This window comes from Papaver somniferum, chromosome 9 (assembly GCF_003573695.1).
Source record: "Papaver somniferum cultivar HN1 chromosome 9, ASM357369v1, whole genome shotgun sequence".
Classification (NCBI taxonomy): Eukaryota; Viridiplantae; Streptophyta; class Magnoliopsida; order Ranunculales; family Papaveraceae; genus Papaver; species Papaver somniferum.
This window is the reverse complement of record NC_039366.1, coordinates 177,768,249-177,838,319: the sequence shown is the minus strand read 5'-3', so window position 1 is coordinate 177,838,319 and position 70,071 is coordinate 177,768,249. Positions and strand designations below refer to the sequence as shown.

The 70,071-nt window shown below is 37.7% G+C and overlaps 8 protein-coding genes across 10 annotated transcripts; 1 reads left to right on the top strand and 7 right to left on the bottom strand.

Annotated features, from left to right (window-relative positions):
- Positions 1-12,287: 12,287 nt before the first annotated feature.
- On the bottom strand, positions 12,288-15,625 carry LOC113313311 (SNF1-related protein kinase regulatory subunit beta-1-like). The gene is made up of 4 exons (XM_026562067.1): positions 15,377-15,625; positions 13,363-13,541; positions 13,008-13,170; positions 12,288-12,766 (listed from the first exon to the last, which is right to left on the bottom strand). The coding sequence occupies exons 1-4, from the start codon at positions 15,575-15,577 to the stop codon at positions 12,452-12,454; spliced, it is 858 nt and encodes a 285-aa protein (XP_026417852.1). The 5' UTR covers positions 15,578-15,625; the 3' UTR covers positions 12,288-12,451.
- Positions 15,626-31,522: 15,897 nt separating this feature from the next.
- Positions 31,523-40,343, bottom strand: LOC113309255. Of its 3 annotated transcripts, none has more exons than XM_026557673.1 (6): positions 39,764-40,343; positions 35,239-35,928; positions 33,894-34,535; positions 33,050-33,809; positions 32,270-32,950; positions 31,523-32,186 (listed from the first exon to the last, which is right to left on the bottom strand). In XM_026557673.1, exons 4-5 carry the CDS (start codon positions 33,503-33,505, stop codon positions 32,342-32,344), a joined length of 1,065 nt encoding a protein of 354 aa, XP_026413458.1. In that variant the 5' UTR covers positions 33,506-33,809; positions 33,894-34,535; positions 35,239-35,928; positions 39,764-40,343; the 3' UTR covers positions 31,523-32,186; positions 32,270-32,341. The 3 variants fall into 3 exon arrangements, with proteins under 3 accessions (XP_026413458.1, XP_026413457.1, XP_026413456.1); XM_026557672.1 differs by having other exon boundaries at positions 35,734-35,928; XM_026557671.1 differs by lacking the exon at positions 35,239-35,928.
- LOC113312908 lies at positions 33,540-38,403 on the bottom strand. Its single transcript, XM_026561639.1, has 4 exons — positions 37,566-38,403; positions 36,558-37,409; positions 33,894-33,982; positions 33,540-33,809 (listed from the first exon to the last, which is right to left on the bottom strand). The coding sequence occupies exons 1-4, from the start codon at positions 38,401-38,403 to the stop codon at positions 33,540-33,542; spliced, it is 2,049 nt and encodes a 682-aa protein (XP_026417424.1).
- A 127-nt stretch (positions 40,344-40,470) lies between the features above and the next one.
- LOC113309254 lies at positions 40,471-44,326 on the top strand. The gene is made up of 9 exons (XM_026557670.1): positions 40,471-40,729; positions 41,302-41,385; positions 41,494-42,054; positions 42,143-42,261; positions 42,378-42,454; positions 42,833-42,905; positions 43,036-43,126; positions 43,228-43,272; positions 43,620-44,326. Exons 2-9 carry the CDS (start codon positions 41,305-41,307, stop codon positions 44,121-44,123), a joined length of 1,551 nt encoding a protein of 516 aa, XP_026413455.1. The 5' UTR covers positions 40,471-40,729; positions 41,302-41,304; the 3' UTR covers positions 44,124-44,326.
- A 727-nt stretch (positions 44,327-45,053) lies between these two features.
- LOC113313661 (protein ZINC INDUCED FACILITATOR-LIKE 1-like) lies at positions 45,054-48,525 on the bottom strand. Its single transcript, XM_026562455.1, has 17 exons — positions 48,411-48,525; positions 48,261-48,301; positions 48,102-48,162; positions 47,722-47,824; positions 47,481-47,583; positions 47,344-47,397; positions 47,183-47,245; positions 47,040-47,089; positions 46,857-46,932; positions 46,573-46,764; positions 46,398-46,485; positions 46,191-46,276; positions 45,994-46,101; positions 45,853-45,897; positions 45,650-45,738; positions 45,526-45,569; positions 45,054-45,294 (listed from the first exon to the last, which is right to left on the bottom strand). The coding sequence occupies exons 4-17, from the start codon at positions 47,811-47,813 to the stop codon at positions 45,197-45,199; spliced, it is 1,188 nt and encodes a 395-aa protein (XP_026418240.1). The 5' UTR covers positions 47,814-47,824; positions 48,102-48,162; positions 48,261-48,301; positions 48,411-48,525; the 3' UTR covers positions 45,054-45,196.
- Positions 48,526-49,198: 673 nt separating this feature from the next.
- Positions 49,199-54,654, bottom strand: LOC113309931 (protein ZINC INDUCED FACILITATOR-LIKE 1-like). Its single transcript, XM_026558448.1, has 17 exons — positions 54,015-54,654; positions 53,876-53,916; positions 53,371-53,431; positions 53,135-53,237; positions 52,925-53,027; positions 52,600-52,653; positions 52,458-52,520; positions 52,254-52,303; positions 52,084-52,159; positions 51,699-51,881; positions 51,448-51,535; positions 51,220-51,305; positions 51,004-51,111; positions 50,664-50,708; positions 50,478-50,566; positions 50,265-50,308; positions 49,199-49,832 (listed from the first exon to the last, which is right to left on the bottom strand). Exons 1-17 carry the CDS (start codon positions 54,169-54,171, stop codon positions 49,735-49,737), a joined length of 1,449 nt encoding a protein of 482 aa, XP_026414233.1. The 5' UTR covers positions 54,172-54,654; the 3' UTR covers positions 49,199-49,734.
- Positions 54,655-57,206: 2,552 nt separating this feature from the next.
- LOC113312906 (uncharacterized mitochondrial protein AtMg01250-like) lies at positions 57,207-57,641 on the bottom strand. Its single transcript, XM_026561638.1, has one exon. It carries the CDS (start codon positions 57,639-57,641, stop codon positions 57,207-57,209), a length of 435 nt encoding a protein of 144 aa, XP_026417423.1.
- Positions 57,642-57,900: 259 nt separating this feature from the next.
- On the bottom strand, positions 57,901-59,322 carry LOC113312905. Its single transcript, XM_026561637.1, has 2 exons — positions 58,839-59,322; positions 57,901-58,712 (listed from the first exon to the last, which is right to left on the bottom strand). Exons 1-2 carry the CDS (start codon positions 59,320-59,322, stop codon positions 57,901-57,903), a joined length of 1,296 nt encoding a protein of 431 aa, XP_026417422.1.
- Between the last annotated feature and the right edge of the window lie 10,749 nt (positions 59,323-70,071).

Genomic DNA, 70,071 nt, shown 5'->3' with positions numbered 1-70,071 from the left:
TTGATCATTTGGAAATCGCCCAAGCAATGATATTTCATATATATGGAGATTGAGAATGTTTCAAATCATGAAAGAGAGTTTTTCAAAACTACTAAAATATGGACACGGGATAGGTACGTATACCCAGTAAGTGTTCCATAGACATCTGAGTTCTAGAATGTAAGTAGGTATGCATACCTATTACGCGTACCCTTAGGTTTTGAATTCGTATAAAGGGGGAGGTGCGCATACCCACTACGTGTACCCTAAGAACCTGGGTTCATGAATAACTTAGGGTATGAAGACCCAGTTCGCGTACCCTAGCTTCCTGAATTCGCGAACTGGACCATAGGTGTGTGTACCTCTACACATACCTACCCAGTAAAAATTAAGCAGATGCTCATAAAGTTTTTTCAAAAATATGTTTGACATTTCCACAACACTCATGAACACCTCTAAGACATCTTTGATCATCAAAGCACTCTGTGTTTGTGAATCATGATTTAAGTCTTGAGTATTAAATGAACACGATTATGCTTATACGTTCATATGGAATATTTGCCATGAACTATTATTATACGCGGTTCCAATACCCTGGACCATAATATATACTCTTTTGTGTAATTTCAAGACACACTTATGACATACTTATATGAAAGCCTAATAAGAATGCATCCAAACTGAGAAAGTGTTTGCTTGAATCTCAAGTTATCCTAGCTTGAACTCGGATATACCTAGTCTTGAAAGTATATAAATAGAGAGACTCAAACAGCTGGGAAACTAAATCCCTAATACTTTTGTGTCCTAGTTCCTATCTAGAGTCGTCATTTATTAATCTAGGTTCCTATGAGAAACATGATTAAGTTTAGGATTCGTGAAGCTAGGTCTAACTACCTTTACCTTGATATTTTGTGTATCCTGATATTATTCTTATTAATTATTGAAGTTTTAGTCAATCTCCAATCAGGAACGAGATAGCAGATAAAAATCACAAAGTTTTCTTCGTCTCAGACTTCGTGATTCCTTGAGATAGATATCTAAAATATTTTTTTTTGTTGATCGTATTAATTGGACGAAAAATAGTTTTGTCCACGGATGTTCATCTTTGTTTAAAAGTTTTATAAATTGGTCATGTTCTTAAAAGAGATACAAACAGTGCAACTGATATTATGGCGAAATTTATCAGAACTAGGAAGCAGGGATAATCCTCCAGATTTCTTGATTAAAAGTCTGGAGAAATATGACTCTGGTATCCACATTTAGTTATCAATAAATTTTTCTTTTTCTCTTATCTAAAAAATGTTGACACTAAACATACTCAGTTAGCGATAGTGCAGCCGCTGGGAATCACCATTGCTCTAACAGCCGAATCTTGGGCCATACTAATAGCCTCAAAAATATAAAGAGATCGATGTTGGCCGAAAGTACAATTTAAAACAGATTTGGGAAACTTATTGAGATTCCTAACTCAGATGTCTGACCGCCTTAGTAAATTTCCGGAATGATCACATAGACCAAGCTAATCATGAACCAAATGCCTCAATTGCAACCTCCGGTACAACTACAGGGAAGGAAACAGGGGCGGATCCAGCCCATTGCAAGGGTGTGCACTTGCACCCCCTGCCCAGCTGGCTCCAAAGCCCATTTTAGGCCCTATAAGAATATTTTTTTTAGAAACAAGCTTGTTTTTGCATTTTTGCACCCCTTAAAATTTTTGGTTGCACCTATAGCAATTTTTTGCACCCCCTTCCCATGATTCTTGGCTCTTCCCCTGGAAGGAAATGAAACGACGGATGGACTGGAAAATTTCGCTGTGGATAACAGCCAACTAGGGAACCTTTCAACTTTGATTTGGGATAATGCAATCCCATCCTGCATTAATCAAATTGTAATAGATGATTTCTAGGATAAGACATGCTTGTGCAGTAACCACCCAGTATTTCTCATGCTTCAAAAATAAAAACGAAAAAAAATAATAAGTTGGCTCAAACATAGTCATGGGTTTCCCTTCTTTTTTTTTTCAAATTTTTATGTTCTTTTAGAAGAAGCAAGTTGAAAAAACATTAATTCTCATCTTAAGGTCTATTCCTATGGGTATGGCAAAAAAATGTTGTTTGGCATACCATGTGGCATGGCAAACCAATTACGCCACTATCCGAAAACCAATAAGTGGTAGACATTCTAGCGAACGATATTATGAATAACAACTGGCGGTAATGAGATTATCGTTGGCGTTATACATTATGTCGAGCGATATAAATAGTATCGCTGGCGTTATTGATTATATCGACCACTGGATTTTTTGCAAGGGCTATTTCCCCTACTGGTTCCTATATATACGCCCTCGTATTTCTCCAAGGTACTTACACCTACTTCAACTTATATTTCACCAATTTCTCTATCTTTATTCTCATTTTAAATTTCAATGGCGAGATCCAATGAAGAGAGGAACATTATTATGAATCGGTTCAGATTACAACAAGAAATGCATCGAAGGAGGTTGCAAGAACTTGACGATGAGGAAGTTGAAGATAATAAACTCATCGACATTTTGATGCTAGTACATACGGGACAAATACCTAGAGTTCTAGAGCCACAAGAATTATTCTCAAGAAGGTATACGTATCGAGGGAGGGAATTTTACCACCAGAAGCTGATGCACGATTATTTTCTTCCCAATTATGTGTACTCTGGTCGAGATTTACAGGGTCGATTCCGTATGTCTCGGCATCTGGTGATAAAGATTATTGAAGAGCTTTGTCGGGTAGAACCTCAATTTAATTACCAGTTTGATGCACTGAATATTAGAGATCATAGTTCCGAACAAAAAGTTACTTCGACTTTAAGGATTCTAGGTTATGGAAAACCAGCGGATGCGAACGATGAGTATTTTCATATGGGTAAAAAAACTTCATTCACTTACCTTTCATTGTTTTGTGAAGTAATTATTAATCATTTTGGTCCAACATATTTACGAAAACCAACCGAGGAAGATGTTAGACAAATATTGAGGGAGAATAAGGAAAGGGGATTTGTTTGTACCCAACATTACCTTTGGGCACGAAACACGATTGAATTGATGATTTGGTGTGTATTTAGGGTTGGAGACGAATGAAGAACAAATAAAAGAGACACAGGTTTACGTGGTTCGGCATGGTTTGCCTACATCCACGGGTGAATCCCCTTGGGGAGTAGTGTTTTATTGATAATGAAATTACAGTCTTTTTCTCTCCCTTGGCCTCCCCCCTTTCTCTTTGCTAGCTCCCTATTTACACAGTTGAATTCCTAATTTCAATATAAATTTAAATGACATTAACTGCTCATTCATGCCTCCCTCTTTAATTCTGCATGAAACTGCACATTTATGCCTACATGGTGAATTCTGCATGAAACTGCTCATTTATGCCTCCATGGTGAATTCTGCATGAAACTGCCCATTCATGCTTCCATGATAAATTCTACATGCTGGTAGACTGGATTGATGGTTGACAGGCACAATGGCTGGCAGTATGGATGGATGCTGGCTGGCTGGCAGGCTGGATTGGCTGCACGGGTAGAGACTGGCTGGTAGTGCGATATAGTACTTAGCTGGGAATTGGGTGGCAGCACCGCTGTCAATATGAGTGGAAAACGCATGGCAGCACCATTGACAACATGGATGGGAACTGCATGGCAGCACCATCAGCAACACGGCCTTGACATTGACTGATGGTTGATTTTGACCGTTGACCGGTGGTTGACTTTTATCATTGACCTTGACCATTGACCGAGCGTTGACTTTGACCATTGACCGGTCATTGGATTTATGTAATACTGAGCAGGCTGGTGGGCTACTTCAGTTGACTGGTTAGCGTGCTTGGATGAGGGCCAAAGGATGATTCAAGTACCACTTTGGCCCATTATGTGGCATTTTTACTTATGGTACAAACATCGCCCCCTCTTAACTTCCAACTCGTTGGGGGTTAAGAAAATTTCGTTTTCCTTAGTCAATGGCAAAACTCGCCCCCAACTGTAGATTGTTGATGTTGAGGCGATTGGAAAAATTCCCTTGTTGTTTGCGGAAATCAAGACGCCCCCAAGAGTAAATTACTGTTGTTGAAGCGTAAAGAAAACTGCCTTCGTCGATTGAGGAAATCGTAATCAAGTCGCCCCCAAGTGAGGCTATTGTCATTGGAAGATCGGCGGGAAACGGTTGAGTATGAACCATTGTCGTATGCAAAAATAGGACTGAAGCCTGAACTGGACTGCAACGAAAGCGTGATGCTTGACAGGAGTGGTGTTGAAAGTGAGCTGTAACTGTTGATGTAAAAGTGAACTGTGGTAGTTGCGTAGCGAAGTGGTGTGACCTTTTAATAGTTGGGATGATAACAGACTTTGTGTGTTGCCGAACCTCCAATGGTCTTGGCTATGCTACTGGATGTAACATCAATCTTTATATGTCTTCAATTGTTATATGAATCAGGATAGCAGCAGCGATGTCGACTAGATCACAATAGATGTTGCTGCGGAACTGGATTGCAATGATTGCGGTAAACTGGACTGCGACGGCCTCAAAAAACTGTCATGTGCAGTAATGAGCAAAACTGGGTAGTAACTGAGCAAAGCTGGTCTGCAGCAGCTGCGATCAGCTGGACTGCAGAAGCTGCGAACATAGATGGATTGCATCAGCGACGAGCAAGACTGCACTGCAGCAGCTGCATTCAGCTGGACTGCAGGAACTCAGAACATAGCTGGACTGCAGTAGCTTCGAACTGCAGCAGCGACGAGCGAGACTGCACTGCAACAGCTTCGGTCAGCTGGACTGCAGGAACTGCGAACATAGATGGACTGCAGTAGCTTCGATCAGCTGAACTGCAGCAGCGACGATCATGATTGCACTACAGCAGCAGCGGTCAGCTGGACTGCAGGAACTGCGAACATAGTTGGACTGTAGTAGATTCGATCAACTGAACTATAACATCAACGAGCAAAATTACACTGCAGCCGCTGCGATCAGCTGGACTGCAGGAATCACGAACATAGCTGGACTGCAGCAGCTTCGATCAGATGAAATGCAGCAGCAACGAGCAAAATTACACTGCAGCAGCTGCGATTAGCTGGACTGTAGAAATCAAGAACATAGCTGGACTGCAGCAGCTTCGATCAGCTGAAATGCAGCAGTTGCTGAGGAATTGGATCAAAACAGTTCGATAAACTTGAGTGTAACAGTTACAAATGAAACCAGGACTGTATCAGTTGCGTCCAACTGAGTACAAAATTGATAAGCAAAATTGGACTGCATCAGTTGCGTCCAACCGAGTGTAGCAGTTGCTTTTGAACTGGACTACATCAGTTCGATCAACTTACCTGTAGAAGTTATTAATGTTACTGTTTAAAATAATTGCATCAAAATGTTAGGGTGTATGCTCGCCCCCTCTTAATCCTGTAACTCGTTGGAGGATTGAGAAGTTCGGGTTACCCTTTGTTTCGATTTCCAGCAACCGAATTTCGCATCACATTCACGTGCTATATAACTCGCCCCCAAGCGTGTGGAGTGTTACACAGCTTGCCTCAGAAGAGTTAATTTGGACCATGAGGCGTTACATATCTCTCCCCCAAGTGATGGTTAGTCACGTTGAAGTGATATGCAACTCTCCCCCAAAAGATAGTGATTGTCATGCTGCTCAATGCTCGCACAAGGCTGCACTGCCTTGCTGCATTTTGCTCGCGCATGAAATTTTGAAGCTCTTTGTTATCTGGAATTCGCGCGGGGGGCCAATCCCACTATTCCAGATGCGCGCAGAATTGTAATGTGTGCATCTCCTTGTGAGAAAATGCTCGCCACATTATAGGTGTCCCATTGAATAAAATTATGAATGATTATATGTAAAGATGCGAAAATATGTAAATTGCATACGTACCATATTAAAAGTGTTATTGCGACTTTTTTTATGAGGTGATTAGGATGACCACTGACTATGTTGATGTTTTCCAGCGACGATGACTAGTGTTGCTGCCTTAGCGTCTCAGCTTGACTCGGCAACTAGATATGTCTGCTGGACTGGAAAGCACCAGGTTAATCAGAACTGGATTGAAGACAGTTGTCATGGAACTACAGAAGTTTGATCATATTGGACTGAAGCAGTTGTGAGGAAAACTGTACTGAAACAGTCTTGAGGAAAACTGGACTACAACAGTTTGACCAACTGGACTGTAATGATTATACGAAAAAGGACTGCAACAGCTTGTTGTACTGTACCGCTGTATTTGCTGAGGAACTGGACTACAACAGCTCAATCAACTGGACTGTAGCACTTTCGATCATCACCGAACACAAGTTCCTTGAGATTTGAAATATACACAACACATGTTGTGGACTTTAATTGACATAACATCAATTTTTGAGGATTTCGTTATGGATTCATATGGTGATTAAAATACGCCCCTCTTCGATGTCGCCGCTTCAGTCTCAAGAAATAATTTTTCTTTAAATGTTGAAATTTTGCCTTCATGATGTTGGAAATCGACATACGATCTCAACGGGCCGAAAATCACTCAGTTTGGACGCACGAAGAAGTTATCGAAGAAACAAAATTGGTCGGTGAGCGCCTTGCTCCAAACATGTTGATGACGTGATTGTACCAAAAATATTATTCTCCAATTGTAAAAATTTTACCTTCATGATGTTGAATATCGAGATACGCTCGCAACGAACTAAAAATCATCCAATTTGGACGTCATATGAAGTAGATATCAAAGAAATAAGATCGGCCACCAAGCCCAATAATTAGTGTTAAATGTCAAGTCCAAGAAGAAGAATTTTGCTCAAGCCCACAGAGGGTCGTACAAATCCACAAGCCAAACTGACGTGGGCTGAAAAATCCAGGGCTATGGAATTAAGTTGCTCCGCGTAGCGCTGGATCAGACATAAGTTATTAAGTTACTTCGTGCCGCACTGAATCGGGATTACAGAATTAAGTTGCGTCGTGCTGCACCGAATCGAGGCTACATAATTAAGTTGTGTCGTGCTACACTGAATCAGGGCTACAGAATTAAGTTGCGTCGTGCTACACCGAAGAAGTGATGTCTGCCGCCGCCAGGAATAGTCGCCGGTACCGGAACATTAACGTTGACTGAGACGATGACACGACGTCATCGTGACGTCAGCTGCTGACGTATTAGTGATGTCATGGACGGGTAATCTAACGGCGTTACGATGAACGACTAAGATTCGTTCGTTCCTGACGCCGTTACAATACGGTTAACGTCGTTATAATAGTGACGGAATATTCTAGGGATATGTTGACGGCGTCATAACGCTTATGACGTGGTACAATTTGGTTCGACCAACTCGCTGACGTGTCAGGTATTGCTGACATGGCACGCACTGGCCCGTTCAACTTGCTGATGTGGCGCCTCGTGGTTCGTCCTGTTGGCTGACGTGGTGGGTGCTGACGTGGCAGGTACTGACCTGACCAAACTGCTGACGTGGACGTGCTGCCATGTCAACACTTGATGATTTGGCATTGCTTATGTGGCGCCCTGCTGAAGTTTGATGTAGCACGGAGCATCGAAATTTGATGTACCACAAAGCATCGATGGTTGGTATGCGCGGTTCATCGAAGTTTGATGTAACTGGAAGTATCGAAATTTTCCAGAGTGTTGACGGAATTGAAAACGTCCGGCCTTTTTTTCCTTTTTTTCTGTTTTTTTTGTATGAGCACTTTTCGCAACGGTTTTCAAAAACGGTGATCTTTCCTCCGTACATTTGGTGACAGTTTTGCGAAACTGTTGTCGTTTCTTTCAAGCTCTCTTGCAACGGTATTATTTAACTGTTACCATTTTTCACGAACTTTTCTGCAACGGTTTCTTATTTTTAGCAACGCTTCCTGGGACTGTTGCCGTTTCTCATGGACTTTCCACCATCGTTTTGCTACACTTTGTTGGCCTTTTCTGGAACTTTGTGAGATGTTTTTCCGGAGGTCTACTCTAGGGTTTTCAAGCGCCTAAATATGTAGGCAACTTGACAGCCCTGTGATCATGACAGTAGTGATTTTGACATACTACAAACTCGAACATGCGGACACTGCGTTATTTGAGAAGCAATTTTTTCCAATTTTGGACAATATGCCGCGGATCGAACATCCTGACAATAATCTTAGCGATCTTTCCAATGAGTCAGCCTTGGTGGCCTCTGACTATGAAGCTGGACTGCGGCATTTGCGATCAAATGGATTGCAGTAACTGTGATTAATTGGACTGCAGCAGCTGCGATCAGCTGGACTGCAATGATTGAAATCAAAACTGGACCAGCCATGTTGCAGATCGAATATCCAACAACAATTTTGATGATGTTTTTACGCCATATTTTACCGTGGACCGAACGTCCTGAAAATAGTTTTAACAACCCTTGTAGTGGTATAGATTGGGTGTTTTCCAAAGGTAATAGTTTCCGAAAAGATCGAATTGCGAACCTGGACTGCAGCAATTGTGATCAACTGGGATGCAGTAACTGCGATTAACTGGACTGCAGCAGCTGCGGTCAGCTAGACTGCGACTATTACGATCAAACTGGGTTGCAGCAGTTACGATCAACTGGACTGCAGCAGTGATTTTTCACGACGTTCAAACAACCTTTTCACGGACATGATTTTAAAGCATTCTGTTCAACTTTTCTCAATGGGAAAACACGATTCCTTTTCTCGTAGTCCCCTTAGTCGGCGCCAATGTTTGTACCCAAAATTACCTTTGGGCACGAAACACAATTGAATTGATGATTTGGTGTGTATTTAGGGTTGGAGACGAATTGAAGAACAAATAAAAGAGACACAGGTTCGGCATGGTTTGCCTACATCCACGGGTGAATCCCTTTGGGGAGTTGTGTTTTAGTGATAATGAAATTACAGTCTTTTTCTCTCCCTTGGCCTCCCCCCTTTCTCTTTGCTAGCTCCCTATTTATACAGTTGAATTCATAATTTCAATAAAAATTTAAATGGCATTAACTGCTCATTCATGCCTCCCTCTTTAATTCTGCATGAAACTGCACATTCATGTCTCCATGATGAATTCTGCATGAAATTGCTCATTCATGTCTCCATGATGAATTCTGCATGAAACTGCTCATTCATGCCTCCATGATGAATTCTGCATGAAACTGCTCATTCATGCTTCCATGATAAATTCTACATGCTGGCAGACTGGATTGATGGTTGACAGGCACAATGGCTGGAAATATGGATGGATGTTGGCTGGCAGGCTGGATTGGCTGCACGGGTAAAGACTGGCTGGTAGTGCGATAGAGTACTTAGCTGGGAATTGGTTGGCAGCACCGCTGGTAACATGAGTGGAAAACGCATGGCAGCACCATTGACAACATGGATGGGAACTGCATGGCAGTACCATCAGCAACACGGCCTTGACATTGACTGATGGTTGATTTTGACTGTTGACCGGTTGTTGACTTTTATCATTGACCTTGACCATTGACCGAGCATTGACTTTGACCATTGACCGGTCATTGGATTTATGTAATACTGGGCAAGCTGGTGGGCTACTTCATTTGACTGGTTAGCGTGCTTAGATGAGGGCCAAAGGATGATTCAAGTACCACTTTGGCCCATTATGTGGCATTTTTACTTAAGGTACAAACAGGATTCCCAGGAATGCTAGGTAGTCTCGATTGTATGCATTGGGTATGGCAAGGATGCCCTGTTTATTGGGCCGGTAAATATAAAGGTCATTATCCAAAACCAACAGTTATCCTTGAAGTTGCTGCTTCTTACGATTGTTGGATATGGCACGCTTTTTTTTGTCTTCCGGGTTCACAAAATGATATCAATGTTTTGCATAAGTCGCCTCTGTTTGAAGATTTGAAGCATGGAATTTGTCCCCAAGTCCGTTTCATAGTTAAGGACCACCAGTACACTCATGGATATTATCTTGCGGATGGTATCTACCCAAAATGGTCCACCTTGGTTCAACGCTACTGTCAGCCTCCTGTCGGTGCATTAAGCCGTTCATACCGGCATTTTAACGATGCCCAAATGGGAACGAGGAAGGATGTGGAACTCGCTTTTGGAATTTTGAAGAGGAAGTTCGCTATCATTTGTGGCCCATATCGTGGGTTGAGTCCTCGTGAAATGCACAAGACTATGCTCACTTGCATAATTCTTCATAACATGATAATTCAGGAAACCCGTCGTAATCCGGAATGGACTAACTATGAAGATGAAGATTTGAGGCCGGAGATTCAACCACAAAGAGGCGTCCCTGCAAGGAATTATGCTCAAATGACTAATTACATTCAGAACCGAAATTTATATGACAGTTTAAGAGAATATCTAAGATTAATTTTAATCTAAGTTATGTATTTTTATTTAAAGTTAATGAGCAACAACATTTCAAATTAATCAACTTTTCATTTCAAACTAATATTAAGTAGAATGCAACAACAACATATCAAATTAAAATGCAATACTTTAAATTAAAACTTAATTTAATACATCAATCATTTAGAGGAACTACTACATCAAACTCATCATCAGTTCCATCATCATCATCATCATCATCATCATCACCATTGTTTTGGGTAAAACAGCTTGTTGTTCAATCTGTGCTGGAATTCTGTCAAATTCAATTTGCCACACATGTTTTTACTGGCGTTCATAATTGAAGTGTTAGCTTGAAGGATGTTATGCTTATCATAGTCAAACCCAATTTTTTCTTGAGAAAGACGACTTTTTTTACTCTCCCGGTTTTGAAATTTCCTATCAACTGCTATTTGCTTCTCGACGGTCTTTTGATGTTCCATAAACTCCGTCATGTTAAATCCACCAGAACTCCCTCCTTGAGATAATTTTCCAGCTAGTCTTGCATTGTTCATCCCTGACAATTTTCTCTTACCATCATCATAATTATTAAAAACTAAGTTACCTATTGGGTTTCTTGCAGTATCTGGTGAAGAATTTGAATTTGGTGTTGAGGGAGAAGAATTATATGGTGACCTTTCTGGAAATTGTTGATTAGTTATTAAGAAATATGGATTATATTTGTTCAACACCTTCAAAATATGATAACAACTTTCGAAAGCGAACCGTTTACCATGTTTTCGCTGCCAATCTAAACGAACCTGTCTTTCAAAATCAATATCGTTCTGACCACTCTCCCTGCCTGCTCTCCTGGCTTGTATTATCAATGCAACATAAGCGGCTACTTTCCTGTTGATTACAATGAAATGTTCTGCTAATCCTTTCGCATCACGAGAATTGATGTTCATGGTTTGTTCTTCATATTTCAAAAATATATTATCCCACATGGTGTTACCATGTTGATGTGCACCATCGATATAATCTTACATAATTACGACAAATGCATTCATCCTCTATCAGGGTGTATTTTGCACCACGAACTTTGTTTTTTCTAGCTTTGCCTTTGTCTTGACTTTGAGATTGTGAATCCATATTACAAGAAATGAAAAGAGTTGTAGAGAAGGTGTGATTGTTTAGATTTGAAGAAGAAGATTGAGAAATTCTAGAGAGATTTAGAAATTCCGGTGTGAGTTGAAATGAGATTGAAATTACGGAAAATGGGTCATTTGTCCAAATATTTTTAAATCACGGTTCAAATGGACGAGTAAAAAATAGTTTGGGTGAAATGGCCAAAAAAATAGCAAGGATGAAACTGGATTCATCCTAGCTTAAATTTAAAAAATAGCAAGGATGAAACTGGATACATCCCGTGTAAATTAAAAATAAGAAAAAATATTTGAAAATGGCCACGATGAAACTGGTTACATCCTACCTATTTTTACATTTTTGTCCATTTAAACAGTATCAAAATCTAACTGTCCATTTCACCCAGGATTTGTTGATTTTAGTCTTTTTAACCAATTTTGTGTTGAAATTAGGTATTTATAGGGAGGGGGAATACTAGCCGTTGGATGAAGATCTGGTAAGCAATGATCTGAGAGACGAGCGATGAAAACTCTGTCGTGTATGCCTATATATTATTCCTGACATATAGACATGAGTTTGGCAGTTTGACATAACCATAATGGATGTATATATGACAAAACATGATATTTGCCATATGCATAGGAATAGGCCTAAAAGGAAGTAGCTGTGTGTATGCAACATCAAACTAATACCGAATCCCATATTGCGAATCTTAAGCTGAACAAACACGTGTGCACCAAACCAAGGAAGAAAGAGAAAGGTTAAGGATAGAGAAAAAGTTTTGAGTAGATTTTATATGAAGCACCAGGAAATGCCTTCCTAGAGATGCTTAAAGAACAGTTGACATGACCTACTACAGTATTACTGACAGGGATACGAAAGAGAAAATTAAGATGAAACAAGTTGATCTATTAACAGAATGCCTTGAAGTAGTAATTATGGTACTCCCCTTTACAGATAGATCGAATAAGGGAGAGCAAGGGAGCGAATGAAAGAACAACCGTGTTAGAGACAGTGAGAGCATCCATTTTTTAGTTAACCTACCTCCTGAGAGGCTTATAGAGGACTACAGTTACATACTTCGCCTGAAACCTGTGTGTTAGTCCAAGAGCAACCAAAGACTGAGATGCCCATCCTTTCTCTATGAAAAGGTGGTTGAGAACAACATGTTGAGGCCTCGTTGATGCTTCAGCAGAGTTCTGCATACCAAGCACTGTGAGATGCAACTGAGAAGGGACAGCCACGGGCTCTTTCGCAAAGTCTTCATCAACTGGAAATGTCTGACCGTAACTGTTGTCTGGTGATGGTGGTGCCTCGAATTCCACAACGCTTTCTAGGTTTTCAGGCACATAATCCTAAAGAAACAAAACAACCAAATATGAGATGATAGGATACAATTAAACTGGGCTACCATTTTTATTTCAACTATTAAGTTATTCATCATAAAGATATTCGTCCAAATAAGTGAAAAGAAAACACTCTGTACATCATGCTGATCATCAGATGATGGTTACTCCATTATAAATTCTCAGAAACATACAAACTTCCTGTATTCTATGCAAAATTATGGACGAAAAAATCGCGGTAATGGCTTACATCCACATCAAGAAGATTATGAATTCGGCCCATCTCATCAGCTACGCAAGGAAGATCAGGGATATACCTCCACTCACCATCCACTATGAACTTGTACTGGTATATACCTGATGGAAGGACCAATAGAATCGAATGATCCTTGCCTGACCTCTGAAGCTTCTTCCTGCAGAATTTATAAACAAGAAATGTCGCACAGATTTTAAATTCACTTGCTTTTAAGGAGGTACCTGGGCACCGAAGTTATGCCCAAAACTTGCTGAGAATTACTTCTGTAATAATATAAAAGAGAAACTATCAAAACATTACAATTCGATTATATATAGGAGATGGAACAAAACTTGAAGTCATACAATACCTTGATGTCCAGTTGTCCCAAGATCCTTCCACTGCAACATCTTGACCACCATAGCTCCAAGTAATCAATGTGGGAATTCCTTGCTCTGGAGGTAGGTCTAGAGCACCATGAGATTCATTCATCCACATCTGGTTTAAGGCTGAAGGTGCATCACCCCTCTGTAAAGGAGCTACAGGAACCTGATGCACAAACAACAACCTGGTATCAGTTTGGCGAAATTTCAACTAAAACGACGCCTATATGTATATCAGCTTCATAACATACAAGGGTCAAGTTTCATTAGTCTCATCTATACAGTACACAAAAGAAAACTCATTTATCCTTGCAGCTGAATGTGTATAACTCAACTTTGTGTACAACCAAACTTTTTCTCGGTACTGTTACTGAGATAAATAAAAAGCACCACGTTGTCAGAAAACCAAGAAGCACCAATTTCACCATCCAGAAGGAGAAATTAAGGTTCATAATTATCATATTAAGTGTTACAAACCCATCAGTTAGTAGGACACACGGCACTAATGCAGTTCAAAAATGGTTTTCTAAATAGTGGGAACTGTTGTTGGAATCCAGGCACTGTCATCCCCCATTAACCTTTGACTACTTAACAAATAAATTAGGAAAAGATGTTGCTATTCGTCTCAAGAAACATCATCGCCAAATAAAGATGTTGAGAGTTTGTGGTCACAAAGCTGGCTGGAGTTGTACGCAGCTGAAAACCCAACTACGAGACTAGTGAAAGCCTGAAGCTCAACATTTGCCAAATGTAAGGACCCCATAGGTTCACAAATTGACAACACAATCACATACTAAAAGATCTTGAAATAGAAGAGCAAGTGATGGCACGATAGAGCCGCAATTCTGTGAAACAGGTGTTGATATCTCTTATGCCAACATGGATAATTCAGAATGGACAATATGGTGTATTGGGAGCTTATGTGCACAGACAGTGTTACAAGGTCAACATTTTATCTCATAAACAATACAAAATTCACAAAATCAAATAGAAAACATGTTCGGCGGAGCTTAATTAGAATTTGAAATAACTTTGATCAGTAACTTTATATATTGAGAGGATGCGTGCTATATATTTCTAAAAGATTCCAACACAGAGATGATTGAACCCTGAAGTGAATGCCTTGCTGGCACTTGTCTACATGTCAATCTGCATCAAAAAGCATACAACCTTCGCAAACATATTTTGGAAAGGTAAAAATCTGGTCATAAAAGAGTAATTGCAAATTTACATCACATATATCAGCCAAAAGAAGAAACAAAGAGAAGTACTGACATAGAAGTGGAAATCCAACAGGTGTTCAAAAGAATACTATAATGAGCAACCAGAAAGGCAGAAACAACCACGCATCACTCTCAGTAACATACATACCTCGCCATTTTCTTAAAGTATTTTCTACACGTTGTATACACAAACTGAATGGGGCATTACTTATCAGCTTTGCTTATAGTTACTCTGGAAGTTTGTTCTACTGGTACAAATCATGACAAGTTCCAGTATTTAACAGATAATAGTTCATTAATAACGAAATCATCAGCCTTTTCAGTTGTCTTCATTTGTCGAACCAATAGCTGATTTTGAGGGGGTAAAACAGAATCCATCCAAAGCATTAAACCTAGAACTTTTAGATACTATGATATGTGAAGATTTTTAAGTTAGTTTATCAGTGAAATTACCTATTGTTAATCCATTAACGCAATCATCTGTTATTACAGAGCTCTAGTCTCCACTACTAAACACAGCTAATACATAAAACATGACCTCTAGAACGAAGCAATGAAGAACAGATAGATTTCAATAATCAATAAATTTAATCAGAAACAAACAATTTGACGGTAAAAATTATCGCTAGGTACCTACTTATAGCAATTAGGGCTTTCAATATGATTAACGCATCAGCAATTCGACATGGGATCAAGATAACTAAAAAAATAATACTCAAGAAAGTCGAAATTTCTACAGTATATATATAATATAAATCAATAGAGATATGATAGTAACCTGAGGAGCAAACATGAGAGGAGATCTAGAGCGTCCAGGACTTTCAGGAGGAGAATTTCCCATTGAATCATAAGAGGTTACACGAACTGGACGATCAAGATTTGGTGGAAAACCAGCCTCAATACCACCAACGCCATCAGATATTGCAGATGGATCATCGCCTCCATTTTCTCCTTCTTCTCTTCCATTAGCATTACCCATATTCTTCTTCTTCTATTATTTCATAAAACTTAGATCTGCAAATTTAGAGAGAGAAACAAAAAATAGGAAGAAGTAACATATGTTTTACTTAATTGACATTGATCATAATTTAAATTACAGGATTTGCCACTTGATCTGATCCTGTTATCCGTTATTTTATGGAGAAAAGAAAGTTATGTTGAAAGGACAGACGGGTTGGTGGTTATGTCAGTGAGGAAAAAAAAAACTAGGAAAGAATTGAAATCAAATTATTAAAGCGAGCGAAAATGATAGTCTGATTGCAACAATTATCGCAAGTTGCATTCACGTTTCTTTGGGAGCACCGGTAGCTCTATTCACGGCGGTTGAATATTAACCGCAATAGGAAGTGACAACTTATTGTTGCTAATTATGCACTAACATGCAGATTTTCAAATTCTTTTTTTTAAAGCATTCATATTATTAAAAGGAATTAGATTATAATTTATCGTGGGTACACCCACGGAGTTTTGAAATAAATTGTGACTAATAAAAGATGGGATTGCCTGGTCCCATATTTTGGTTGAATAATTTCATGATTGGCCTCCGTCGGCAGCATGATTGGCCATTCCGTCGGCAGCTTGATTTCCTTTCCTGTAGTTGTGTTGAATAGCAGCTTGTGGGATCTGTTGGAGTCTACTTTTTATTTCTTCAATCATTTCTGTTATGTGCCAAGGTGGAGGGGTAGAGGAAGTTATGAAACGCATAAGGTTTTCTGAGTCTGTTTCAAAAAGAACTCTTGTCCATTGCCTTTCTGTTGCTGTTCTTGTTGCTAATAGCAGAGCCCAAGTTTCCGCAGTTAATGCAGTCGTGATTCCCAGTGGCTGAGCTAGAGCTATTAAAGTTCTTGCGTGACCTCTGGCTGCTCCGTCTGTGTTAATCTTGATCCAGTTGATGTTTGGAATGGACCATCCCACCGATATTGTTGATATCCTTTTATCTCTAATTGGGTGGTTAAATATCGGTGTATCTCCTGGAATGATTGGTGGAGAAGAGTGTATAGCCCCGTAGTATTCTTGTTGCAGTTTTTGTGCCCAATCTAGGATTTCTTATGAAGTTGTTTGCTTTTGTTGGTATATTAGATCATTTCTAGCCAGCCATAATGTCCAAAATAAAAAAGCAAAACAAGGAGATTGCAGTTGTTGATGCTGGTTGTTGAAGGATTTGAGATATGGTTGTTTGAGGTGTTAAGGTGAAAGTTGGGGTGGGGTTGGAGGATGATGAACGTGTCATACGATTGAATAAGATGTTCCATAAATTGGTTGTTGTTGGACAATGAATTAGAAGGTGATTTGCTGATTCTGGATCCGTGTTACATCTCGGGCAAATGTCTGAGTTGGTTAAATGGATGTGATGTAGAAGAGCGAAGGTTGGTAGTCCTTCATTGATGGCTTTCCACAAGAAAAGCCGAATTTTTGGTGGACATGGTAATGTCCATAGAAATTTGGTGGGTGGTAAAGTGATTTGAGTTGGTTGACCTTGGGTTAGACATTTGTATGCTGAAGAGGTAGTGTAGTTTCCAGATTTTGAGTGTGGCCAGATAATTTTATCTTGGGGGCTGTTTTGGGGAAGGTGGATGTTTATGATCTTTTGGATTATAGGATTGGGTAGGGTGCTCAGTTTTTCATGATTCCAGGAGTGGGATATTGGATCATTGATATATGCTACCATTCGTATTGGGTAGCATTGTGTAGGATCTAGATTTGTTGAGTGTGGAATCCAATTGGCTTCTATTGGGGTTGATAATCCATTTCCAATATGATGAAATATTGGATGTTGCATGGTAGGGACAATTGAAGCTAGTTGTCTCCATTGAGGACTGGCGGAAGAGGGTATAGATTGAATGCCTTGTATAATTGGTTGTTGATCAAGATATTTTGCACTGAAGAGACTTCCGCAGATAGAGTTAGGGTGATCATGTATATTCCAGATTCTCTTCATGAGAAGTGCCTCGTTATGATCACCGCTCTTTCTTATTCCTAATCCTCCTTCAAATATAGGTTTACCTTGTCCTATCCTATAGGGTGGAGTTTTCTAGTTGTTGAGTCGTGTCCCCAGAAAAAATCTCTGGTTATACGATCTATTTGTTTGTGGATATTTCTGGGTAGGTTTTGTGTTTGCATGATGTGATTTGATGTGGGAATTAGGGAGGTTTTGATTAGAGTGAGTCTTCCGGCCGGGGTTAGGCATTTTGTTATCCATCCTTTAGCTTTTCTGGCTAACCTCTGTAAGAGTGGAGCGAAAGTTTGGTTGGATGTCATTCCGTGTATGAATAGTACTCCAAGATAGGTCGGAGGTTTTGGTGTAGCCGACATATTGAAGAATTGTTGGAGTTCATTTATCTTTATTGGGTCTAGGTTTGGGTGATGGATGATTACTGTTTTGGTGGTATTGATTACTTGTCCTGCAGAAGTGCTATAGGAGTGGATGAGGGTTTTTAGGTGTTGATTACTCTGATCCGAAGATTTGTATGTGATCAGTAGATCATCCGCATACATTAAATGAATAATTGGTGGTTCTTTTTTTGATATGTTAATTCCTTGAACTAATTTTTGGTTCTGAAGGTTTCCTAGATTTGTAGATAGAATTTCAGCACATATGATGAAAATATAGGAAGATAGTGGGTCCCCTTGTCTAATACCTCTACTTGGGTTAATGTATCCATGGGGCGTACCGTTTACGTTGATCGAGTATGTAACTGAAGTGATTCATAGCATAATGTATTCTACAAAGGTTGGCGGAAATCCAAGTTTTGTAAAAGAAGTTCTGATGAATCCCCAATCTAGGCTTTCATAGGTGTTCTGGATGTCTAATTTGAGAGATATTTTTGGATCTTTGGAACGATTTGAGGTTCTAATATGATGGAAGAGTTCTCCAACAATTGCTATATTGTCATGTATTGATCTTTGTGGAACAAAAACACTTTGGTAAGGGCTTATTAAAAAGGTTAGAAGGGGTCTAATTCGGTTGAATAAAATTTTTGAAATGATTGACGTTATGTAGTCCTATGGGTCTGAATCGTGAAGGCTTTGACGGATGGTCGACTTTAGGTATAAGTGTTATGTTTGTGTGATTCATGTGAGGATGCATATTTAAGTTATTAAAAAATCTCTGAACCATTGCTATCAATTGGGTATGAGTTGTTTCCCAGAAAACTTTAAAAAACTTACTTGTATAGCCATCTGGACCTGGAGCACTTTCAGAGTTTATGGAGAAGAGGGCATGTTTGATTTCCGTTGTAGTTACTTCCTTCATAAGTAGAACCGATTGTCTGAGAGTTAATCTTGGTCTGATATTTGTAAAGAGATCTTCATCTATCATTGTAGGTGGTGCCGTATACTGTTAAGTGTAGTGATCTAGAATGAGCTGAACAATGTCTTCTTTCTTGTCAATCCAATTATTTTGTGGATCTTGTAGTTGTTGTATATTTTTACAGCCTCTGTGAATGGTATCTTTAGTGTGGAAAAAGGTTGTGTTGAGATCTCCTGATTGTAGCCATTGAATTCTAGATCTTTGTTGCCAGTATGTTGCATGACATTGTAGTAACTCCACATGTTCTAATCTTAGCTGTTTTTCTTGAATCAACCAATATTCCAGGTCTGATCCCGTTTGGGTCGCACATTGACGTTGAGCGTGTTTTATCTTGGTTGTTGATTTCTTGATCATGGTTGGTAGGTGGCCAAAAGTTGTTTTGTTCCATTCTATGAGAGTTTGTCCGGTTGTAATTTTGGGGGGTGCATAGAAGAGAGTTGTAGAAAAATAAATTTGTGATTTTTGAGAAGTCAGCAAATTATCTGTTTAGAACTCTATTGTTGGGGCTTAAAGGGTTGACCATTTTGGGGCTTTTTTGCTTTTGGTAGGCACCCTTTGTAAATAAATAATTTAAAATCAAAACCTAATATTAATCCTAAATCAAAACCAAACATCAAAATCCATTCATTTTCTTTATTCTTCTTCTTCTTCTTCTTCTTCTTCTTCTTCTCAAAAAAAACTCTCAAAAACCTAATAATAACCAACCTCTTCCCCATTGATTCTCAAGATGGCCGCAAGATTAAAAGTGACAAGATCCGGCCGATTGAACCCTGATTCTGAATCAGGGCATGTTATTGATGTTCCTTTTCATGGAGATGTGGTGAACCAATCTCTTCAAACACCTTCAAATCCTCCTGTGGTGAACCAAACCGTTCAAACACCTGTGAATCCTCCGCAAATGACTTCTACTAGGTAAGAATCGAAAAACCCACCAGTTATTTTATCATTAGATTGAAAAAATAGGTTCGATTGATGGTTTTAGGGTTTAAAAAAATGGTTTTCTGAAGTGTTTACGGTCGGGATATCATATCGTCCTGGCCGTAATGTACACTTGACGGCTGGGACATCAAGAACTCACAGCCGTTATTGTCTCACGCGGTTAGGAATATTTGGGAACCCAACTGTGGAATACTATTACGGATGGTACTTTCCCAGACGTAAGCAGGGCCGAGCCAATAGGGGAAGCAGGGAAAGTAAGGCCCAGGGGGAAACAAAATAGTTGTTTTCTATTTTGGGCTTAGTCAAAACTCAAATCATTTTAGGGGTTTATTCATAAGTTGTGTGATATGTAGCGCAAAATATTGAATAGTTTCAGGGATAGAATGGAAGCTTGTTACTCATTCAGTCATTTTTTTTAATAACCCTCATGGGCTGGCTAAAAAACAAAGTAACGTGAGCTATTTAAGGTTTACGAGTAAAGCTGCAAAGATACTTTTAGTTCTGATTCTTGTTTTGTATTTTTGTACATGTTAATTCTCTTTTTAGTTTACTACTATTTTGTTGGATCATAGGTTAATATGAGGCTTTCGTCATAAATTCTGGAGTTAGATTGGATCTCAGTAAAATCATCGTTGCTTATATGGTATAGAAGGTTAGAAACTAAACTACGCGTATTAGTTAGCTGATGCAAACGTTCCAGGCTTCTACCATATGAAAATGTTCTAGGTTTCTAGTAATACAATTTGAAGCTATAATTGAGAAATGACAAAAAATATTCATTCCACTAATCATAATTCTTGTATATACTGTAGGCGTGCCTCCACCTGATAAAAAAGAAGCAAGCATCATGATCTCAAAATGATAAAAACAGTTAAAAAAAATTCTTGTTAGGTTAAGTATATCGACATTACAGGGGAAAAAAAAATCCGCTTCGGGGCAAAAAAAAACTCAAGACCGGCCCTGCCGTAAGTTGTCCTGGTTTGCAGAGTAAAATTGAGTGATGAATGTTTCGACTGGTATTTTCCTAACCGTAAATAAATATTCCTAACCGTTATTTGATATTTTCTAGCCGATATTTTGTTTACGGTTTGGTCGTCCGCATATTTCTTAGCCGAGACTACGTTTACGGTTAGGTTGTCTCACTTTTCCCGGACGATATTGTTTCTGACGGATGGGTTATCTGTTATTTCCAATCTGTAATCCTATCTTCTGATATGTTTGTCATCATTTTTAGGAACCCTAGAAAGGAGAAAGAACCCCAGGAACTGCCAATGTGTGATATTGCTAAGATGATGATATGTATCCTAAGTATATGATTCTTTTTTTTTGGTATACGTTTCTCAAATTATGTACCACTATTAATTGAATGATGTGAAAATAGGTCAAGAGAGCTAAGTGGATTGCCAGGGGACTGAGGCGTAACATTGAGGAGGTTTTATATTTGGATTGCGAGGAACAAAGAACATTGATTCTCAGGCTTCTGGAGTTACATAATCCAATGAGGAATGATCTATATACTGACGAAGTAATTGATGATTGGATTAGTCTTTCCCAAACTCCCGACATTTCTTCATCATCTTCTGAGGATGTTCCTTCGATTGTTGGTCGTAGTGGATGATTATAGATAATTTACTTGTTTAAGTCATTCCAGCTTATGTTTATGCAGACTTTTTAGCATGTTTAAGGTTATGGATTTGGGTGATTTACTTTTCATTAACCTTGAATGAATGGATAATAGTGTTTTGATTATTAATTTATGAGATTCTTAATTTATCAGATTCTTAACTTACGACCAGGATTACCAACCGTAAGTTTTGGTAACGGCTAGGATAATCAGCCGTAAGTTGTATCAACGGCTAGGACTACCAGCCGTAAAACTGACAGTACCCAGAATTACGGGCAGAAAACATAGCCGAAATCGGGTTTACGGTTTTGTGTCTCAGCCGTCACTTAGTAAAATCTGAAACTGGGATTACAGGAAGAGTTACGGCCAGGATTACCAGCCGTAAATTTTACATTACCCAGAAATACGGGTTGAATTCCTAGCCGTTACCGGATGTTCGGTTAGGTTTCCCAGTCGTGATTATGCGAATTGCTCACTTGGGTCGTTACGGCTAGGCCGTGTCAGCGTATGACCTGGCCGTAAATTTTACATTACCCAAAATACGGGTTGAATTCCTAGCCGTTACCGGATGTTCAGTTAGGTTTCCCAGCCGTGATTATGTGAATTGCTCACTTGGGTCGTTACGGCTAGGTCGTGTCAGCGTATGACCTGGCCGTAAACACCTCTAAATAACCACATAACTTTTATCATATTATCATTACAAACACATAATAAGAGTAAAACTAGATTCTTTATATATAATGAGTGATTCAAAATACATAGGTTCACCACACTGTTATCATATTATCATTTTAATCACCACTCCACAAAAAACATTGTTATCATATACCTTCAAACCACATTTACTCATACTCATCCTCATCGGAACTCGTTAGTACACACAACGGGCCATCCCTCGATAACTGTAATGCATCCCACAATTGAAATCTTTCCTCGAACCTATGAAACCAAGTCATTGGTATTTTGCCGTCACATACATCTACCTTTCTTAATGGAGGTAATGGGCATCCATCTTTCAATTGGAGGCCGATATAATGGTTCATGTTCACGAACCCCATGATGACTATCTTCGGAGATTCTTCTTCGATAAAAACACGTCTTGTTGGTGCGTATGTAACACTATCTGCATAGGAGATGGAATGAATAACGCAATGGAATGCATTGGCGAGTAGATAGCCACATATTGGCATTTTATCCAATATTCACTTGTCAAACACTTGTTGCCCATTAAACGCCGTTCAAATGCTTTGAACTTCTCGTTTAGCATCTCCTCCGTGTCATTTCTTTCGAATCTCATTATTGGCTTGTAGAAATCGGGGAAACAACGTAGTTCAAGCAAACACTTTTGCCTACATAAGCAATTTGGTCGTCACCCCATTCTTTTGCCTGCTCAAAAGGTCCAAGTTGATCTACAAACACATGGTAACCACAATTTCCGCCGCCCTCAACATCGTCGGTGGACTTGACGTAGTTATGAATAAAATGTGGTAAAAAGTGCATGTAATTTTTGTATATCGTGTAAGTAGGTCGGATATAATTACCTTCCTCATCTATAGGGAGTGATATCATCGGACCTACATCCAAGAAGACCGTCTTTTTCTCACCACCGAGGTTACTAACAACTCTTTGTGGGGTGATTAGCGATGGTTCGACCATTGGTGCTTTTCCTTTGACATCATTACCTCGGCTTCTCACTAATTTCTTAATACCAACCGCACCACCAACTTTTCTTTGGACATTGCTAGCTTCTTTGGTTGTTGAACCTTGTTGGGATGGAACAACCGGGTCTTTAATTTTGACTACACTATCAACTTTTCTTTTTGAACTTGATGCAACAACCACATTCTTCTTGCGGCGTTTTCCCTTCATTTCACTAGCTCCGCTTGCCAAAATGGATCTATATCTTCAATCGGAATCATCCTTGTGGGATAATTTGTGATAGGTGTTGTAAACACCTTGATTTTTATCTATTGTTTATGCTTTCTTTGCTATTTTTCTTGTAAATTATGTATCTTATGTTTACTTTTGAGTTATCAGGTGCAATGGAGTCATTATGAGTAAAAGATGGAGAAATCACCCATTTGGAGCGTAAAAGGCAAAAAGATCAATTCACATGCGAGTTACACTTGAAACCGGCTAAGGTTGCACAAGGAGTGAAGTATGGACTGTCAGTTTTCTGAGACTGACAGGCCAAATGGTCACTGGGTAGCCTGTATTAATCTGTTGCGTGCCTATAATTTTTCTACTCATTACTTCAGCGTTGAATTTGAGAGATTTCTGTCTCTCATTCAATCCATTTCCTTTTCACCTGAAATTAAGAAAGGAGAAGTGGCTGTGTTGTTGGGTCCGAGAGATCGAGATTAAATGAAGAGAAGAAGTCATATGTGCTACCATGATTTAATTGAAGATTTGGCAGCAAGATGGTTCAATTTGTGAAGATGAATTCAAGCACAGATGCATATGAAGAACTTAAGGAGAAGATGGAAGTTGAAATGAGGGTTTCTGAGCTTCAATTGAAGATGGGTTCGGTAGATTGTCTCATATGGATAGAAGACATGAGAAGATTTATGAAGACCTAAGGTTCTACTGTTTTGGAGGAGAAATAAGGGTTCAAGTGATGAATTTAGGTTTTGGTTTGAATTTGGAGGAGATGTTGATCGTGTATGAGTCAGAGATGGTTTGGAGAAGATTGAAGGGACTGTCATGGGTTTCTGAAGCTGAGAGTGATAAGGTTGTGATGCTGCAATCGATGTTCAGGAAACAACAGTGGTGGTGCTAGTAAGATTTAGAGTTGCAACTGATGTTAAAATCTGTAGGCAGATGCAGTTCATATGCTAGGAAGAACAAGAAGTTGTTGCCGTTAGTTACAGAGAATATGAAGTGAATGAGATTCAGAAGTTGTGGATCTGTTGAGTCTGCTGAGTTCAGGAAATGATGGTGACTGTAGCTGAGCAAATGATCGAGATGGGTACGAATCTGAGAATGGGTAGCTGTTAATGATGGCTGAAAGTGTACAGTGAGTTAGATTGAGAAGTGGAACTGGTGCTATGGTAAATTGAGTGAAACCAGAATGGATGTTATGGCAATGGATGACAGGGTAAGAAGTGTTGCAGCTGATGAAAATGGAAGAGCTAGGCTTGATGTTGAGATTGCAGGAAATCAGTGCCGAAGAAGAAGGCTTCATAGTGGTTTGTGCTCAAAGCTCAAGCTCAGTTGGGTGGATATGGTTGTTGCAAGGAGTTGTGGCTTGTGCTGGTGAACTGCAGGTGACAATGGGCTTTGACAGTCAGTTGGTGGTTCTGCTGTTGAGTACAAGAGGAAGATGGATATTTCAGGTACTGAGATGAAGTGTTGCATCTGCAGGTGGAGATAAAACTGAGCTTGCCATGAAATTGGTTGTTGTGCTCAAAATTGCAGAAAAGACAACAAAGGAGATACGAGCTACATGAGCTGTTGAAGCTGAGAATGTCAGGGATGGAAAAGTTGAGGACCTAATGGAAGCAGTGGTGTTAAGTCATGGAGTTAGCTTGGAGAACTTAACCTGATGCAGCTAAGTCTGTGATGGGCTTGAGTCTGAGATTGTGCAGCTTGAGTGTGAAGTTGCAGTTGGAGGTGGAATTGACAGTGAAGCTGGTGTTGTGTCACAATGGATAGGTTCGCAGTGAAAGGGTTGGCTTTGTTGCAGTTCAAGCAGGTTATGCAGTTGTAGGTGGTGAGTGAAATGGAGCAGGAACCTGCAGGTGAATCATTGGCTGAGGAGATTGAAATGTTGTCTAGATGAATACTTAGGTTACAGGTGAAATGACTGTGCAGAGATGAATTGGTTGTTGCTGTGCTCGAGAAGAGAATGAGAAGGAAAATGCAATTCTGGGGATGATTTGTTCACAAGAGTCAGTGAAGAATAATAAGAGTGTTTTTAGATGAATGTTTAGGACAGAGTTTCTGAGATTGCAGCTGTTGTGCTGTTATGGCAGTGGTGGAATTGGAGTTACAGAGGGATGTAATGTGACTATTGAATTCAAGCAAAGGAAAGGCTGAATGGGTTGAAGATGCAGACTGAGTTAGCCGTGGTTCTGGAGGAGTTAGAACAAGATGGATTAGCTTGTCAATTCCGCGAACCTGACAAGGTTAGTGAGTTAAAGGTGAGTAGGCGTGGACCTAATCTGGCAAGGGTTACAGGTTATAATTCCTGGAGGTTTAGAAATCTGAAGGGAGATTATATTCTCAACAGAGATCTATCAAAAGGAGAGCACCAAAACAAATATCCGATCTTTACTTTTACTTTTATTCTAGGGTTTTGAACATGATAGTTTTATTGCTTCTTCTTGTTTATGAACTCCATTGGTATGATTAGATAACTCTCTTTTGGTTGAGGAATAAGTTGGAATCCCAACCATGACATTTATGCAATGAATTAGTTTTGTCTCCATACTTTGTTGCTTATGATTCACTATTAATATTGTTATATGATTTGAATGCATGTTTAGTCGAGTCGCGAATCGGTTGAATTAGTTTTCATCTCTATTGCTAGATTAGGGTTATTATACGTAAAAGTGATAATTCCTGATTGCAAGTAGCATAATTGTGAGTATTTCTTGTAGTGATACATCCTAGTAGTCACAAGTGGATCATAACCTTTGTTAAATCGGATTAGTACTTTTACACGTTCGATTGCTTTGATTAGTCTTATTCCATAGAACTCAATGCCTTTAGGGAGTTAAACTTAATTGTGCTTTTACACTTTAGGTTGCTTTCTAGGAAGAATTCACATATGCATCTTTTAATGTGGTTGTGATGAAATCAGGGAATTAGCGGGATATACTTGCGATCAAGATATCTTAGGACTTTTAATAAAGTTGAGATTAAATATCAATTCTAGTTATTGTTGAAAAGCATGTTTGTGGATGAAAACGATATCCTTGACCAATACTTTCACATATTTGAATTGTGTGCTTTATTTCTTTGTTTTGCTTTTATTTTATTTTAGTATATTAAAATTATAATATCCCCTCTTTTGTTTGCTTAAGATACCAAAACATATTGACAACCTAGTCCTCTCTGTGGGAACGATCCTTTCTTGCCCTTGCTATATTATATATTTTGAGTAGTAAGAAAGTGTAATTATTTTTGACGCCTACGACAGCGATCAAATTTTGGCGCCGCTGCCGGGGAGGCAGCGGTTGTCACTTGTTTTTGGTTTCTTATTTTTAGTTTAGTTTTTATTATTTTATGGTTTTGACGTAGTTTTGAGAACTCTTGTTTCAGGTACTTATTGTCACATGAAAGGAGCATACTGGAGCAATGGATACGGTTTTCAACCTCCTCAACAATATGACGATTGCACACCATCTATGGAATACGATTGGAACCAATTTATTGGCTATGATCAATATCCAAGAGCTTATGGTGATTTTCATACATACCAACAACAACCTTGCAGTGGGTATGTAAGTCAAGCACCTAGGCGGGACAATTCTACTTCCAGTTTGATTTATCCGAGATGTATGAATGCTATAAATGGATTGAACATTGCACAAACCGATTTTCGCAACACTTTTTCTTACCCGAATCCGGATCGTAGTTATGATCGTTCACCCATTCAAAGGGAAGAGTCATGGGAAAGAGAACCTATTGTAGTCAATGGTGGTAAGCGTGTGAATGTCAGGAAACTTGCACAGAAATTATATAAGTTGGAAGATGAGGGAACCTCGGAAGAGCTTGTCGCAGAAATTAGTAGGACCATTCATATGGAACTTAAACGACGTGGTGATAAAGGATGGGAAATCGATGAAGATTCTTACTATGGTGAGTCTGAAAATGAAGATGATTGTGTTGAAAAGGACCAACCTTTGGAGATATTTGATGACATTAGTGTAGTTGAGTCAACTCTTGATCTTTATAATGATCAAACACCTATTCAAAAGGTACATGAGTATGATGAAACTAGTGTTTTACAGAACTTCCTTGCAACAAGGTTTGAGCCTAATGATGACGAGTGTGGTGAGAATGAAACCGATATGACCAATATTGTGGAAGACCCAATTGAGCTTGCAAAGAATTGTAATGATGATGTTTATGTCGAGACTTTGGTTAAGGCAGAAACGGACGAAGAATGGTTGCAAGGTTTTGATAGAGGACCATGATTTAAAAGAGGTGAGTAATTCACTTGAGTTTTTCAAGGATGAAGAGGATTATATGATACAAGAGATTGTGCAAGGTTTGTCTAACCCTTTGCATATTGTTTCTTCTCCTTTACCTCTTATTGGTTTGAATGTATGTGCTTCGAGAATATTGTTGAATGACTTTGTTTCTCGATTTCCGCCATTAGAGATGCTTGATTCTCAAACTATGCAGGTTTTGCAACAAGAAACCGTGGTAGTCCCTGACTTCTATATTCTTTGTACACTTCCAAGTGTGGACAAGAATAAGTGTGGGGGAAACTTTTATCGGTTAATAGTTTCATTTCTGTTTTATATTACTAATATTTGTGTGAAGCTAGTGTTTGCAAAACAGGTTTTATGGGAGGATCCCCAACTTTTCATATTGTTGGTGTATAGGGAATTCGTCTTGCAAGTCGGGCTGACGACTTTAAACCAAGCGCTAAATGGGAGGCAACCCATACGATGAGTATTTCTTATCTTATTTTTATATTCTTGTTTCGTTTTTAGCTTTTTCTTGTCTTGTATTTACTTTTTCTGATTTCTTGTCGCATATCGTTATATGATTTCCCACCTTGACTTTCTTTGGACGATTCAATTTACATTGAGGACAATGTAAAGTTTAAGTGTGGGGGAGTGGTTAAGCATTTGCATTGTAAATTTTTCATGATTTTTCAACTTTTGTGTAAATTAGTGAATAAAAAAACTCCAACTTGTAGTTAGTTTAGAGTCACATAATATACATGACGTTAAGATTATATCGAGATTCTCATAAGAGTGACTGAACTTAGAGATGACAGAGAACGTGATCGGGTTTCTTACTTGTATGAGAGTTAAAGTTGGATTTAACCATGCCAGTGGCAAATAAGGTGCAGACTGAATTCGGTATTAGAGTTGTGATCCCCTATAGTGGAGACTACCCATGTTACATCATGAGAGGCACCAACCTTCACTTCTTTGTACGTGTCTAAATTTGTGCTTTTAGAGTGTGTGTCACCGTACGTTAATTCCGAGTAGAATGGTGAGCTACCCAACCTACCACCAATAGAAGCACTATTTTGATCTCTTGAGTGCTATTTTATCAATCATGATGGTGACATCGAATTGCTAACTTACATACCACTTGTAATCTTGTTCGCAGTTAGCACCATCCACTTTATCTCTCTCTACACCAACAGGTCCATAGAAACACCATCATCATCAACAAGAGGAGCATCACAAATTCGAAGGAAAGTTGAAGACGTTCAAGGTTTACAAGCAACGATACAGAAATGAGCAAGTTTCAAATTCAAGTAAAGCAACAAGACAAGGAGCAGAATTTTTACAAGTTGAAGACTATTGTACAAGAGCGAATATTATCAAGATGAGAATTCAAGAAGTTTATGATATCGAGACATACAAGTTGTGAAGAATCGAGCGGTAAAGTACTTACACCATGGCCTTTGTACTTGCATTTTTATTTTATCTTTATCTTTATTTTTATTTGTTAATTTGTATTTTATTTTCTCTTGTCTCAAAAAAAAAACAAACTTGGGACATGGTCATCATTATGCTAGGTCCCTTGTAAAAAAAAAAAAAGACAAGAGAAAAGTTTGTTAAGTCCATCATTAGTTTTAATATTTTGTTTGTTTTTGTATTTACTTTATTTATATTGCATCTCAAATAAAACAAAAAAAAACAAAAAAAACAGACAAAAAAGTGAAAAAAAAATCATTGCATTATATTTGGCATTGATTAACAACAACCACTTTATAGGCCTCCAGTTAAAACACGATTGTCCATTGCCTCCAATATGTGGTACCTCTTATTGGCCTGCATTTAATCCAAATAGAATGTTGGGTTGGTGTATCATGTATGAGCCTAACATGGAGATGTGGAATGCTTTGAAGAAGTCGGAAGAAATTGTACATGAAGGTCAAATTTCACTTGTGGATGATTAAATGACACATGTAATGGAACTAAGTATGCTTATCAATGGAATACTATGTTTTCTGAAAAGTGGTATTAATATTTGAGAAAATGTTAGTATTTTATATAGTTTCCAGATACTAGTTCGGTTGGCAGATATTAATACATAGCTTGCCGAACTTCCTGTTCGGTTAGCTACCCAAATTTTACCAGGTTACCAAACTCTAGTTCAGAAGCCTAACACTTTAACTGCTGAATTTGACATTGAAGTTCGGTTAGGACTGAAATTACAGGACAATGCGGAACTGTACGAGACAAAAGTTCGGTTGGAAAATGAAATTACAGGACAATGCCAAACTATATGAGACATAAGTTTGGTTAGGATATGTAATTATAGGACTCTGCCGAACTTTTACAGGACTTTCCAAAATAAAATTATGTACCATCTAATATCCGAAACGCGTTATGAAAAAGTCTTTAAGGAGGCGGAAATGATATTCATATTTGAAATCCTTTCTTTTCCATCTTCGCCATTCGTTTTTTGATGTTAAAATGATTTCGTCGAATCCTTCACCCCTCAGTCGATACCGCCTTACAATACGAAATAAAGCCATAAATTCCACAACTCTATCTCTAATATTTCCAAATCGAATGAACAAAGCTAGATGATCACGGTTATAAGGGTTTGTTGTGTCGGAGATGAATTTCTCATGAATTTTCCCCCAATAACTTTGACTCATAATACCATTCATTCTTCGTTCTTCACCCCTCTTTGGATAGTATAATATGTAGTTTCTGCAAAGAGAAAGATCTTCAGATATAGTAAATTTAGGAGTAGTACCTGCCATTTGTAAGACATTTTGTAACAAAACGCTAAATATGAAACACCACATATATATATACCACTTGGGTGTATAACGGCTATAAAATTAGCCGTTACTTGATATATAGTACATAAATTTAAAGTTATGTACTATATTTGTGTCAGCTAAAGGACATTTAAATTTCAAAATTACAAGTTCGGTTAAGAGTAAAAAACTTGCGATCCAACCGAACTCGGAGTTCGGTTACAAGACAAATACAAGTGCTCACCGAACTTTTTTGTGGAGGCTCACAGCCAACTAAGCATATATACGATTCCAAAAACACTCCAAAACAAACCTAAGAGTTGGTCCGTGTGATTTATGCATCAAGAGAATGAGTTTTCCAACATGTGCAATGACAAAAATTTGAGTCTCCAGAGAACATTTAGGTGACCTAAGAAATAATGGTCTGCCAACCGAACTGCGAGTTCGGTTACAAGACAAATACAAGTGGTCACCGAACTTTTTTGTGGAGGCTCACAACCAAACTAAGCATATATACGATTCCAAAAACACTCCAAAACAAACCTAAGAGTTGGTCTGTGTGATTTATGCATCAAGAGAATGAGTTTTCCAACATGTGCAATGACAAAAATTTGAGTCTCCAGAGAACATTTCGGCGACCTAAGAAATAATGGTCTGCCAACCAAACTGTGAGTTCGGTTACAAGACAAATACAAGTGGTCACCGAACTTTTTTGTGGAGGCTCACAGCCAAACTAAGCATATATACGATTCCAAAAACACTCCAAAACAAATCTAAGAGTTGGTCTATGTGATTTCTGCATCAAGAGAATGAGTTTTCCAACATGTGCAATGGCAAAAATTTGAGTCTCCAGAGAACATTTCGGTGACCTAAGAAATAATGGTCTGCTAATCGAACTGCGAGTTCGGTTACAAGACAAATTATGTTTTGGTAACCGAACTAATATCATATGTGTGAAGGCTAACTGCTTCAGCCTACAGGAAAGTTCGGTGACCCGTGAAACGTTGCGAGCCAACCGAACTGTGACTTTGGCAACCTGGGAGAATCTCACCAGGTAACCGAAAAAAGAGTTCGATGACCAGTAGTTTATCACAGGTAACCGAACTGCCAGTTCGGTTGCAAACTTAAAAATTGCAGGTCACCGATAACATACTGTATTTCAACATTTCAGTCTTATATAACATTGAAAACACAAACCCAGTAAAAATTGAAAACACAAACAAGGTTCTAAAACAAATATAAAACTTTTAAACAAACCAAACTACGAAATCCTCAAGTAATTGTTTAAAACACACAAACATACCAAATTAGACCATACGAAGAAATCACACCATACGAAGTTGCATGACTAAGATGTCTTTTGAAACTAAAATCATACGAAATCACTAACGACCAGTTTTACGACCCCTCTTGCCACCTCCTTGTTTACCACGAGTTTTAGGTCAATCTTCCTCATCACTTGGGGTATCATCTCCTTGACCAGTTTCCTCCACAGCGCGACTTGAACCTTCTCCTTGTTGTCGACCCCTTTTACCACTTCCTTGTTTAGCACGAGTTTTAGGTCGAACTTCCTCATCACTTGGGGTTTCATCTCCTCCACCGGTTTCGTCCACAGCGCGACTTGAACCTTCTCCTGGTTGTCGACCCCTCTTCAGTTGCTTAGACCTATTTGGCTCCACCATTCTATTAGTTATAAGACCCTCCCACTGCTTGTAGTAGGCGATTTGTTCCTTAGTCTCCATCGGCTCTCCACTTTTGATTTTAGCCATCCATTTCTTCACCAATTTCGTACCCTTCAACACCTAATTCCAATTTTAAGCACAGGTAAATATTTTTTCAATACTTTGAAACAACCGAAAAGTATAAGAGAAAGAAATTTTCTTACCACGTTATCCCATAACCTTTTTGCTTCTTCTCCACAAATAGGCATCTCCTTCTGAGCTTTCTTAACCTCCCTCTACTTTGCCTTTGCCGCATCAGCCTTAGCTTGTTGTTCGTTATTTATCACAAAAGGATGACTAATTTCTTCATAAAACTCCATATAATCTTCCTCACATGCATTTACATCTTCCTCACAAGGTACCAAATCACCTCTTGGTATGTGGTAGTTAGTAAGTGCATTCCAATGTGCTACCACAGGAGTTGGTTCATGATTTGGCTCAAAATACTTCTCAGTGTTCTTTGTTCCTTGAACCTGCAAAGTGAAATTTTCATTCTCCACGTCGAGATCCATTTGGACGCAACAAAGTTGTCTTAGCATTCTCCTTGGATTATATATCGCGTAGCCGTTAGGATGCCAAATTGGTCCATAGTAAGGCGTGACGATAGAGAAAGCATTCAAGTCGTCTTCATCTACAGAGACATCATCGGGTACGGCGTCTGGGTGAAATACCACATCATTCACCGTAAGCTTATCCAATTTCTCCCTCAACGAAGTCAACCGCTCTTCTTTAGACTTTTTTTGTGCATCCAAAAACAACCATTTTCCTGTTGTAGGTTGGTTATAGGGATAAGAGTCTCTTGCACTATCCAATCTCAATTTAGGGAAGTGGTCGTAAATCCAAACCTATGCGAAAATACGAAAATATCCACGTACATGAAAATTGAATTGGAAGCAGAAAAAGTTTGTGAATAATTTGCTAATTAAAAATGTAGAAAAACTCACCTGAACAAGAGTTAAGTAACCTCCACACTTAATCCTCGACCCTTTGCTCATCTCTTGTAAAACAAAAGCAAGCACACCAGTGGCCCAAGAGTATTTGTTCATGTCATCAAGATGCTCCAAAAGCTGTAGATAATGTGCATCCACCTTATTTCCAGAAGTGTCGGGGAAAATGACAGTTCCTAGCATATATAACCAATAAGCGGTGACATGATGCTTAAGGGTCTCCCTGTCCATCACCAGCTTTCCTTTCTCCACCATCTTTTTTGTCCCTCCAAATGTTGCCTTCAACTTTACCAACTTGAATTTCTTGACCTTCTTCTTCAATGTTCCATTTGCCTCTTTTGGATTAAATTCATCACCACGTTTAGGGGACTTCACAGCACATATAAACTCACATTGAGACTTTCTTGCATCCCATCCTAGACATTTTAGAGCCAAATCTTTCAAGAGATTCATAACTCATTGAGGGGTTGTAGCCTTCTCGAAGACATTAACCTTCCAGTGGTAAGCCGACGATATTATGGTAACCATCGGGAGTAATTCCCATCTCTCCGAATGGAAGATGCATAGTATATGTCTCGGGATAATGCCTCTCGAGAAATGCGGATACGGCAACAGTGTCAAATTCCACATGTGCTAACTCAATAGATCTCCATAACACACATTCTTTAACCTTGGCTACAAACTCGTCACACTCCAAAGAAAGATCCCATGTGGACGCCTTTTGACGTTTAATAAGACGAACTGCATCGTTATGATCCTACGAAAATAACATAACACTATTAATACTTGACGAAACACTATTAATACGAAAACAACGTAACACTATGAACTTAAAGAATACCTTGGTCACATAGATCTTCGTAGCCCATGAGTGTTTGTACCCAAACAATGTTGCCCCTCCATCATTTGGAGTACCATAAGTTGGGTCCACTGGTGGAAAACACAAATCACCATGGGGAATGTGTGAGTATCTTTTGCTAGGCGGCTTCGGCTTCTTTTTCTCTTTAGCAGGAACAATTTCTTGCTCTTCTTCATCATCATTCTCTCCCTCTTCTCCATCCTCTTCCTCTTCTTCTTCTTCATCATCATCCTCTCCCTCTTCTCCATCCTCTTCCTCCTCTTCATCGTCTCCATCCTATTCCTCCTCTTTCCCTTCTCCTTCTTTGCCGGGTTCTAGTTCTTCTTCTTCTACATTTCCTTGCTCTTGTTCAACCTATTCATTTCCTTGGTCTTCATTTCCTTGCTCTTCTTCATCATCATTCTCTTCTTCAATAACATTATCAATTGTATTCTCCATCACCTCTTCATTGACATCTTGGATTACATCACAAACATTATCTTGGTTGACTTCCGGTAACAAGCCCCCTCCATGTTTAGCATTTGTGGCACCACGTTTTCGGAAATCTAAATGTTTTACTCCACGAGGGGTGGGAGTTTCCAAATCCTCATCTAGTTGTAGTCTCAATTTTTTTTTCCTTTGTTCCTAATGAACAAAAACCAAAGTATTAGCTAAACATAAGAGAATATTGTGTTATCAAATCAAATAGAACTAAAGAATAAAGTAAACATAACACTTGAAGTTAGCAGACTATAGTTCGGTTACCAATATTTTTTTTTGCATCGTAACCGAACTACGTATTTCAACAGTTCGGTTACCCATAAAAATTATCGACAAAACCGAACTCACACTTAAATTTTGAAAAACTTAGTTCGGTTACGAGAGTTTTTTTTGCGAGCACACCGAACTACATATTTCAACAGTTCGGTTAGCCATAAAAATTATCGACAAAATCGAACTCATTCTTAACTTTTGAAAAATTTAGTTCGGTTACGAGAGTTTTTTTTGCGAGCACACTGAACTACATATTTCAACAGTTCGGTTAGCCATAAAAATTATCGGCAAAACCGAACTCATTCTTTCAAAGGAAAAACTGAGTTCGGTTACGAGAGATTCTTTTGCGAGCAGACCGAACTATGTAGTTTGGTCACCAAATATTTTTCAATTTTTTGCGAGCACACCGAACTGTTCTTATTTTTGGAGTTCGGTTAGCAATTCTAGGGTTACACAAAAAATTTTCCTAGCCGAAATATCTACTGTAACTACCGTTTTCAATGACTTTTGATGATTTCTAATCGATTTCTTCAACAAATAACGAATTGAAAAGAATGGGTATGAAGGAAATTACTCGCGGATTTGCATTTCACTTGAATCGGACTTCTTGGTTGCTGTTGGATGATTGATTTTGCCTCTGAACGGTGGTTCAAGTTCTTTCTGAAGTAGCAATTGTTTTGGGAGATTCACTATATGTGGGAGTCCCGGACTCAATCCTGGAAGTCTGGGTGTTTGCTTGGCACGCATTGCTTATAAAGATTGATTAATCGACGATGAAATTTTTTCGAATTGACGATTAACGTCGATGTCTACGAAGAAGAAAAGGAAAAGAAGAGAAGAAGAAGAAGAAGAAGATGAAGAAAGAAAAGAATCAGTTTTGGAACTGATTTTTTTCTTTTAATTTAGGTTATAATTAGTGGGTTGGATTACTGGGTAGTGGGTTAGATTAGTGGGTTATTAGGGTTAGTTATAACCTTAATTAGGATAAGGACAAATTAGTCTTCCCTAATCTTTTAGGACACCCCTTATAATGTAGGGTGGACATTTGTATCACAAAGTGGTCCCCCACCTTTTTTGAGTAGTCCCCAAAAATTCATTCTTTGATATCCTGGTAGAGGTGGTGTGTACGGAGATCTCCCAAGAAAATTTTGTTATTAATCTTCTCAATGATCGTTGATGCATCACTCTCCACGATGATCTGATCGAGTTTTTTTTTCTTTCGCCACTTTCAAGGCATCTCTAATGGCACAAGCTTCTGCTTCTTCTGCAGAACAACATACAAGGTTAGTTGATTCTGCATATATGAAACTATGAATCGAGTCCCTGATTATAAAACCCTTTCCCCCATTTAGAGAGTTAAGAATCCAAGCCCCATCAGTACTAATTTTAAACCAATTTCTAGGTGGAGACACCTAGGGTGAACTAGGCTTATTAATTTTTTTTGCAGAGATAGAAGTAAGGATTGGGTGGAGACACCCAGGGTGAACTAGGCTGATTCAAATTTTTTGCAGAGATAGAAGTAAGGATTGGGTGTTTCGGGGCAGTCATCAACATTGAGTTTGCCCTTGCAAGAATAACCCCTGGTTCTTCAAGTTTATTTGCACGTACAATCTCATTTCGACTTGTCCAAATGGACCATAAGAGGCAGGCAATTAATGGGAAGTGCTCAGATCTACCGGACTGATCTTGGTATGGATGTAATTGCATCCAGAATCTACTCCATTGAATTAATGTATTACCCTGGAATCCTGTATTCTGAATGCTTAGCAAATTCCATACTCTTGTGAGATTTTTACAAGTGACCAAAGCATGCATAATTGATTCAGTTTTCATTCTACACCTTGGACATGTATAGTCAGATATGTGCATTCTCTTATGGAGAATTTCCCTGACTGGTAGAGCTCATTTCAAAGCTTTCCAGACGAATAACTGATTCTAGCAGGTACTTTAAGTCTCCAAATGGAAGTCCAAAGGTCAGTGTCACTGGTGTCACCACCAACACTAAGAGCTGCATAGGCAGACTTAGTAGAAAAATTACCATCCTTAGATGGGATCCAATAGAAGGATCAAGAGAAAGGGGAATCTGTTTAATCTTCTCTTTTGAAGGTTGATCAAAAACAACAGTTAATTTTTCTGTATCCCAAGTTCTAGTATCTTGACTTATGAAGTCCTTTAGCTTTAGATTTTTGTCAGGAATAGTATTAGCTCTTGGTGTGGCTGTTCCTATACCGGGGGTCCAATTGTCACACCAAGGATCAATGAAATTTCCTTCTCCAACCACCCATGAAATGAATGGTTTAATCTTACTCATTGTGTTATGGAGGCATTTCCAAACCCACGAAGCGGTAGGCGGGCAGATGGAATTGAGAATTTCCCCTTTAGCATAGTATTTAGCTTTCAATACTTGAGCTAGAAGAGAAGTTGGGTTCTCAACAAGCCTCCAGAAACTTCTAGCCATCATAGCTAGGTTATTAATTTCACTAATTCTGAAGCCAAGTCCCCCTTCTTTCTTTGTCTTGCAGATGTTAACCCAAGCTAAACGGTGCATCTTTCTCTTCTTTAACCTAGTGTCCTCTCCCCACCAATATCTATCAAGGTGAGAGTCAATTTTATAGCACAAACTCTTTAGAATTAGAAAAGTAGCCATTTGGTACAAAGACAAAGCTTGGCCCACATGTTTAACTAGAGTAGTTTTGCCTGCCTGAGACAAGAATTGAGTCAGCCAACTATTCACCCTATTCTCCACTGCAGTAAGGAGAGATAGATGAGTTTGCATTTTGGATCAAAGTATTGTAATGGGAGCACCCAAGTATTTCTCACTAAGATTGAGATTAGAGATGTTTAGGATTTTTGCTAGCATTTTCTTGTGTCTTGGATGCCCTTTGCCACTAAAAAGTATACCTGGTTTGTTAAAGTTAATCTCTTGACCACTAGCTTTACAGTACTTCTGCAGGTAATCTTTAATAGCATGAAACTCAGGGATTGTGGCCTTAGTGAAAAGTAAACTATCATCATCAAACAAAATGTGGCTGATAGAAGGGGCAGAGCCGGTACATTTTATGCCATGCACCAGGTGATTCTCCTCTAAATGTTTAATATAGCATGAAAGAGCCTCGTCACAAATTATGTAAAGGTAAGGGGACACTGGGTCCCCCTGCCTTAAGCCTCTTTCAGGTTGAATTTTCCCAATAAGACTTCCATTTAGGAGAATAGAATAAGAAACGGTACTCAAACAATTCAAAATGAGTCTAATCCATTTCGGATTGAAACCCAAATTAGCCATTGTCTTTGCCAAGAAGGACCATTCCACTCTATCGTACGCTTTGGACATGTCCAGCTTCACTGTAGCATAACCAACTTTCTTTTTTGTCTTTTTTATTGTGTGAATAAGCTCATGAGCAAGAATCACATTATCAGCGATTTGTCTTTTAGGGACAAAAGCGCTCTGGTTTGGCGAAATTACTCTATCCATTAGAGGCTTCATTCTGTTTGCTAACGTTTTAGAAACTACTTTGTATGCGAAATTACATAGCCCAATTGGCCTGAACTGATCCGCGGACTCGGCCATGGGATTCTTAGGAATCGGGACAATATTAGTATGGTTAAACTGAGTTAAAAGATGCTCAGTCTCGAAGAATTGCTTCACCATTTGGGTGACACTTTCACAGACCACGTCCCAATATGTTTGGTAGAATATGCCGGTGAAGCCATCAGGCCCTGGGGATTTCTTCGCCCCCATTTAAAAAGCTGCAATCTTAATTTCTTCGTCAGTTAAGGGGGCTAACAACATATCATTATCCAAGGTAGTCAGCTTAGGCTTAATAGTGTCTACTACAATATCTTGTCCATCAGTACCAGCAGTAGTATAAAGTTGTTGAAAGTAAGATATAAATTCATCCCCAGTGGCTTCTCTCGTAGTAAGCCATGAGCCATTTCTTGCTTTGATCCAAGAAATATGATTTCTCTTCCTCCTAAACATAGTTGACTTGTGAAAAAAAGGCATATTTTTATCTCCTTCATTTAACCATAACTCCCTCGATTTATCCTTCCATAGGATTTCTTCCAGGGAATACAAGTAAGTGAGCTTGTCAGTTAGCTCGACAATTTTCCTTGTATCCCCAGGGGAGGTGGTTTGAACATCATACAAGTTGTTTTTTGTTTCATGCAGTGAAACATTTAAGTTCCCAAAAGACATTTTATTCCAAAGTCTTAGTTTTTCCTTAGCATGGTTCAGCTTTTGTTTTAGTTGAAAGGATTTTGAACCCCTCGTCTGAATTAACCAGGCCTGTTCTATAACAGTTTTGCAGGAATCATCCTCAGTCCACATGGACATAAAGTGATAAGGTTTAGGAAGATTTTCAACACCAGGGCTTAAAGACACCAGTATGGGAGCATGATCAGAACTAATTCGAGGGAAATGGAGTGTGAGAGTATGAGGGAAAGCATCCTCCCACTTTTCATTAACAATTGCACGATCGATGCGCTCCATAACAAGATTATCTCCTTCCTGCTTATTAGTCCAAGTAAAATCTGGACCTGTGAAGGGCAAGTCTCTCAGATCCCACTCATTCATAAGGGTTTTCAAGTCTTTAGTATCAGCTTCACTGACAGGCCTTTCCCTCCACTTATCTTGGGAAAGCAGCAAGCAGTTTAAGTCCCCTACGCCTATTGAAGGTACAGAGTGATCATATGGCTGGCCCCTAAACGCGGCCCAACTATTTGTTCTCAGGTTTCTATTAGGTTCCCCATACACAAAATACAAATGACAGAGTGTATTAGCTTTAATTGACTTAGAGGAGCAAAAGAATCCCTGTTGACTAGAATGGTTGATTGTAATATCAAATCCATCTTTCCAGGCAAGGCCAACTCCTCCTTTCTTCCCAATGGAAGGTAACACATTAGAATTGTGATAACCCAAAGATCGAAATTTGTTCACAGATGTATTAACACTACTCATAGTTTCGCAGATAAAGATTATATCTGGGGATTTCAGTTTGACAAGATCTGGAGCTCTCGAACTGCCTCTGGTTTACTAAAACCATGACAGTTCCAACTAAGGATACTCATTAAGCCTACAAATATTAGTATTAGGCACTTACCTGTTCCCCAGTGGAAGTCTCCAAAGAGCACAAACAGCCACCGTCGTTCTTTTTAATCATCTTTACATCCTATTAAACAGGCTTACTCCTGAAGAAATAACAAAAAAATAGCTATCAGGTCAGGCCTGGGGGTGAACAAAAATAGTAAGAGGATTTATAAAACTGATTTTGTAGGAATTTAATCAAACAAAAATTAAAAAAAGAAAGAGGGTCCAATTGATCACTGCAAGAAGATACTTAGTGAGAATAAGAAGTAAATGAATTCAAAATCAACCAAAGGCTAACAATTATTGTCAGATGTCAAATAAATTTCTAACTTAAGCAGTAAGGATTTTAATTTAATTCAAAACATAGGCATGAAGATCTCTATCAGAGACAGTGAATTAGCTGACTAAAAATAAAAAAGAAATTGAGGACAAGTGAGAGAGATAATTATGGTAAACCGGATGACCGAATCTCCGAGTAGACGAAAGTGAATCTCAAGGCTAAAGAAAGGTAAAATTAAAGGTCTGAACTTTAATACATATAAGAACAGATTTGCTCCAAATTAAAAGCAATAACAAATTAAGAGAGCAGTAGAAAAGAGTTAAGGAAGATGAAGGTAATAGTTTTCGTATGTTGATGGGTAGGAAGATAGGTTGCGGGGGTACGGGGGGTATTGTTAGAATTTCTGGGGGTATATAGAGAAAGACATTCTGGATGAGTTCGTGAAATGTTCAACCCCGTTCGGAGGGGCGTGACTAAAACCCTTTCTCCCTCTCTTTCTCTCTAACCCTTAAACCCCACTCCCCTCGGCACTTAAAAGTCTGAGGCAAGTTACTCTGTCTCGTTCTTCAACGCCTCTCTCAGAGGTCTTTGTCCGAGCTAGGGTTCTTCATCATCACTTGGCAGTACTTGAAAGTTCGTTAACAAAGCCTTCCAAACTAGGGTTCACTTGGCAGTCGGTGCTTCTTTCTCTGCAACAAGGTATTTCTCTACCAACCTCCTATCTGTGTAAACTTCTCTTCCATAACTGTCTCTTTCCTCTTTCCAATTTTGATTTCCCTGTGAATCCGTTTCTGGTTTTGCATGAACTTCCCTACCACGTTCTTATTTGGTTCGAATTGCTGATTAGAGAGTGTTAATTGAATTAGGGTATATATATCTCAGGTTGCCTATTACTGATTGATTATCAAGTTAAAGTTATTGGTTAGGAATTTGGATTGTATATTTGGGTACCCTTACTGAAAATTTAACAAAAACAAAACTATGCTCACGAGAGATTTCTAGGTTTGAATTTGATCTAAATAAATGGTATCCTGGTAGTAGCAATTTTGATAATAATAGTGACTAGTAGTATGTGAGATACTAGGTAGACTCCCTGTATATCACTTATAGTTATTCATTGAAACATCTATAGGTGAAAGGAAAACTCTTTTTGCCGTTCTAATTTTAGGGCTAGCTTATTGCTTGCAGCATTGTAAGCTTGATTTTTTTTTAAATTATTTACCACCCTTTTAGGGGATTTTTGTGTTAAGGCTTTCATTGTCTCCTTTCAGAAAATGTTTCCTTTTCAACCCCCCTTTCCCCATCTTCCCAACCAAATACAAATGGGAGGAAGTAACTTCTCAACTCCACAACAGGTAATTTCTTTTCTTTCTTTTTTTAAACTGTAATGTTTATTTTGGTGTATTGGTAACTTAGTGTTGTGATGATATTGATAATGACAATGTTTTGTCTGCATAAACCAGGTCATGCCATCCAATCAAGGTGTCACAAACCAATCAAATTTTTCTAATGGCTTCAATCCTGGAGTTGTGGCTCCGTATGGAATCTTTTCTGCCATGCCTAATGCCCACTTTCTGAATGTTGCTAACCCTCATCCACAAATGCAGAATAGCCATGTTGGGAGACCCTTTCCTGGTTCTGGTCCTCATAATATGAATTCTGTCATGACATCTCCACAATGTGGGAATTCTCAAAACTTTCCGCAGAATACTAGTCAGCAAGGGCCATTGTTTATGCAAAATCACAATAGACCACCCTTTCAGTCATATCCACAGGCAGTAATGTTTAATCCATACAATCAGCCTATGCCCATGAACCAACCTACTGGTTATCCACGGAGTCAGTTTGTACAAATCCCTGTCAATCCTTCTCAAGGTCTGCCTCATCCATGTCCAAATCCCTTGTGGGGGAACCAACAAATGGGTTTCATGAATTCCAGTGGAGTTGCATCGCAGAATGCACAAGGTCTGCATTCGTTTAACCCAATCCCAGCAGCTCAGAATACATCTCAAAAAAATTCACAGGTACTTTTGTTTTACTGCATTAGTTTGTCTAGCAACTGCCATCTCTCCATCCTTCTCATAGTACATATATGTTTGGATTCTGTCTTAGGGGAACAAAACTAATGACGGTGGAAAAGATGCCTCAAACATCAGCCAGAAAAGCTTTCACAACAAAAAATTTACAAGGAATCACCAGGAATCTGGTAGAGGAGAATTACCAAATCCAAGGTCTGCTTTGCTACAGTACATGCTAATTTCCCAGCATATCTTAAGTTTTATGTATTATGTATGGAATTTGTCTTATAAATTGTAAATGACTTTTTTATTTATTATAAATTTCTCAGATTTCAAAAATCCAAGTTTCAAGCCAGGGAAAATGCCAAGGGAAATTTCAAGTCCAACAAGGGAAAGGGAGGAAAAGGTTTTGTGCTCTTTTTGTGCTGTGATATTACTAGATAAACATCTTATAAGTAAATTGGTAGTTAGGTCGCATTACGGTATCGGTTTACTTTTCTCTTGTCCTTGAATAGCATGACTATACTACCCGCAGTTGGGCACATGGTTTTGTATTGTAAATAGAAGGTCAATTACAGAATTGTACTTAAGATTAAGGAATGAAATGTGAAAACAAAAAATTAAATTTCATTTATATGCGTTTGCTTTGAACATGCTTTCAGTAAATATCTCCGCATCATTCAAGAACTTTAGTTACCACTATACACATCTTTTCATGCCATGTAAATCAACCCCTTTCACACGGTGAAGGACTGATTTGGAATCCTTTTACTGGTGGATATAGGTCCACAAAATGCTGGTCCTGGAAAATCTCTACTGGATAATTCTGTCAAGCATGCTAGCGAGGAACATAAAAGGTAGACTTCACCATGTTCTTAGTCTTTTCCTCTTTGGCACAAGAAAAGAGCTTTCGAAATCTGAAAATCTACAAGGCTTTCAACTATAATACCATGTATGGTTGTTTATTTGATTTTTTTTTTCTGTAAGATTTCCCCGTCCAAACTACTCAGAACGAGAAATCCAGCAATGGCGTGAAGAAAGAAAGAAGAACCATCCTCTGAGGTCCAATGCGGAGAAGGTTATATTTCTGATAATTGTATAGATGCAGTACATGCATAACATTAAATTCAAGTAATCTAAAACATGTGATCTAATAAAATCAGTTATCCATACTTTCAGAAGTTGGCTGATAAACGCTCTGAAGAGGCGAAAAGGCGGCGTCAGGTATACAAATTATTAAAAACATATGAATATTGTATTAGTGCTTAGGAGTTTTTGTTTTTCTTGAAGCATGGGCTTAGGAGTTGTGAATATGTGACGGGCATCCACCTAATAAGTAATAATCGTACTTTTGAGAAATGCTTGGCACCTTAGTAGCTTACATCAGCTGACATTGCTTGGCATATTGTGTGCTATACTGTTATCAATTAATGTTGGTTCATAATGAAATTCTCTTTCTTCTGATGAAGCCCGGGGTGCCTCTTCCTTGCTTAATGTCTTTGTAAAACTTTGTTTAGAACAACAAGTGTTAAATTAATTGATTTGTTCCCTCAATTCGATTGGTCTTGTAGCAACTTAAGGAGATCCTTGCGAAGCAGGTCGAGTTAGGTTGTGATGTTGCTGAATTACCGCCAAATTATTTAACAGACTCTGAAAAGGAAGGAAGGTTTCAAAACAAGCACAACAAAAGAGGAAGACGTGGCAAGCAAAACCGATTCTCCAAAAAGCAGAAGGCGGGGAACGGAGAAGATTCAGTTGTACAGCCTGATATGTGCAGGGAGCCAACCCTTCTTCAGAAACTTCTAAGTGCAGACATTAAGAGAGATAGGAGCCATCTTCTGCAAGTTTTCAGGTTTATGGTGACAAATTCTTTCTTCAAAGACTGGCCAGACACGCCATTAGAGTTTCCTTTGATCACCATTAAAGAAGGAGAGAGTAAAGGTGAGATCAGTGAAGAGATATCTTCTCCAATTCTGGATCATAGTAATTCTATATTACAAGGTGATGAAGAAGATGAGGATAATGACGAGACAAAGGAGGAATCCGACACTGAAGAGGGCGAACTCACAGAGTAGGATGAAGAAAAGGCTTCCTTGTACATATTCATTTTCTATTTTGAGCGAATACTGGATAGAATCCTGTTAATGTAACTAGTATTCTGCAGTTTTTGTGAATTATAGAGTATTTGCTTGATGATCCAGGCATGTTTTTCCTAATGTTGTACTTGTACAATTGAAACAGTTTGAAAGATAATGAACTGCCAAACATTTAGCTTCCATTGCCAGTGTCTGCATACGTCTTTTTATCTTGAAAAACAAATGATGTTCCCAACTTTCCACGAGCTCCATAGTCTGAAAAGTAATTGACAGAAGTTAACAGCATAAAGTCTACTAAACTAAAGCTAATGAAGTGGGAATGTACACAAAAACATTGAACACAAATTTGGGAATGTTAACTGATATTGGGAAAAGTATGTCTAGCCTGAATGTCACTCTGAAAAACTAATACGTAAGGACTAAGAAACAACCGGAAGCCAACAGCATCCTATTGCGCATACTGAAATGCAGAGGCAAGGTTGGAAGTACGGAAAATGCCGAACCGGTATCCAGAAAACATATAAAAATGCATGCCGAACCGGTATCCAGAAAACATATAAAAATGCGTAGTTGGGAAACGCCTGCATAGCATATCTTCAAGGGCAACTGTGGTAATAAAAGAGTGTGGACTGCAGTCACCATCGAATTATCTGGGGCATTGCCTCCAGAAGAGTTAATCACTGAAGCCTTAAAGATCCTGGAAGAGAAGTGTGTCAGAGTGATAGCTGAATTGTCATGAGGTCATTGATTGTTTTAGAAGGAAGAATTAGGGTGTTAATTTCTCTCATTAGATTTTTGAGTTTATATCATCTGCCCTTCATTGTACCAATACTTGTGAAACATGAAGCAAATTTTGGTAAAGATGTGACACTTTTTTGGTTACTAGCAATTGACTGCATTAGCTACTTAAATTCATTGGCAAGATGATATACAGTACTTAAAATTACCGTAGAATGTCAAAACAGCACTTCTTTTCAATACAAAATTTTCATCCGTCATGTTAAACTATTACTGCAGCTAATAACATCCTTTATTTTACCCTGCTTCATAAATTATCCCGATCGTCCAGGGAGTGCGAGAAATGGCCTGAAAGTCATGACTAATCCAATCACCAAATTCACATTTAGGATGAAGAAAATCAAATAGTTACCTGCATACATTAATCAAATTTGATTAAGTTTCTCTACCAATACAAAGTATCTAAAAACATAGGAGCGTGACCCAGATCCAACTAAACAAATCGATGAATCCGGCATGACCATGTTATACAAGTTAGCCTTGGCGTATAACCAGACTGAGAAGCCAAAAATTATGGTCCTTAAGAATTTAAAGTACCTAAAAGGGACAATTTTCAGAGTTTGAATCAGGTGCAGATACGTACCAGGTAAAAAGGAAGCATTTATACGCTTTTGTGCCAATGAAAAGCTGCAAAAACAAATTCTAATTGGTTGAGAAAGTAAATTAAAACAACATGACATGCTTTCAACAAGTTGACATGCACTTACAGAGCACCACCACCGGCTGGACCAAATGCTTTGAAAAGAGACATGGCAGTCATAGAAATTCCATTTGCAGCTCCTCTTTGGTGTTGAGACTGTTATTAAAATGGTACCAAATTCATAAAACCATCCATCTAGTATAGCAATCAAATTCAACGGCCAATACAGAACAAAGAAGGGTAAGGATCCTAAGCGAGGGAGAGACTTACGACTGAGTTGTTCTGTATGATTATTAAGCCAGTGAAGATAGTAGTCTGTTTAGCGATAGAACAACCAACGTTAAACATCATTTTTCATTTCAACTCTTGAAACTAGAGGTAAGGAAACTCTCAACTTGAGCTTGTACTTACAGCGAAAATGTTCTTTAAAACTGATGCAGTATTTATTATCAAGTAAAGGTTGTGCCCATGTAGTTTAGCTATGAACGGATAACTTGAAAGCAATACTATAGATAAAACCTTCAAACAGAAAAAAATCATAAATTAGATAAAATCATGTATAATGAACTGCAAATGGTGTACAGATAATGTACTTAAAACATAGGTACCGCCCCAGCGCGAGCTACTGAGAGGGTTCCCAGAGTCCTCTCAATTGTTGGATATATTACAAGTTGAAAGAGGAAAAGACCAACACCTGATACAGTGGAAGTAGTAGTCAAGTATTGTTATCTTGATGACAGAAAATTGTTCAAGCAATATTCGATAGTCAACTCAACAGTTGAGACCAATTAAAGAGAATTATCGGATATATGTACCTGTGATTGAAAGGATTTCACCAACATCCTCAGTGGTGTAACTCAATCCACCAAACTTCCTAGGACTTACAGCCCATAACGAGAAAATCTGTCAAAGTAATTCCTACTTACAGTCAAATTCAAGGAGGAGTAGTAGTTCAAACATAAAAACATAGACGAGGCATGGATCAATCACCTCACTGTAGGCCATATCATGAAGTGAGAAAATACAATATACAACGATACATGAGATTAGCGGCCAATTTGTAAAAAGGCTTCCCTTAGAATCCGTCACTGATCTTACTTCCTCATTCTCTTGTATCTTTTCAGTCACATGATCAGCCTCATACGATTCTTCATTTGGTGCACTATGTTTGTGCAATGTTTCCTATAACAGAATGAGATTACACGTCAAGAGATGATAGATTTAAGATTTGGAGATCATCAGTTTAACATAACTCAAGCGAATAAGAAACACACCGGAAGCCAACAACATGCTATAGTTGCAGCCGTTGCGCATACTGATATACAGAGGCAAGGTAGAAAGTACGGAAATCTGCATTTATTATGTAGAAAACATCAAAGTAAGTTGAAAACCACAGAAAATGCTGAAGAGATATCCAGAAAACGTATCAAATGCAACAAACATGTAATACTTCTTACCTTGCAAAAAGAGAATCTTTTGTAAATACATTTGGATATTTCTCTGCAGGCTAGAAGAGCATTAACTTATTTAGACCCATGAGAACAAATGATTGCAATTCATATCAAAATTCATATGCAAGGAACTATTTGTTCTAAGATACCTGTGCTAGGAAACCTCCAATAGCAGGACCAACTATCAACCCTATTGCCCATGCCGTACTAATCTGAAGAAAAGCAATATGAATATGTATCCATCCGGCATAATCTTTGTAAAGAGACTACAAGTATGTCGGTTTCCATGAAAAATGAGAAGAAGTCTTACAAATGATAGTCCTAAAGCTTGATATTCTTTCCGGCAAACTTCAGTAGCATAAGCCTGAAAAAAATGCAACAGACAAATCCAAATAAGTACAATAACAAAAATAAACTGGAGCAAAAGCAGTAACAAGAAGCACACACCTGAACTGGACCGAATATACCACTGAAACATCCAAGAAGAAATCTCATAGCAACAGCTATCCAAAAGTTTGTACAGAGACCAAATAGAGTGTTGCATATAATCCTGAGACGAAACTTTTACCAGATCAATAACTGTAACATTAGATCGTATTTTTTTTTTCTACAAGAAGTCCAGTGTGGGAAAATCAGCTCAGATTTCAGTTTGAAATTTGCAAGTAAATAAAATTTGAGCAGTACTAACACTGTAGTACAGCAAGCGAGTATAACAGGTTTACGACCGTATCTGTCAGCTAAGGCTCCCCACAACAGAGACGTTAAAGCTCTTCCAAACATGTATGCAGATCCTAAAACAAAAGGCAATTATGAAAGACATAAGTAGAATTGGTTTATAAAGATCATAACCAATGACTTCGATTCAGAGCACGGCAGCGACAACAACAAACAGCTGGGAATTCACATGCCCATCCTTCATCCAAGACATTGTTTTTAATGATAGGATTGGAACTAAATATCCTAGAAATGTAACCTCAAGTTTCCTCTCTTAAATAAAATTGGTGAACCTTTCAAAAAAAAAACCCAATGACTTCGATTCTTAATGATTTACTGTGAAGGCACACTGACCTACGCATCCCGCATAGTATCCAATGTCTTCCTCCTTTTTGGCTATATTGAAGTCTCTTACCTACAAATAGAAAAATGAAAATGTAATGCGCCTTTCGAATAAAAGACATACAAGTTTTCATGATTTCAGAGTCCTATATTAACATAACCATCGCTTACCAGAAAGTATAGGTAAGGAAACAGGGATGATATTGGAAGAACTGAAAAGAAAAACACGAAAAGGAATATTGTTAGAGCAGAAATAAGTGCTGGCTACATTTAGTTTTTTTTTCCATCTCTGCAGTGCTTAACGATAACGAGATTACTCACCGGGGCTTAATACCACAATCCATATATACACTAATTCCTTATAAGGTATTCCTAAGTTCTTTGCTTTCCTATCGTCAATTTTGCAACCTGGGCAACTGACATAGTACACAACATCCTTCTCAGTCTTCGACAACAATCCTGTTCTATTACTATTCTGATGATCTGCCATCCTAGCATCAACAGTTAGTAGCTAGTCTCCACTCTAAATATACAAAGTTGTTTCACTTATTATGAACATATCAGAAAGACCAACTCATTTTAAAGAGAAACATAGTCCCTGCAGGATATTTAACTTCACTTGCAGTTACTGTAAACCCATGTACTTCGATCTCTGTTGAATTTCAACTAGGAATCTTTCTGTTAAACTAAGTAATAAAACAAGGAAATTCATATCGACAGCCACAAACTTCCAATCTCAATTCTATAAAAATACCACAAAATTCCAAAATTTTCTTTTCCACCACAGTTCAAATTGGACTATTCCAGATTTCCAGTGTTTAAGCTTGGAAGTACAATAAGAAATGAGTCTGCTCTGAAAATAAGTCTCCATCGAGATGAACCTCTGCCCTGTCAGTGTAGACACGGCAGAGATTTGTTCTTACTGAAAGCGTTAAGTGAGAATTAAAATAAATCGCAGCAGATCTAAGATGAGAAGAAGTAGAGAGAGAGAGAGAGAGAGAAAGGTTATTGTTTGATATTTAAAAATTTGAAAAAGACCGGGAAAATTATAGTGTATATAAACTGAAATTGGATGTAGCCTGTACGCTCTTGGTTTTTTTCTACCTAACTAAATTAAAGAAATCATATAATTTTCATTAACAAGCCAAATAGCTAGGTTACAAAGATGGATGATCTCAGTTAGAGAGTCGAACAGCCAAAAGCAAAAGCTGATAAAGCAGAAAGGACCAAAATAGTAAGAGAAAATGCAGACATCCAGATTGGAATACTGCAACCATTTTCAATCCTATTGCCTACATACATATTTAAACCTGTAATACTTGTTAGGAACTCCAATTCCAGTAAGAAAATCTGGCCTATTATATTAAGACTTGGTATGTCTGCTATTGGCCTCTTCTAACATGATGGCCTCCTGAATGTAGCCTTCTTGAAACCATATTTTAAGACGAACTAAGTTAACGATATGTTAAGACCGCATTCTTCCATCTTGCAGATATTACAGATGGATAATTGGTGCATACGCCAAGGCCAACTGAGATATCCCTGTCACCTCACAACATTTTGAAAGATGACCCAGCCCATGTTGCACCAGGATTCCCCTCACGAACCTATCATAACTACATATTTTTTGTAATACTTGAATACTTCATCCATGTTGTTGACGGATTGCGAGAAAAGGTTTGAAGGTCATCAATAATCCAACCACTTCAACTATATTTAGGACAAAGAAAACCATCTCACTACCTGCACATCTCAAACAGTAAGATTGGTATTTAGTGATCTTATCGAATAAACAACATCAATTCAGAAAACAAAAATGGATATGAAAGTGGATTCGTTAATAAAAATGATTTTTTTTGAAAGTGAGGATTCCATAAACCTCCATTTAATCTCGATTTCACATAAGACTATGAGAGTGGTCAGAGGTGGTAATTTTAGTACGGGGGAGGGATTCGATTTCAAACTCAAACTAGCCTAGCTAATGAAGAGGAAGATCACATCTTCAATACTTGCACTTTTCCCAACGAGTCTGAAAAGTCTGCTGATTATCAAGTATCAGCTCTCAGTAGCTACACTTGTCACATTTCGGGGGAAAGAAAGTAAAAGGATTTTTCATGCCAAACGTTGTTCATGATAAGGAATTTTATAGGTGACACGGTGAATAGATATTCATACCTGGAAGAAACGAAGCATTCCTTCGTGATTGTCCCCATGAAAACCTGCATATAATATTGAGCTCATGACATAAATGATATGAACTATTGTGACTTAAATACTGTATAGATGAGATTAAAAATAGGCTTCAACAGACTAAAGTTCATAATACCACACAAATTATTCCTATATCATTCAGAAAATTAAGAATACATGATGCGTAGAGATACTTACAAAGCACCGCCACCAGCTGGACCAAATGCTTTGAAAAGAGACATCCCAGTCATAGAGATTCCATTTGCAGCCCCCCGTTGGTGTTGAGACTAAATTTAATATTATCAAAGTTACAAAAATGCCAAGTTAAAAGCATTTTCAGAAAATGGAACGTGAAACTAATTGAAACAATAGAGAGAGAATTACCACTGCGTTGTTTTGTAGGATGAATAACCCAGTGATAATTGACAGCTGTTAATAGTATGGATAGGATAGTGTTAGAAGACTAAAGTTTGGAAATGAAATTAGGTAATAGAAAAACATTATAGTGCTATCTGTATGTTCCATTGTTACTGAAAGATGACCTCTGCAGTTGATTTACTACGTGTTTATCAAGCCTCAAAAAGATATAGCCATCCATGTTTTTCCACATTACAACTATAATTGAACTTCTTGAAATCACTTCATATACTCTTTTTTTATTCTTTTTTCTTTCCACATTTGAGGTTAGAGAAATCTAAATATTCAAGTTTGTATGATTACTTACAGAGAAAACGTTCTTCAATATTGATGCACAATTTAGTAATAACGTAAGGCTGAGCCCCGATAGATGAGCTATTGATGGGTAACATGACAACAAGAGTATAGCTAAAACCTTCAAAAAAGAAAAAGGTGAAAAGAGAAGCAGATTCAATCAGTTATGATTCATTAGATTTTATAACATATTAACTTTAGATCATATGTTATGGTACGTAAAGCATACCGCTGAAATGCGAGATACCGTTAGGTGTCCTAGAATTCTCTCGACCTTTGGATATATAGTAAGTTGAAACAGTAGAAGTCCAAAACCTAAAATAATAGAATGAGTAGTCAGGCATGGTTTTGAGACAACTAAATCATAACATAAGCAATCGTGTCGCCATGTATGTAAGAAATTGGCAAATGTTGAATACTAACATTGAACGAATACATATGCGAAGTATCTAAATACCTGAGACTGATAGAATTTCACCAACATTCTCGGTCGTAAAGCTCAATCCACCGTACTGCCTAGGGCTGACAGCCCACAGTGAGAATATCTGTAAAGAAATCTCATTCAGTGAGAAAGATAACCAGTTCTCCAGTAAATAAGAATATCCAAGTCCATATTCCTAAGAAGGATTAGACTTTACATCCAGAGAGAGCATGCAATATCAAGTTAGCAACACAGTCAGTGTCATGGAAACAAACTTGATAATTTACCTCTGTGTAGGCCATGTCATGTAGTGAGAAGACACAATATACAATGATAGATGACATTAACGGCCAGTTCTTAAATAGGCTTTCATTAGAATCTGAGCCTATCCCGTCAGTCTCTTGCATAATGTCTTTTTCATCACTCCCGTATGCTTCTTCATTTATTCCAGCATGTTTATGCAATGTTTCCTACAACAACCAAATAAATGTAGCGCGCCATCATTGATCATTAAGATTTAGTATGATTCCTTAAGCCAATATGTCAACCGTCCCTATTTAGTATTTACACTTCTATGGTTTCTCGACGCTCCAACTAAAGCTATAAAATCATTCTATAGTTTTGATTAGCAATAACACTTTGAGTATAAATATATGGAGTCAGGAAACATACAGGAAGCCAACAACAAACTACAAGAACAACTGCAGCGAATGCTGATATACAGAGGCAAGGTAGGAAGTACGGAAATCTGCAAAAAAGAAAAGCATCAGCATATACTGTCAAGTAATGTTCTTACGAATTACAAAAGATAAAACATGAGAAGTGGATATAATAATGCTTACCTTGCAAACAGAGATCCCTGTGGAAATAAATTTGGATATTTTTCTGCAGGCTAGAACATATATTTTGTTCAGAGACAAGATTTTAGAAAGCTAAATTCAAACAGAATTTTCAAATAAGAGATGCAAACTGTATCTGAAAATAGATGTGATGCTCAATTTCCACGAACCATATGAAATATCCACGTGAAGAAATATTATCAATACCTGTGCAAGAAATCCCCCAAGAGCTGGACCAATAACCAACCCCACTCCCCATGCTGTACTAATCTGAAAACAAATTTCCGGTAAATACCATAACAAATTTCCGGTGAATGTAATAATCATCAAAAGGAAAGAGAAATCTTACAAGTGATAATGCCAATGCTTGGTGTTCATGACGGCAGACCTCAATAGCATACGCCTGAAATGCATTTGCACGGTTAAATTCAAAATATACATATAATTACCAGTCCTGCAGGGAACTGCAGTAGAACATTAGAGCTTAGAAACCATTTCATTATCCCACATAGACAAAAGATGGCATTGTCTAAAGCCTCTAAGTTGATACTGGTAAAAAAATAAATCAAGGCCACCTTTTTTCCTATGAGGTGATATCAATTTCGATAACTATGAATACTGCCAACACATGTCTCTATGAGATCCACAATCTGGGGTAAAACGCATATTTTTACCTTAATAGGGCCAAGTAGACCATTCAAGCATCCAAGAAGAAACCTCATAGAAATTGCCATCCAAAAATTTGTACTAAGACCAAATAACGTGTTGAAGATAAGCCTGAGGTAGATAAATCACAAAAGCCACCAGCAAAAATTGTATCAGCGAATACTTTCAAAAGATACCAGTAGAATCTGAAAAGATAAATAGATTCTAGCAATACTAACACTATCATGGTGCCAAATACTATGACCGGTTTTCGACCATATCTATCAGCAAAGACTCCCCAAAAATAAGATGTCAAAGCTCTTCCAAACATGTATGCACTTCCTTTAAAAATAAGCAAAGGAAGACCAAAGAAGATGAAAGAGATAATTAGCATTACTTTGTGTATCTCATTGAGTTTGGTAATTCAATAGACAACATGTCAATATAAAGCTTTGTATATAAAATACGTACTGACCTACATATCCTGCATAATATCCAATATCTTCAACCCTCTTTGCAATATGGAAGTCTCTTATCTACAAAAGAAACGAAATGTAAACCAAAGTACCATGTTAGTTGGACTAAAGAAGTAGACAACTTTAAGCGGGAGTTAAGAGATGGACATTAAAACTTTAAAATTTGAAAGCAGTTGAAGGTGAAGCTATAGATAGACATTCTTACTTCTAAAAGTAAATGGTGTTACCACAACACATACATATAAATGTCAGGGGTTTACTCCCCTTTGTTGAGCCAGGTCTTTCCTAACATCATTTCTCACACTATTATATAAGCCAATTGGCATAGAGAATTCTAACTCATCTATAGGAAGTGAAGTTTTTCATGCTGCTCCTTCCCTAAAGTAATTTTTAATCATTTTCCTCGTTTATGGAAATGTCTCTTAATTTTGAAGAAAGGTACTAAATGGAAGAATAACTAGAACAAATGAATTCATACTAAAACTCCAAATATAAAATGCATACCATGAAATATAGGAACGGAAATAGAGACGATATTGGTAGAGCTGAAAAGAAAAACACAGAAAAAATCACCAATCAGTAGAACAAACACAACATTCAATTCTCAAATTACTCATATAGAATTATTATTAAAATCACTTACCAGTTCCCAGCACTACTATCCATACAAAAAAGAACTCTTTGTAAGGTATCCCTGTCTGTGTATCTTTTCTATAATCAACCTTACAACCTGGACAATTCTCATAATACACCTTATTCTTCTTCAGTAACGCTTCTCTGTGATCATTATCATTCTCCATTGAGAAATCTGAATACTTCGAACTATCTATTTTCCTCGAGAATGGAAGAAACCAAAAAATGAAATAAAAATAAAACTATTTATGAAGAAAATACAAAACCAGGAGAAGATAGCATTTAAAGATGCTTTTATCAAGAGATTTTTCCGAATACAACCTCTTAAACCTAATCTTTTGAAGCGATAATGACGAACAGAAATAAATACAAAATATGGGCTTTTCTGATTACGCAATTGCTTACGTTTCGGATCTTCATTTAACAACACTCATTTTATACTTTTTGGTTGCGTTCGGCGTTTTAGAGACACAGAATCCATCTCAATCAGTTCAAAAACAGAAACAAAGAATATCTGTAAGGAAAATGAAATTTGCCTTCAGCTGGGAAATGAATCAAACACGTAGGAGACAGTTAAAAACAGAAGTGATAGTATCATTAACAATATCAGCGAACTAGTCATGGTTGGGTTTTCACGTAATGCAGCAAACTGGGTTACGTTTCCGTGTGTAGTTTTATTGACTTTTAGTGTTTGTTTATAATATTGTACAGACATATTCGAGCGAAGAGCCACCAGAGTCAGAGGCAGGCGACGTCTAGTAATGTTTGATTGACAAGAAGACGAAACGAAATTGAAGATCGCAAATTGCAAATTCTGAACTGGTGCGATAGCGACAAAACCCCAAAGGCATCAACTGTGTCTCCTACAAAAATGATGCTTGGATTCTTGGAGTAGAGAGATACAGAAAACCCACACTAGTACCCGCATCACTAGACCATATTTAAACGTGAAGGTTTGGCACGCTATTTAATCATCATGGCCGACCTTGCAGTGTTGCACCGTTTCAACTCTCCGATGATGGATCAATATAAACCCCTGTGCAAATACACGTCCGCATACCAAACTTAATCGCCAAAGGTGAGCTCGTATATACTAAACAGTGGCCAAGATATCTGAAAGATAGAGTGTGTGGTCGACATTTATTATTCAATTATTTGGTTGCTTTTGTTGAATGTAACGAGTAGACCTTCGACTGATGCTTAAAGAGCTGAGAAAGTGCAGTAATTGTCATGTGCTGATTGACTGATTGTTGCAACCATCGTATTTCTAGGTTCAACTGAACAGCCTACGTACAATAATGTTTCCTGGACCAGAGAATCACGCTGGGTGTTATCATCTTTTTATCGGATATCGTATCTTGGTGTGTTTTGATAGATGACAAAGTTAAATATGAAAGGATATGTTGACATATAGTATTTCACGCTCTTGACATCAAAATTTTTTTTCGATCAATACAACAAAAAAATTTATAAATTAAAAAAGTATGTTACAAGGAGGAGAGGAGAACAGAAAAGAGATAAAAAGTTAGAAAAGAAAAAAAAGACCAAAGCATTTCTGCTCTAGTCGACTAAAAAGAACACTAGTAAGTTCAATATGTTCCAGGTCTTGCTAGCCAAGAACCTAAACCACCAGAACTGCCCCAAAATCGAGGAAGACCTCCATTTAGAAAGTGCAATCAACACTGCCTATTAACTACAAGATCCCAGTTGAAGTATAGATTCTGAAAAGTAATGCCTCTAAAAGATATGGTAGTAGAGGTCCAATATAGTAATAGAGCTTTAATCCTCCTAATCAAGTTTTCTTGCGAGTATTCCGAATCTTGAAAAATGCACTTATTCCTCTGTTTCCACACTCCCCAAACGAAAGCAAAGGGTAGTAATTCCCAAAGAGCTTTGTCGTTCTCAGTGAGCCCGCGAGCCTGTTGCTCGATAAACAAGTTTGTAGCGTTTTCACAAATAACCCAATCCCTGTGAAATTCCTTCATGAAGTACATCCGAACAGCATACATTTCAGGGCAGTGACTGAAGAGATGATCGATGGTTTCTTCATTCGACTTGCAAAATATACACCTATTTGCTAACTGCCACTCCTTCTTATGTAGATTATCTTGAGTTAAAATAGCCTTATGATGAATTAACCAAACAAAGAAACAGACCTTGGTTGGTACTAATGGTTTCCATATTTGTGCAGAAGGGAAAATGATACCTGAGTTCTTTGCCAGACCTTGGTAGCACGACTTCACTGAAAAGACTTCACTAGTCTCCCATCTCCAACTTCTGATATCTTCCACATCACTTAAGATAACCCCCTCTAATAGAAAAGATAGAGTTGTTGCCTCGTGGATCTCCGTATCAGTTAGTCTTCTTTTAAAATCCAAGTCCCAACTAGTACCCCCCCCTTCTACGTTGCTTGTAGCTAGTTCGCTTACCCAACTCCCTTGCTTTCTAGTACTTCATAAAGATTTGGGAACTTGTCCTTGAGCACTCCCCACCCAACCATCTATCCAACCAGAATCGAGTTCTCTCTCTCCATTCCAACCTTGTGCATTATTCCCAATCTGAATTTAATCCATTCTGTTGCAAATCCCTCTCCAAACCCCATGCCATATGGTCGCTTAGTTTGCTTAGCATCCCACCCATTATTATCACACCCCATAATCCTCAACAAATCTTCTCCACAGTGCCTCCGGTTCATTTGAGAATCTCCATAACCACTTGCACAGTAATGCATCATTCATCACTGATATAACTTTTATCCCCAACCCTCCCTCTTGTTTACTATGACATACTTTGTGCCATGCCACCAGTGCAGTTCTATTTCTACCATCTTTCGTTCCCCAAAGAAAAGTTCTCATTGCTCTTTCGATCTTCTTTGCTACGAGAGGAGGAATTGTGAAGGCAGACATCAAGTAGACTGCAAGTGCACATAAAACACTCTTAATAAGTACCAATCTACCACCATACGAGAGATACCTTCTTTTCCAGCCTTCTAATCTTTTCTCCACACTCTCTACTACCACGTCCCAAATCTTCTTGCACCTATATTGAGCCCCTGCTGGCATTCCCAAATACTTGAAAGGCAAATCTTCGAGTGTACAAACGAGAACATCTTCCACAAACTCTTCATGTGTAGTATCTCCAATACTAATTGCTGTACTTTTCGTCATATTTATACTTAGTCCCGACACTAACTCAAAACAGGTTAAAATTGCCCTAATAGTATGTAAACTTTAGACTTATCTGCGCTAAAGAGTAAAGTTTCGTCAGCAAAAAGCAAGTGCGAAACAACAGGTCCATCCAGAGTGACCTTAAATAAATATAAACAACCATTTTCTTCAGCTCTAGCGATCATCCGACAGAACCCTTCCATGACCATGGTGAATAAGAATGGAGACAAGGGGTCCCCTTGCCTAAGTCCCCTAGAGCTTCTAAAATTAACACCTGGCACCCCATTAACCAAGACAGAAAAGTGTGCATGTGATATGCAAGAACGAATCCAATTCCTCCAAGTAAAACCAAACCCCATCCTCTCCATTACCTTAAGTAGATAATTCCAGTTCACCTTATCATACGCTTTCTCCACATCCAACTTCATCACCCATCCAACTTCATTTTGTTCATCCTTGTATCCATACATTCATTAGCGAGTAATATGCAGTCAGTAATCTGTCTCCCAGCTACGAATGCACTTTGGGTGTCTGATATCAGACTAGGAAGTACTTGTTTTAGTCTCGTCGCCAACGTCTTAGCAATGATTTTATATGATGTATTAATCAGGCTAATAAGCCTAAAATCCTTAACCACCTCAACTGTTTCCTTTTTTGGTATTAGTGTAAGAAAGGTGTTGTTTATTCTCCAATCCAATGACCCAGTTAACTCGAAATGCTTCACTACCTTCATAAAATCCTCCAATATCTAGTGAACACCTCTATTGGATACCCATCAGGTCCCGGAGCCTTATCATGCTCCATTTCCTGAATAGTTCCCAGAATTTCTTCCTCGGTAATTGGTCTTTCTAATCTGGAATTTTCGTCCGGAGAGATTGATGAGAAGCGAACATCCTCCATAAATGGTCTCTGAGAACTATTTTCCTTGTACAACCCAGTATAATAATCATCAATGTGGCCCTTAATTACAGTATTATCATCCTGTAATACCCCATCAATTACCAAACAACTAATGAAGTTCCGCCTTCTCCTCTGGTTCGCACACCTATGAAAATACCCAGTATTGTTATCGCCCTCGTCCACCCACTTGTCTTTCGCCTTACTTTTCAGCCTCAAAGCCTCTAGTCTAGCCCATTTTTTAAAGTCGTTTTTAAGGTTGATTCTATCCAATCTATCCTCCAATGTCGCTTCACGAGCTTCATCCTTCTGATCAATAATATGAATGTTGGCCAAAATGTCATCCATCACTCTCTTAGTACTGCCAAAATGTGTCCAGTTCCATTTCTTTAAATCTCCCTTGAGCAATTGTAATTTCTTCCAGAAGATGTACCCCGGATTTCCAGAAACTTCATACCCTTCCCACCACCCCTTGATCAAATCATAAAGTGAGTTGTCTTCCATCCACATGATCTCAAACTTGAAAGGTAAGTGACCAACAGTAATCCCATGAGTATTAAGTAGCAATGGGTAGTGATCAGAAGTGGGTCTAGGTCTTGCGCTTTGTGTGGTGTCAGGAAACATCTCCTCCCATTTGCTATTAACTAACATACGATCAAGCCTACAACAAATTGGGTCTTCTTGAAAGTTCGACCAAGTGTAGTGAGCACCATATAATGGAAGGTCAAACAGATCACAGTCCGAGATGAAATTTTAAAATTCATTCATACCTCTGTTAGCGGTAATATCTTTGTTCTTCTCCTCGACAAAGCGAATTGTGTCGAAATCTCCTACAATACACCCCGGTATATCCCAGACTCCCAAAACACTAGCAATATCCCTCCAAACTCTCCTTCTCCGCACTCTATCATTTGGTGCATATACCCCAGTAACAAACCATTTCGTCACATCCCTTCTAGATTTAAACATACATGAAAGAGTATACTGATCTTCTAATGTGTCTAATAATTCATACTCATCTTCCAACCACATGATGCACATACCACCTGAAGCCCCTTGCGATGGAACATAACAAAACTGAACTTCATTCTTGTTCCATAATTTTCTACAAAAACTTTGTGTAATAACCTCTGTCTTAGTTTCTTGTAAAACAACAACATTTGGTTTACTTCTCAATAATGCTTCATTAATAATAGCCCTCTTACTCGCATCCCCTTCCCCCCTAATGTTCCGATTAACAATGTTTGCATTCATATATAACCTTTCATGTCCCTATTTCCCACTCTTCTGCCCAATTTAGAACTGCAAGGAACTAGGTTACTCATAGAGCACACTAACCTGTTTGTCTCCCGCTACACTTTTGTAGCGCTAGTCGTGATTGGCGTGTTGTTAGGTGACTCTGTGCCGTCCTCCTCTGGGGAAGTATTTTCTAGTATGACTTCTTCAGAATCCATAAGAAGTAATCTTGCCCCTTCCAGTCCCTCATCTAGAATCGCCTCATCTAGTTCCCTTATAGCTTGATGTTTTTTCTCCTTCCTTACTAATTTTCTTTGCTTTATTTCCCCCACTTGACGATTAATAATTTCATCAACTTCCTTCTCCTTCTCATGTTGTGCAATGCCGAAAAGTGCCATCACTGATTGAACAGCGAAAATCAAATGTTCTTTTCCTAATCGAGCTTCCTCAATCTCTATGATACTTACCTCTCTATTGTTTTGTTCTTGATAAGATTGGTGCTGATCTCCAGTTACTCCTCTATCAGAACCCCCATCAATCACCCTGTGTGATTCACCAATTGAGTTATTTGGATCCATCTGATTGAGCGTATTTATCGAGAGTAGCTCTTCATCTTTCACAATACTATCATCTTCGATTAGATTCTTTTGTAATTCAGGCGTAAGCACAGAAAATTGATTATGGAGATCAATGGGAGAAGAAATAGTTGGTATCGAAGTACTTGGACACGGGGAATTGAGTATGCCTTTGAAACCCTCGCTGATAATAAATTTTACTTTAACCATATTTTGATGAATTTCAGTATTCCTCATTTCTGGCCCTTAGACGAGTTAAAAACTTCAATTGGTTTTGTCCCAAGAATGCCCAGTCCCGTTTCTTTTTGTCGCCAAACTTGAGTAGCACTAGGTTTGCACGTGAAGATGTTTCCGCTTGAGAATGAACCAGGTGTCCCACTAGTTTGCCGATGTGTCCCATTATTCTTTTTTCTCGTACTCCTTTTTTCTTTGGTTTTTGAAGTCAAACTGTTTTCAACAGGTGGAACGGTCTTATTGCCAGAAGTACTATCACTGTTCCCTGACGGAGTAGGTTTGTGCATTAAATGACCCTTTTGTTCACCCATCTTTAAATGTTCACCCCCAACTTGTGATGAGTGACCATTGATTTCGTGCTCTACCACCTTTTGTTTGCTCCTGGACTGATGATTTTCTGCCACGTGCAATTGAAATACTTTATCTTTTCCGACGCTCTTATACGATTGATGATCGATGAACTCACCGGGAAAGATAATAGAGACTGCAATTTTGTAATTAATACCATCTTTAACGAGTTCCAGCACTCTAGGAAGTTTATCAACGAGAGAATTCCCTCTAATCAGCACTTTAATCCCTGTGAGATCTTCCCCAACTAAACATCTATCATCCACTTTGACAATTTTTCCCCATGGGCGAAGTAGTTCTTCTGCTGTTTGGTATGCCCATAAATGAAAAGGGACACCTCTAAGATTGAACCAACACTCATTTTGTTCAAGAAAAACAGATTCTCCATTAACAGATGGCCACCAAATTTGAAAAGAAATTGTACCTTGAAGAAAAGGAATTGTCTTCTGTTCAATAATAGTCTTGTAGCTGGTCTGATTTTCAATCCAAAAAACACCCATCGTTTTCTTAAAAGGATTAACCTTTAAAACACCACCAATATGAAATACATCTTTGATCCGGTCTGCTACCATCCTCCAATCTGCAGGATAAGGTTGAACTTCACATATTATTGTTGTTTTCCACCGCCCCAGTATTCTTCCATCATCACCATGAACATTTAAAGCTCCCCCCTTTGATGTTCTAGAGTTAAAATTAATGTCATTAACCCCCCTACTACTGTAGACTTCTCTTTGCACAGATACATTTTGCATTTGTTTCTCATTCAAGACAGATTCTTTGTAAGAGAGATTAGGCCAAGAGCTTTTATGATGTATGTTATGTGATGTTTGATTCAATGAGGCTGCCTTCTCCCTCTTCTGACTCAGTTCTAAAGCAGCTTTAAAGCTCTTCCACCCTTTTCCTTCCTTGCCTTCAGGTACAATCAAATGATGTGGTCTATCATTATGATTCCCTGTGTACCAATCAATAGCAAGGAAGTTACCATGAGAATTTTGGCAATAGATTACATGGAAAAGATCTTTACCAAATGGCTTTCTCCAGAAAAACTTTTTTGTTGGATTTCTGATCCCAGATAATGCTTCCCACAAAATATTAATAAGCCATGACACCCCTGTTTTAGTAGCCCAGCAACATACAGAGAAAACTTTGATCTTTCGATTATTCGTGTTATTGGATTATTATTATCCCAGTGGGTTAAGATCTCATAAGATTTATTCTCTATATCCACAAACCTTCTTTAGATTTGCGACTCTTTCTTTCGGTGATCCATATGATCGGAATTAGAAAAAAAAAAGATACAATTCAGGAGAGAGAAGGAGTCGTACATTTTCTCTCTCCAAAAAATTTAAGGTTGTCTCTCGACATCAATTTTTTTACAAAACTCAAATGATAACAAATTTGAAACCAAATTTAAAACGTTATTTTCGTGCCATATTTCTTACAAATGCTCTACATTGTTATTAAAATTGAACAACATACAAAATGTACAATACCACTGTCTAAAACTTTAGAAACTAGTCATTGAATATCAACAATTTAAATAAAAAAGGGCTAAATGCTAATATTTGATATTTCATAATACATTAACAGGGGTAGTCAACCGAGATTTCTATGGACTTCTATAGGTTTTTAATTTGAGTGACTTCCGGAGATTCTCTAAAAATGTAGAGACTTTTAGTGATTCTCTGAAAGTATTTGTGACTTGTAGAGACAAAATAATGAGATTTGTCAAGAGACTTTGTGACTTGTGTAGACAAAAAATGTATAATATCCCCTAAAAATTCAAAACATCTACCAATTTTTTTTTATCATCCACGTTAATATGTTTATTAAAGTACCAAGAATACCTAATGAAATGGTTCATTAAAAAAAACGTGTCCATTATCAAAATAAACTTCATTGTTTTCCCATGCCTAGATTTTCATTCTCTTTATCCCACTCGTCGCACATTTTATATGGATGATACGATGACAACTAGGTTGGATAAGAATGCAACAGTGACACTTGTTCGTTGGATATCCATGACAAAAAAGAAATATTGATAACTGGGTCGAGCGTAATCCTCCATAATTTAGTTAATAGGGAAGCATTGTTATCTTGACTCTCATGTTTACCAAGTTTTTTTTCAAATTTTCAAGTCTCCCAAAATATCACCTCTTGAGGAGAGATTTCAACCATTCCTATTTTCATAAAAAAATCTCCCCAAATCTCTAAAAACAACAAATCAATGACTTTTAATTCTTATTCGAGTAACAGGGGTGTTAAAGTGACTCTTATAAATTCTTAATCCAATAACATGGAGTTTCAGAGAATTTAAATGACTTAAAAAAAGTCTCTAACGAAAAACAAGAGAAATTGAAAGACTCTCTAAAAACCCTTATGGACTAATAGTAGGTTTTGGAACTCCCCAGAAGTCCTATGAAATCTCGTTTGACTACAATGTGGACCATATGAACGAAAATTAGATCCAGATTCGTTATCTTTTGGAATTTATAAAAATACTAATATAGCAATTATGAGATAGTGTAAGAATAATCATGTCAGCGGTTCCTCTGTCATTTATATAATCAAATAGTTCACGGATTATATATCTGTCTCTTAAAACACAACGACTTAGTTTCTTGACGCAACAACACTTTAAATTATGAGAAACGAGCAAACTAAACTTGTTGTTGTTAACCATCTACATGGCTTAATCATGAGTAATGATTATTGTCAAAGACCAGTAAAAAGTTCGTGATCGGCGGAATCAATTAACTAAACAATCACATTTTTCTTAATATTTATTCATTCTGATCAACGAACTGCTAAAGCCAATCAATAGACAACATTATTTGTAGGGTTGTCGATGAAATCGGCTTCTCCCAGGTACCACTTGACACAGAAGCTAACCCTATAACAAAAGTCGAGTTCGGACCAGGCACGATAACAACTCCGGGTACGTGTTAATAAATTGTTACATTTTTTAGAAAACACTTTTTTTTTCTTTTTTCGCTTGAATCCAAATTATTTTTACAATCACCTAACCCGCTGCATATGCACCGGATGATTCGAGAGTGTTTAAATCATAAGAAGACATAATTGGGTCGGCAGACGTGGTATTATATATCACGTGGGGTCATGAAAAATTCATATGAAACTTCGAAGGTTGTAAGTACTATCCACAAAAAGCATTGTTAAGATCATGAGCAGAAAAAAGACATTTTTTTTATCTTTCTCCATGATAGGAGCTAATTCAGTTGTTCAGACTCTCATATCCGTGGTATCATAAGAAGACATAATTGGGTCGGCAGACGTGGTATTATATATCACTTGGGGTCATGAAAAATTCATATGAAACTTCGAAGGTTGTAAGTACTATCCACAAAAAGCATTGTTAAGATCATGAGCAGAAAAAAGACATTTTTTTTTATCTTTCTCCATGATAGGAGCTAATTCAGTTGTTCAGACTCTCATATCTGTGGTGTAATCATGGTCTACTATCATTAAGTACTCTGTATCTCCATATCTGTCAAGCATTCATTAGGTTCCATCGTACGTTACTTTTAGTGTTTGTGCTCTAGCAGATTTTCCCAACCTTACTACTCTTTCCTTGCATTTGAGTTACATTGTTATGCATCAGTGTATTGAGAAAATGAGAACCATATGTATAGTATGACATCTATAACAGCAAGACACATTTTACAACTCTACCATATATATTTTATTTTTAATAACAAATAAACATGTCGACATATTACAACATAAGCCAAAGTTAGGCATTTATCATTTTTTTTCGTACTGTAGATGAACTATGTAAACATGCCAAAGGTAGAGTCAAGTTTATAGATGAACTATTTGGGAATCCATTGATTTTGTGTATTATTGTATACAACCATGTCTCCTGATTTTTACCATCAATGTTAATGTTTCATTGTCAAAATCATATTATTCAGCATTAATGCCACCGACACCATCTTAGAATTGGTCTCTTAATGAATCATATGGATGTAAAACCTAGTGTTATATATCGCACATTTGAATATCCAAATCTTGAATTCTTTACTAACAAATAACATTACCATACTAAATTTATTACGAAAACCACGAGCAATCCTCATATGGTACGATTAGGTACTCATCTGTTATTTTGATCCAGGTTGAGACTTTCACTTCGGTAAGTGCAATTGCCAGCAAATTTTAATTTCCTATCAAGTACATATTTACCGAATTTTTCTTTTTTTTTCCCTGCATATGAAACTCCAAAAATTAGTCGCATATTCTCATCAAAGTTGAAGATTCTGAAATGTATCCACACATATCCTGGTTCCTTTAAGAGTCATCCGTAACATGCCCGAAATCTCCACCGAACACTAACGAATTTCCTCCAAATATCGCTGTCTGATTGCTCATCAGATACTTCAGTGTCATATCCAGCGTTCAAATGCATGTTTATGCACCGTCGTTGCTTCATCCCATATTATTAGGTCTACCCTGGAAATTAACGACGTCAAATTTTTCCCTTTCGTATGTTACACTCCCGAGTTTTCATCAAGATATAGGGGTGTTTTGAATGTTGAATGCACTGTCCTCCCTTCCATCAATGAAAATGATGTTATTCCTGACAAACACGTTGTCTGCTTTTCAGTGAACCTTCTTTTGTAAGCATCAATCTTTATTTAGGATATTTATACAAGGAGATGACGCTTCATGACCCGGAGATGTTGTATATGAGTCAAATGTGCACAAAAATCATAATTTTCTTAAACAATAAATATACAAATCTTAAAAAGAGAAATATAGTTTGCTTCAACAAAGAAATACAATTAAAAAGGAACCGACCAGAACTTTTATAATTTTGAGATGGGAAAAGGATTCATGATTCCTTTTTCTAAGATTACTTTAGACCAACACAAAATACCGTCGAATCCAAGTTTTCTTCCATGGAAAAATATGGTTGTCAACAGTTGAGGGACTTCCATTTTTTTTAATTGTTGGTGACGTTTGTATGCATTTCCAACTTCAATTTGTTGGCAATAAATTGTCCTTGTAATGAGAGATATGTAAGATCTTGTTTGATAAGTTTTTTCTTAAATTTTCTCATCACCCATATGATCTCCTACAAACTTTGCAAAAATAAGTCATACTAAATTTATTACGAAAACCACGAGCAATCCTCATATGGTACGATTAGGTACTCATCTGTTATTTTGATCCAGGTTGAGACTTTCACTTCGGTAAGTGCAATTGCCAGCAAATTTTAATTTCCTATCAAGTACATATTTACCGAATTTTTCTTTTTTTTCCCTGCATATGAAACTCCAAAAATTAGTCGCATATTCTCATCAAAGTTGAAGATTCTGAAATGTATCCACACATATCCTCGGTTCCTTTAAGAGTCATCCGTAACATGCCCGAAATCTCCACCGAACACTAACGAATTTCCTCCAAATATCGCTGTCTGATTGCTCATCAGATACTTCAGTGTCATATCCAGCGTTCAAATGCATGTTTATGCACCGTCGTTGCTTCATCCCATATTATTAGGTCTACCCTGGAAATTAACGACGTCAAATTTTTCCCTTTCGTATGTTACACTCCCGAGTTTTCATCAAGATATAGGGGTGTTTTGAATGTTGAATGCACTGTCCTCCCTTCCATCAATGAAAATGATGTTATTCCTGACAAACACGTTGTCTGCTTTTCAGTGAACCTTCTTTTGTAAGCATCAATCTTTATTTAGGATATTTATACAAGGAGATGACGCTTCATGACCCGGAGATGTTGTATATGAGTCAAATGTGCACAAAAATCATAATTTTCTTAAACAATAAATATACAAATCTTAAAAAGAGAAATATAGTTTGCTTCAACAAAGAAATACAATTAAAAAGGAACCGACCAGAACTTTTATAATTTTGAGATGGGAAAAGGATTCATGATTCCTTTTTCTAAGATTACTTTAGACCAACACAAAATACCGTCGAATCCAAGTTTTCTTCCATGGAAAAATATGGTTGTCAACAGTTGAGGGACTTCCATTTTTTTTAATTGTTGGTGACGTTTGTATGCGTTTCCAACTTCAATTTGTTGGCAATAAATTGTCCTTGTAATGAGAGATATCTAAGATCTTGTTTGATAAGTTTTTTCTTAAATTTTCTCATCACCCATATGATCTCCTACAAACTTTGCAAAAATAAGTCATACTAAATTTATTACGAAAACCACGAGCAATCCTCATATGGTACGATTAGGTACTCATCTGTTATTTTGATCCAGGTTGAGACTTTCACTTCGGTAAGTGCAATTGCCAGCAAATTTTAATTTCCTATCAAGTACATATTTACCGAATTTTTCTTTTTTTTTCCCTGCATATGAAACTCCAAAAATTAGTCGCATATTCTCATCAAAGTTGAAGATTCTGAAATGTATCCACACATATCCTCGGTTCCTTTAAGAGTCATCCGTAACATGCCCGAAATCTCCACCGAACACTAACGAATTTCCTCCAAATATCGCTGTCTGATTGCTCATCAGATACTTCAGTGTCATATCCAGCGTTCAAATGCATGTTTATGCACCGTCGTTGCTTCATCCCATATTATTAGGTCTACCCTGGAAATTAACGACGTCAAATTTTTCCCTTTCGTATGTTACACTCCCGAGTTTTCATCAAGATATAGGGGTGTTTTGAATGTTGAATGCACTGTCCTCCCTTCCATCAATGAAAATGATGTTATTCCTGACAAACATGTTGTCTGCTTTTCAGTGAACCTTCTTTTGTAAGCATCAATCTTTATTTAGGAGATTTATACAAGGAGATGACGCTTCATGACCCGGAGATGTTGTATATGAGTCAAATGTGCACAAAAATCATAATTTTCTTAAACAATAAATATACAAATCTTAAAAAGAGAAATATAGTTTGCTTCAACAAAGAAATACAATTAAAAAGGAACCGACCAGAACTTTTATAATTTTGAGATGGGAAAAGGATTCATGATTCCTTTTTCTAAGATTACTTTAGACCAACACAAAATACCGTCGAATCCAAGTTTTCTTCCATGGAAAAATATGGTTGTCAACAGTTGAGGGACTTCCATTTTTTTTAATTGTTGGTGACGTTTGTATGCGTTTCCAACTTCAATTTGTTGGCAATAAATTGTCCTTGTAATGAGAGATATCTAAGATCTTGTTTGATAAGTTTTTTCTTAAATTTTCTCATCACCCATATGATCTCCTACAAACTTTGCAAAAATAAGTCATACTAAATTTATTACGAAAACCACGAGCAATCCTCATATGGTACGATTAGGTACTCATCTGTTATTTTGATCCAGGTTGAGACTTTCACTTCGGTAAGTGCAATTGCCAGCAAATTTTAATTTCCTATCAAGTACATATTTACCGAATTTTTCTTTTTTTTTCCCTGCATATGAAACTCCAAAAATTAGTCGCATATTCTCATCAAAGTTGAAGATTCTGAAATGTATCCACACATATCCTCGGTTCCTTTAAGAGTCATCCGTAACATGCCCGAAATCTCCACCGAACACTAACGAATTTCCTCCAAATATCGCTGTCTGATTGCTCATCAGATACTTCAGTGTCATATCCAGCGTTCAAATGCATGTTTATGCACCGTCGTTGCTTCATCCCATATTATTAGGTCTACCCTGGAAATTAACGACGTCAAATTTTTCCCTTTCGTATGTTACACTCCCGAGTTTTCATCAAGATATAGGGGTGTTTTGAATGTTGAATGCACTGTCCTCCCTTCCATCAATGAAAATGATGTTATTCCTGACAAACATGTTGTCTGCTTTTCAGTGAACCTTCTTTTGTAAGCATCAATCTTTATTTAGGAGATTTATACAAGGAGATGACGCTTCATGACCCGGAGATGTTGTATATGAGTCAAATGTGCACAAAAATCATAATTTTCTTAAACAATAAATATAAAAATCTTAAAAAGAGAAATATAGTTTGCTTCAACAAAGAAATACAATTAAAAAGGAACCGACCAGAACTTTTATAATTTTGAGATGGGAAAAGGATTCATGCTTCCTTTTTCTAAGATTACTTTAGACCAACACAAAATACCGTCGAATCCAAGTTTTCTTCCATGGAAAAATATGGTTGTCAACAGTTGAGGGACTTCCATTTTTTTTAATTGTTGGTGACGTTTGTATGCGTTTCCAACTTCAATTTGTTGGCAATAAATTGTCCTTGTAATGAGAGATATCTAAGATCTTGTTTGATAAGTTTTTTCTTAAATTTTCTCATCACCCATATGATCTCCTACAAACTTTGCAAAAATAAGTCATTTTGTACCTTAAAAGTTAATTTTTAATACTAACCGTTGGCGAGATCGATATATACGGAAATATGCAAGATTCATAATTAACCTCTAAATGTGTGATTCTATTCAAGACCACTTTGATCTTCTTAACTAACGTACTACTTTTCTACTTAACAACTTATTAGAGCACTTTCTTTCAACTCATTAATGGAAAACCCCGTGTTAGAGCACTGCTCGGTCGAACTCGCATGCGTTGCTATCTCAAGCATATTTATAGATGTCTCGGACTAGGACATACATAGTGTAGTTGAGCTTGGATTTCACATAGTTCATCATTTGAAGACGAAGAACTACTAAGGGGAGCTTTTGGAACTTCTTCGACAAAAGGTATGTGGAGACTTGAACTCACCTATCACTTGGAAAGTCTATTTCTACTATAGACATAAGTCGTGTTAAGATATAGTTTTCTCTATACACATTTGAGATTTCGAGTTGAGTATATCTTGCTTACATATTTCTCGAAATATGTGTTGGTAAGCTTTCGCTTCGACCAAGTTCATCTTATATCATGAGAAAATTGCCGAGTAACATGTTACATGGTTTGTGTGATACAATCATTTGATGTAGGCTTGGAATGTTTCGATAATGATTATTTCAATATCTTGAAAATTTCTTTGATGCTAATAGTGTGTGAAAACGGCTATTGTCATTATAGAAGAATGTTTCAACGATTGAAATAAAGAGTTGAGAATGTAACCATGTATGGATATAAGCATATATAGTGTTTTCGCACATTAGTGTATAAATCCATAAACCGGGAGCCAAGTGTGTGCATATGTGTGTATACGAAATTGGCGAAGGAGACAGGTTAAATATGCGTTCCGGTACGCATACTGGCGGAAGTTTTCGAACCGAAAATTTCTGTTGAGTTTGGAAACTACACAAACTCAAATCCGGTTGCTTAAGTACGCATACTTAAGCTGTTTACTTTGTCAAATCGGTCAGTTCATGGACTTAAACATTTAAATCATAAGGAATACAATCTTTGCAAACCGTGGCTATAATGTTCATGATTGATTCAAGTGAATCAAACCGATTTGGTTTCAATTGTGTTTTCTATAATAATTGAACAACTCTTTAACTAGTTTCATTTGAGTCATTTGAACTAGTTATAGTTGAGATGAATAAGGTTGATGTGAGAGTAATCATATAGCTAACCTTGGTTAACTATTTGTGAACCAACATGGTGTACACTTTTAGGTACGATTACATAAACCTAAATGAGGGTACATTTCATTTGTGTGTAACAAACTAAGTTCGATCTAACGG

Coding starts and splice junctions, on each gene's coding strand:
- LOC113313661 (XM_026562455.1), bottom strand. CDS start 47,813: ATGTTTGGAAGAGCTTTAACGTCTCTGTTGTGGGGAGCCTTAGCTGAC. Junction 47,584..47,721: donor CTCGCTTGCTGTACTACAGT/GTTAGTACTGCT, acceptor GTTTCGTCTCAG/GATTATATGCAACACTCTAT. Junction 47,398..47,480: donor GTATATTCGGTCCAGTTCAG/GTGTGTGCTTCT, acceptor CATTTTTTTCAG/GCTTATGCTACTGAAGTTTG.
- LOC113309931 (XM_026558448.1), bottom strand. CDS start 54,171: ATGGAGAATGATAATGATCACAGAGAAGCGTTACTGAAGAAGAATAAG. Junction 51,882..52,083: donor TAGTTTGTTGTTGGCTTCCT/GTATGTTTCCTG, acceptor TGGTTGTTGTAG/GAAACATTGCATAAACATGC. Junction 50,567..50,663: donor TCCTACAAAACAACGCAGTG/GTAATTCTCTCT, acceptor TATTAAATTTAG/TCTCAACACCAACGGGGGGC.
- LOC113312905 (XM_026561637.1), bottom strand. CDS start 59,322: ATGAATGCAAACATTGTTAATCGGAACATTAGGGGGGAAGGGGATGCG. Junction 58,713..58,838: donor AGATATTACCGCTAACAGAG/GTATGAATGAAT, acceptor ATCGTATGTTAG/TTAATAGCAAATGGGAGGAG.
- LOC113312906 (XM_026561638.1), bottom strand. CDS start 57,641: ATGTATGGATACAAGGATGAACAAAATGAAGTTGGATGGGTGATGAAG.
- LOC113313311 (XM_026562067.1), bottom strand. CDS start 15,577: ATGGGTAATGCTAATGGAAGAGAAGAAGGAGAAAATGGAGGCGATGAT. Junction 13,542..15,376: donor CTCTCATGTTTGCTCCTCAG/GTTACTATCATA, acceptor TTTGTGCATCAG/GTTCCTGTAGCTCCTTTACA. Junction 12,767..13,007: donor ATAATCTTCTTGATGTGGAT/GTAAGCCATTAC, acceptor TTGTTTCTTTAG/GATTATGTGCCTGAAAACCT.
- LOC113309255 (XM_026557673.1), bottom strand. CDS start 33,505: ATGAATCTCTTGAAAGATTTGGCTCTAAAATGTCTAGGATGGGATGCA. Junction 32,951..33,049: donor GTTACTTAACTCTTGTTCAG/GTGAGTTTTTCT, acceptor ATTTTCGCATAG/GTTTGGATTTACGACCACTT.
- LOC113312908 (XM_026561639.1), bottom strand. CDS start 38,403: ATGGGGGCGAAGAAATCCCCAGGGCCTGATGGCTTCACCGGCATATTC. Junction 33,983..36,557: donor CTTTGAAATGAGCTCTACCA/GTCAGGGAAATT, acceptor GTTTTCCACCAG/TGGACCCAACTTATGGTACT. Junction 33,810..33,893: donor CGAAGATCTATGTGACCAAG/GTATTCTTTAAG, acceptor TTATTTTCGTAG/GATCATAACGATGCAGTTCG.
- LOC113309254 (XM_026557670.1), top strand. CDS start 41,305: ATGTTTCCTTTTCAACCCCCCTTTCCCCATCTTCCCAACCAAATACAA. Junction 42,262..42,377: donor GGAGAATTACCAAATCCAAG/GTCTGCTTTGCT, acceptor TAAATTTCTCAG/ATTTCAAAAATCCAAGTTTC. Junction 43,273..43,619: donor AGGCGAAAAGGCGGCGTCAG/GTATACAAATTA, acceptor TTGGTCTTGTAG/CAACTTAAGGAGATCCTTGC.